This window comes from Poecile atricapillus, chromosome 2, assembly GCF_030490865.1.
Source record: "Poecile atricapillus isolate bPoeAtr1 chromosome 2, bPoeAtr1.hap1, whole genome shotgun sequence".
In the NCBI taxonomy this organism is placed as follows: domain Eukaryota; kingdom Metazoa; phylum Chordata; class Aves; order Passeriformes; family Paridae; genus Poecile; species Poecile atricapillus.
In genome coordinates, this window is record NC_081250.1 from 124,806,007 (window position 1) to 124,876,189 (window position 70,183).

Sequence of the window (70,183 nt, forward strand, 5' to 3'; positions counted from 1 at the left end):
CCCACTTTTTTTTTTCCTTAGAGCTGAGACTTAAAACACCATAAAAATAATACATAATTTTTAATTACAGAGAAGACTTATTTTTTCATAGGGTTCTGTAGAACTTCAGGAGACACCGAAGGGAGATATCCAAACATTTCTCTATACAGCACTCTGTATTTCTCTACACAAAACTTCAGTTGAAAACATACCTTATATCTATCATATCTATCTAATGACCAAACTGATGATTGTTCGGCTATCTGAAACACAATTTTGGAAGGAATTCCTAACACAATGTCCTTTTGCTTTCTAATGTCACTCATGAAGGGTGCTAGTTCAGGCTGCAGCTGGCAACATAATTAGTTGATTAGGCAGGATAATTCTGGAGCATTCACTGATCTGTTGCCTGTGATCTAAATAATGAAACATTTTGTCTCTCCAAATGAGAATGCTTTTCAAGTACATGCCAAAATCAAAAAACGTGGTTCTGCTGTGGCCATGTTCCAGAGATGTACCAATGCTTACAAGATGCACCTTGTACCTTGCACTGGCATGAAATTGGAGTTCAAATAATGATTCAGTACAAATTCTTCTGAATCAGAAGACAATCTGCAGAAAAGGTATAAATATGTCTTACAGGACAAAAAATATAGTAGCCTATCACACTATATTATATCAAAGGATCACCTTCCTCAGTGGAAACAAATAAACCATAAAAATGTCATAACCGGCAAAAAAAGAAATAACTCTGTTTTAATTGATATAACAATTTTATGTATTTTTGGTAGTAAAATTAAAGCAGCTGTGTATTTCTCCTCTCTCCCCTGAATAGGGAATTGGTCCCCTGGAAATACTAGGACAGAATTTTCTACAAAATCCAATCCTATTTGGCAGATTCATTAGAAAAATTCATATTGGTTATGATAAAGAAGACTATTTTTGTATCTGTTTTCTCTTTCTCCATCAGTGATAGTGAATAAATAAACTGAATAACATATCTCAGCCCACCAACAGTAACAAGTTATTGATTCTAAAATAGAAAATCAAACTTTGTAAAATTAAATATTTTCACTCCAGATAAAGCCTTTGCTTTGTTATTAACAGTTCTGGAGAAATGCATTCAAGATTTTCTGGTAGTCCATTGCTCCTATTTACCGATACACGAAAATTACCACAGATTTCTCCTCTGGGTTGCTTGTTTACATCTAAAATTAATGTGAAAAAAGTGCCCACCTATGTACCAGTCCACATGGTAAACAGTCAGTGTTCAATCAACAGTCCCTAATTAATATTCACAACATTTCTCTGAGGTTTAGTTTATTTCATCTTATCACCAAAAATTAATCCAATATAGAAAAAAGAGAATGAATGGGACAAAATTTCAACACATTCATTAGTAAAGCTTCAGTTGTAAGCTGCACCTTCCTGACACTCACCATATACACTTCTTCCAATTCCCAAGAGAGGGCCAAGAGCTATTACCTCCTTTCTTGTCAAATATCCCATGAAAAATCAAGGGTGGCCTTTAAAATCTGAAATTTTCTGTTGTTTTGGAAGAAGTTAGCATTTTTCCTTGTTTTCCTCCCTAGCTATGAAAGATTTACTGCTCTTGCTGCTGTACACAAGTACACATGAAGACTATGCCCAAAGTCCTTCTACAGAGACATTTTTGACTAAAATACATGGATATGAACCAGGGAGGGAAATTAATTTTATGTCAGCAAGAAGCTTCCTGACCTCCTACTATCTGGCAGCACCACATGTTCCCATTCTGCAAAAAGATTCAACAACCCCCTGGCAGCACAAGAAGAGCCTTCCCCTGCAAAGGGAAGTGAAGAAAGCAGAAGAACCTGGGTTGTTCTACAGAACTACGAAAATCAAGATCCAATAGCAACATTAAGAGAAAGCCTGAACACAGATGGAAGCTGAACCTGTAAAGAGATAAGCCATATGAAATTATGATGTTATTGACATCAAATGAGGAGAAAAAAGGAAACAAAATCAGAAGTATTGATAAGCCCTGGAAAATGTTTCATAAGAATCTTGAAAGCAATCCTGAAAGACATTTGCATAGATTACCAAGGGAAAATGTTCCCAAAATACATGTAAAATAATGAAAAACACTAAAAGCACAAGCAGAAGAAAATATTAAATAAACAGGAAAGTGCAGCATAAACCAAGCTAAAAAAAAACCATCTCACATGAAGAGAACTCAGCTTTTACTCAATCCCTACCTTACCAATAGTGTTCGACTTGGTATTTATGGGCTTATTGCTATAAAAACACACATAATAGCATATATATACATTGCAGTTCATGGCTTAAAGCTAAAGATCCTCGCCACAATGATCTCAAACCTGAGAGGAGACATCCTCAGACTGTGTGAGGGTCTGGAAAGCATTTACACTGAAAATATTAATATGTTTACAGTGGAGAGGAGTGCTTGGTATGCCTGAAGGCGTTTGGTCAGGGGGTCTGGGGAAGAAAGGAGAGAGAGAAGCCACTCCTGAAAGACCTTGGATGGGAGGCAATATCCTGAAAATGCCACAATGACTTTAGGAGGAACAGGGCTAATTTACTGATGGTTTAGTAATTGTCAGGCTCCAGTGAAAGCCACAGAAAATCTTTAAAATCCCCATAAAAGGGGCCTGTTTTAAAGAGGTTGTCATTGCTGAAAAGAAAAATAATAGACTAATGGGACTAATTCTAAACCCAGCAGGTCAGGAGCTGAGGCCTTGCAGAACAGAAAGGGAAAGCAATCATGTCAGATGAAAGAGAACTTGTAAGGGGAGAATATTCTACTGTGTATCGTCAAGCCAATTGTGGACTAATGCACATCTCTCCTTGCTGTCACTAATTTAAACAGGCTGAACATTCAATCACTATTATTGTGTTATCTTTTTAGCTGAAGGTCGAACAAATGGACATTGAAACCTTATGACTTCTCCTGTACATGGAAAGCATCTCAGTGCCCACATTTGGTATGTAACATCACATTTTCTAGCTAGAATGTTTACTTGTAAGTAGAATTGAAGGACATATCTGAGAAGCAGCAAGCAGAAAAGGCTTTGGTGGCAATCCCTATCCAATGAGTAGGGACACAGATCAGCCAGGTAAGGAAAAGCATGCTCCCTTCTCACAGACCTTTCCAGAATGAACACACAGATTTGGGATGCTAGGCCAGGGCTGTGGTGGCCAGGGAGCAGTTCTTGTTATTGTGGGTCCTATGATTATTTCTCATAAAACTGTATGTAAAAAACAACACATCTTTACAGGGCTTCCCCTTTATTTATGCAATCCGTGACACAGATATTGAAGAAAAAAATTAATTACAAAGCAGAGTTATTAGCAGAAAACTTTGTGATAATTCTGTATCTCCAAAACAAGAGTTGTCTCTGTCCTCAAAGCTGCTTAAAGAATCATACAATAATTTAGGTTGGAAGGAATTTAGGCCATCTAGGTGGACCTCCAAGAGCAGGGCCAGCTTCCAGTTTAATGAAGTTGCTCAAGGCTGTGTCCAAGAAGGTTTTAAGTATGTACAAGGATAGCAACTCACTAAACTTGCTAGATAAATATTCCAGTGTTTCACATCCTAATTGTGCAGAAATATTTTCCTTCTATCAGGTAGGTTTAACGTTTCTGTATTGAAAGTAAAAATTGCTAACTCTGGTCTTTTCAGCATGCCAAATAAAGATATTTAAGCAAATAAATAAATAAATAAATAAATAAAGATATTTAAGCAAATACAATACAAATACAAATACAAATACAAAACAAATGCCCAGCTCATTACTAGAACTTGTACTGTAACCTGAAATACAATAATAAATTTTTAATACCATATGCCTTGCAAAAAAAAAAAAAAAAAAGGCAAAAAATTCAATGGACTCAAGATTTCTGAGTTATTACTCTCTCAAACTGAAAAATAGGAAGAGACAAGATATCATAGCTTTGTATTCTCCTTTTTAAACTAAACAATTTTTTTTAAAAAAAAAAAAAAGCATTTCTATTTTAGATCCTTCTAAGATAAAGACTGATGCAGTTCTATCCTCACATAGCACACACAGGACACACACCACACTTCATCAGGACTCCCCAGCGTGAAGTAGATTCAGGTAATTAGAAATTACTAAAGTTATAGTTACTTTTATATGTATCCCAGTATCTTAAAAGACACAGTTCTGCTATGGGCTGTGCAGCACAAAACAGAAAAAGGGTTTCTGTTAAATTTAAACAATAATACAGAACCCTCATAGGCATGGACTGGCCAAGATGGAAGAGAGTTTTGTGCCTCTTGTTCTCCAAAAACTGTGCGTAATTCAGCAACTGCCAAGCAAGCCAAGAGTGCTTAAATAACATAAGATTTTTCTATTACTATAATTATTTCTGTAACTCTACAGCTATGGATGCTCCCTAAATTAATTTACACTGACTTGTAAAAATGCTGCTGACAGTAAAACCATTAAAGCCTTTAAGAAAATATTGAGATGATTAGTAAACTTCATGGTTAAAATAGTAAACCCTTTTACAGGCTGAAATACAGGAATCTGTCAGCTTCCAGTCCCAATATGTTTTTACACCTGGATCTGCAAAAATTATGGTCCCTTTATCAAACTTTTGTTCTTCACATAAAACTACCCTGAAGCCATCTTTTTCCCTCCTCAGGGAGCTCAGTGGATTAGTTTGCCTTATTTTTGTTAATGAATGGATCCTGTCCTTACAGCTGTTGATGTTTTCACCACTCCATGTTTTCCTCAAGGACATTTAGATAACAGTTCTCTTGAACTGTGCTTGTTACTCCAGCAGCTGAAGCAGGGCACGCCATGGTAACCAGTCCACAATTACCTCTGTGGTCTCCAACAGTGCTGCAACAGCCCCTGACATGTGAATGGGATGAACACATTTACTGACAATCCCAGGGAGAAACCTGCAAACGACTATACAAGCAGACATCACAGCCTTCCATCCTAAATTCAAAACCACTCAAAACACTAACTGAACAAAGTAGTTGTTGTTTTCTTCTCTGTTACGGTTATACACATACATTATGCAGAAATCTGGTTTTATCCTGTAAAAAGGGTGATGCAATACAAGCCTAGGGATACAATAGTGTAAAAGCAGACATCTTCACCCTTAAATGGTACTCATTTTTCTTTGTCTCACTCAGTCATGCACAAATGCTACTCGAACACATGCTGCAGAGTGAATCAATGCACCACTGTGGTGGTAGGAGTGGGACTGGCACCTGAAAGACTCATTTTGAAATATATGTATTGCTCCCAGTAATTCTGAAAGGTGTAATAACTCCCCCCCCCCCCCCCCCCAAAGGCTGCAAGGATCCTGGATGGTTCCTATTGCTATTACTTGAATGTGTGTCATTCCCAATGCTTCCAAATCATAGAATTTACTGAGTATTTGCAGAGGGTTTCAAATTAACTCCAAATTTCAAAGTGATATCCAGGGGGAATTGCACTGAATTCATTAGGGTTTGCTTTGAAGCAAAGACCTTCAGGCATGAACCCCAGAGTTTTCTAAGCCTGAGTGAAGCTTTCAGAAACCACTGCAAGCAGTTTAAAACAGTGATATGACAATGCTCTAACATAAAAGTAAAACAGCAGTGTTAAGAGTAATCTTTCATACAAACCCAGACTAAACCCATGGAAATATGTCTGCTAACTGCAGCTGGTCAGCACTGTCAAAAATGTGTTTGTGATATATAGTGAGGCAACAAACTGCCTTTAAAAAACTACTGAGAAAGCAGTGGAGCTGCTAAGCATGACAATTAATTGTTTCCACTTCAGTGAGGCGAGGGAAACAAACACAGGAGACCCGTGGAAGACAAGCCTAGCATCCATCTTGGGAAGTTCAGCAGATAGCTTTTTGGAATGCTGCTGCCAAAACCCTTCTGACACAAAACTCTTCAGAGACCAGCTCTGCAAGGCTTGGCCAAGGAAGCTGCTACCTCTGCCTCCTGCTGGGGATCAGACCAGGTCCTAAGGGCTGGCAATTGTGCTCATCAACTGCAGCCAAAGAACTGTGGTGTAGTCAGGCCTCCCCTCCTTGCTCACAAACTCCTGTTGGGGCCGGATCTGTTTCCAGCTCCTCAGGTGAGCCCAGAAAGCCGCTTTCCTCCAGCTAAACAAATAATCCACATTGCCTGCCCAGGCCTTGGCTCTTCATGCCAACGTCTACAGCCGGCAGGACTGAGCCCAAGCTTGCTCATGGTGTGCAACACTTTGGCCTGAAAGTTGGCACCCTAAAGTGCAGAGGATTTCTGGCACATGTGAGTGTACATAGCAGAATCAGATTCCTATTCCGAGAAATTGGACCAATCTCAGCCCAGCAAAGCTAGTGGTAATTTTCGTAATTAATGCATTAGGAGCAGTCCTCAGGAACCATGCTGAAGTATAATTTTCCGTTAGCCTCCACAGGGCGGCAGTTTTACAATGTGACAATTATTCAAATATCACTCCATTTTAAAAATTACAGATTTAAGCTGTGTCATGGGTTTTGACATCTGATAAAGTCATGATACTTTTTATTACATGTTCCTACTCAGGTGTTAATGTGCAAAATCTCATAAATGCAAAAAAATACAATAAAACTTCTGACTTAAGATATTAATTAGGTGATTAAACTGTCACACAAGATTTGTTTGGCCATTATAAATTAGTAACTCAACCCTCACAATTTATAAGCAAAACAAATAATAAAACAAAAGGCTTGGTTCACTAAAAAAACCACTAATGTTTTGCACAAGGCCAAAGCAGCCATGGAAAATTGATTTTCCACAGCTTACTCAGTCTTGAATAGACACTGCTTTGTAAAAAAAATTTTATTGAGTGGAGCCAAAACTCATTATAGCTCAGACCATTAGGAACAGTGTGTGTTTTCACCATTATTTCTAATGTCATCAATATCACATTTTAATCTCACGTATTAAAGTGGAAAGAGCGCAACGATGTATTTGCATTTTATTACCAGGGTAAAAGAAGGGGACTGTGCTAGATCTTTAGTAAAATGTGGGCTGTTAGAAAAGGAAAATGATTATGCATTATTTCTCACAGGATGAACTTTGATTAAAAAGCAGGTTCAAGGTAAAGTGAAGCAGCACTTTTTGTACAATGTACCACTATGGAACCATTATCATTGAACCCAAGGACAGCCAGCACAAAAATGGCACTGGACAAATTTGGAGAACGGGACATTATGCACAGCATTCCAGGTGCTGCCTAAGAAATCTCTTGACCAGTGATCACTGGAAGCTGGGAAGGCCTGAGCAGCATGGACCATCCTTTCTTCTGAATTTGGCCTCACTAAGGGAAGCAGGTTGGACCACAGACCATCTGGGGAAGTCTTCCGACTTGAATTATTGTACATCGCTCCCTTGGCTTACACTGTTAACATCCTGACTGGTATCAGAAAATATGAGGGCTACATGGACATATGATTTGAACTGGTGTGGAAGACTTTATGCTGTGTTAATAAACAAAATTGTATCACCTGATCCAAGAGACATTAAAATCAGCAGTCTACAGTAGCTTCTCTAGTCATAGAACCAGTCTTGTTGATTTTGCCAGGATTTTCATAAAGAAATTGATCTTCAGCATACTCTATGCAGCTGAATAATAATTGCATAAGGGCTGGGCAACCTGCATTTTACAGCTGATACAATTTCTGATCCATGCAAGAACCACCAGCTGCTCACCCAGCTTTTGGCAAAGACCTGCTCTTGTGGAGTCACAGAGCTAAAATCCAGAGTTGCCACTCTTTGTAATCATCTAATCTGATCTACTTTTCACAGGCCATTACCTTTGTACTGAGCTCAGTAACTTTGTGTCTGACTTAAATACATCTTCCAGCATGACATCCTGTCTTAATTTGAAAATGAGAGATGGGGAACCCATCTCTTCCCTTCATCATGTACTTCAATGATTAATCACTCTTTCTGTTAAAAACGAGCACAGAATTTCTAATTTTAATTTGGCTGGTGGTAGCTTCCAGCCATTGCTTCTGTAGTACTTGGAATTTTCTTATTGTGAATATGCTCACATATTTTAATGAGGTCACCTCTGAGTCTTGTTTTTAATTCACTGACATGCCAATTCCTTTCTTTCTCATGGGATGAGGTGTTTCTTACAGCTCATGAATCATTTCAGTAGTTCTTTCCCTTGCTCTTTTAAACCTTTGAACCATTTTAAAAATATGAACTGGATGCAATATTCCATTTCTCTGCAGAGAAGACATTTCCACACTTCTATCGGGAATCTGTTTTTAATGGGAATCCTACCATTGATTGGAGCATACAAACTGAATTTGTTGAGATTAAATAAAGTCTTATTAGAAGACTCACTATATGAGTGAACTTTCTTATATATTCAAAGGTTTAGTTGAGCATCCAAATTCCTGAATAGAGACAGCAAATTTCTCAGTGAAACTTGTTAGCTATCAAACGGTGGCCTTTTAAAAGTCAGATTACCACCTGATCCCAGCTTCCAAAACTATAAAACTGGAAGACAATCTCATTAACCCTGGCACATCAGGAAAAAAATATGTTTGCTGTAATATTGTCATAGCAATTCTGTTCTTCACCACTACCGAAATTTTCAAATAATTATGCCACATTAATAGGATTGTTCCAACTGGAGAAAATAAGGCTCCAGGGAAACATTACAGCAGCCTTCCAGTACCTACAAGAGAACAAGAAAGGGACTTTTTAAAAGGGCATGACATGATAGGACAAGGTGAAATGGCTTTAAACTGAAGGAAGGTAGACTTAGATTAGGAATTTGGAAGAAATTCTTCACTGTGAGGGTGCTGAGAGTGCTCAGAGAAGTCATGGATGTCCCACCCCTGGAAGTATCAAAAGCCAGGCTGGATGGAGCTCTGAGCTACCTGGTCTAGTGGAAGGTGTCTTGTTCAGAAGAGGGGGGTTGGAACTAGATCATTTTTCAGGTTCATTGCAGCCCAAAGCATTCTGTGATTCTATGAAAAAATAATTGTATGAAACAGTTCTTTATTCTCCATGGGCTATTCAAAGCAACTTCTTAGCCTGTAAAACCCCTCTATCTGTAAGAAAAGCTTTTATCCTGGTGCTGCAATTATGAGACAGATGATTACTGAGGTACAAAAAAAAAGGGCATGGGCTGTACTGTGTTAGTTCAAATCTACTGAATTTTGCAAACTTTTAGCTGACAATTCTCATTTTAGAATCGCTGCTGCCATAATAGATGTTTAATAATGCCAATTTAAATGCATTACTGAATTGAAAAAAAGAGGTCTCTAAATGTGCATTATTTACTTTAGAAATTATTCCTTTTTCCTGATAGGGATACATGGTTTCTCAGAAATGATGGATGCTGCATTCCTTTTGCTGTTTGGGATTCTTATCATCCTTTCAGACAATTGAATTTCTTCCATTTGTAAAATCTATTACCAGCAGAAGGACTGCAAGTGAAAACCAATGACTGGAATCAGAACTGTTTTGGCAATACAGTGAATGAGTACTTCACTGATCCATATCAATACCCAGGAATCCCATTTAAAAAAAAATAAAATTAAAATGGTATTTACTTACACTTAGAAATTAGGATTCAAGCAATACCAAGAAAAATCTCACAAGGGATAAGAATTCATTATATTCATACAACATATTTCTGTAAAATAGACTTTAACTTGGACCAATTTGATACTTTGATTTTTGGAATTGCACTAAATAAATACAACCACATTAAATGTCTAAAGGCTGATTAACCAGAGAGTTGAAGAAAGCAATAGTAGACTTAGCAACTTTATCCAAAGAGTTACTTTCTAGGCAGATCTTCTTTAAATCACATTGAAGCAGCATGTTTTAGTAATCTAAGTGGGACTATTAAACTGATGCTAGTAGATACGAAATTACTAATAAAATTTGTGATTTCATAAATAATTATTTGCAGAATGACTCAGAAAAAGTAATAGTCCTTTCCAGACTTAAACATTTATGAAGTGATGACACTCTATTGATTGGAGCATTTACTGCACTTTCAATAGGTCTAATTAACAAAACTGCTCACAAAATTAAACATAGTACTTAGCAGGGTGATATCATGGCCCAGTTCTTTGCAAACATCTCCATAGTCAAACACTTTCATCCTCATGGAGTGGCCTAAGGAGGAGCTCACTGCTTTTCCTAGTGAAGCCAGTGTCTCTCATTAACTTAAATTATCTTATGCTTACCTATACATGAATATAAAGCTACCTAGAAGCCATGTAAATTGCAGAATCTGACCCTTGATGAAACAACACTGCTAAAAATCAGATGTAAAAGAATATTTTGTTTCTTTCCTCTATCATTTAACTTTAAATCATTACTATAGCATTACTATGTGGAATATGTGGAAAATATTTTTTGTTGTTTTTTTAAATAATATCAATTTGAATTTTAATGTGTGCCAATGCAAAGGTATAGGTCCAGCAACAGGCATTCTAACATAGCACAGAACAACAACCTAGAAAGCAGAGACTGAAAGGGATCTGCAGATCCCAGTGGAGAAATGGCATGAATTCTTAAAAGCAGATATAATTTAATAAGATAAGCTAATAGAATTTTTGAACATGTTAAAAGAAATGATCAAAAACACAGATGCAGTTTTTGTCTGTTGATGACGTCATTTTAGAATAATAAGTTTCTAAAGATGTTAGAAAACAATGACAGAAATAGAAGAAGAGTCACAAAACTAAGACTTAAGATAATGCCTTAAAGCAAGAAACTTCAGGGACCAAATCATCTTGGCTTTTCAGGAAAACAACTGAAAAGAAACTGAAAACTAAAACAGAAAAATAAAATCAGAAGGTAGAGAAATTCAGCTGCTGAACTGGAAGTTTTCATCTAATGTGTTTTTCCATGTTTGGTTATTACAACGGCTATGTACCATTGAGCCATTGACAAAGATGGACAGCTTTTTCCTATTCTTTTTCTTTTTCTGTCTAAAGTTCTTACATTGCTTGAATCTAATAACATTTAACTGAATAGGAAATCAGAGGTAAGTCAGGAATTTTTCAGCCCTAGAAAAGATAAAAGTGAGTTACAGCTTTAATTGGCCATTGAATTAGCTCATATGAATAATAGCTCACAGTCTTTTCAAGTTCTGTGGTTTAATGAGATTTCCTTTTATTTCTTTATCTGAAGATTTACTGGAAAATATTCATTTCTTCTGAACTTAGTGATTACATTCAAACTTCAGGCATAAAAAATGAATAGCTATGCAAAGCAAAAAATGTAAGTGGCATAAGCTGCTGGGAACACAGGTGTTTTACCACCTTCTACATGTCTGCTACAGAACAAAAACTGACAGGGTGCATTGTGACATGGGATTGCAGCAGACAGGCTTTGCAGGGCTGCATATAAAAATAAGAAAAGACAAACGGGGACAGACAGATATGCACCAAACAGCAGAATGGTCACCCATGTCACAGAGGTGGAACTCATGTGGTACGTTGCTTTTTGTAAGTTCAGAGCTGAACCAACAAACATAGGAGAAATTTTATGCCATTCAAAAACTAAATTCCTGTTTAGCCCCATACCTACAGTGTCCACAAGCAGACACTAACAAAAAGCTACCTTATGTACAACAACAATCAAAACAAAAGGTCAGTAAAGGAAACCATTCTTTATTCTCTATCATGAGTTACTAAGCCTGTAACTCCCTAGCTGCATAAACTCTTCCTAAAGAGTAAAACCATTTTCCTTGCTAACAGTAGCATTAGAGATGTTCAGTTAATCTCTGACCAGTCATAAGCTGTTAATGCATTGCCACTATTTTCCATGGCACAAATTAAATCTCTGCCTAAGCACTATCCATTCTTAGTGTACCTAGCCACACTAGTCAGAGACAGTGACTCTAAGGGACATCATTTGGAATAAGTTTCCATGAGAGACAGGAACTCAAAAAAGAAAAAAAAAAGAAAAAGAGAAAAAAAAATTTAAAACTCCACTACCTTCTACCCTCAGCACAAAATGCACTCATGAACCCTACACATCTGTAGAAGGAGTATAGCCATGAAAGTGCTCATCACAAACCTGAAGCTCCACACTATCCAAACAAGCGACCTTGCCTAGAGAAAGAAAGAAGCACATGGGTCATCAGTACACCTTTTAAATCCCATCTTGGAAATCTACTCAGTACAAGGGTGATAATAACTTCCTGTATCTATGTCACAGTCTTTAACTGCTATTTTTGCATATGACCACTATGCTATTCTCACCAAACAGTTAATCAATACTTTGCTTTCACCTCATAACTCACAGTGTGGCCTGTGCTTTCTTCACTGCCCATTATTCAATTGCCTTATGATGCCAGAAATATTAATTTCCTCCAGAGCTTCTCAGTGCTGCTCATCAGTTCAATATCTGAGTGCTGCACAAATTAAAATTAATTCACAAAAATTCACAGCAGCAAAGAAAAGGTATTACTGCTGTTTAAAATACAGGACAAGAGACACAAAATAATTAAAGGCAGAGGTATTCACTGATTTTAGATCTTATTTCTGAGGCACTACAGATATAATTTAGAAGTATTTAAAAATATTTCAAACAGACACTGCAACATCACTTGCAGGTGTGATTGCTGAGAAAACTGGATTTAGGGCTCTAAAAGAAGTCATTAAAAATTAGATAATTAGAAACTATTACACTATTAGAAGTTCCACACAGAAGTGGTTTAAGTGTCTATATTAGCACTACATAGGAAAAGTATCTTTTGTGCAACAGTGCATTATTACAGATGCATGACCTTTCTTTCCCCTCCCATTGTTCGTTATTGACTTCCTAGCTCAAGCAATAAATGAAGCAGGAGCCATATGGGTGTCACTCATCTCTCCTGCACAGCCCCAGTACATCCCCAGAGCGGGTCCATCCTGCACAGAGACAGAAATCCTGCATAAAAACTGTATGTGATCACCCATGTATAATAAGGGGACCAAATTAAGGTTGCTAAGCAACCACCTCCCCACATTATGCCACAAATCCCTGTTCTTCATCTCTTCAGCAAACACATGCCAGGCCCTGTCTCACAACCAACTCTCCCTTGTCTGCTTCGGTGACCCTAATTACCCGTTCTCCCAAAGGCTTCTTTGTTGCAGTTTCTTTGTCCAGTCAGTACCCATTCTCTCTCATTATTCCAGTTGTTACCCTGTCTTTCTGTTCATAATTAGCATTTTGTTCATCCCATTTTCCTATTTCCCTGATCAGCTCTCAGTCCACTGACATTGTTAAAAATATAAGGGGCAAGCAACACTAAAAATATCAGATGAAGATAATGAAGTCTGGCAAAGCCATAAGAAAAAACGGTTGTTAAATTAAATTTCCTGTAAACATTTTAATGTACTAAGAGCAAGACTAGAACTAAAAAAGTTCTCTTACACTTCATTCTCAAAGTGATTTTCTGCTACTGTTTCCTTATAAGTGTGAATTTCACACTAAGATTTCAGCTAATATCTTCAAAGTCTGTTTTATCTAACCTCAGCATATTTTTACTTCACCATCATCTGTTGTTTTGCATGCTAAATCACTAAGTCAAAATAAATTTTAGTTGCAGAAGGAATAGATGATGTGCCTGGTATCAAGAACCATATCTTTATTTGACAGCCAACAATAATATAACACTTATTGTTCTAAAACAAGTATATCTATGAATATGCCTGACTACATAGAGAAAAATGGTCTTGAATACACTTGGAGAAGCAAAAGGTCTGCTGGTCTTCTCCAAGGCATGTGAGAAAAAGCCATGATGAAACAGCTGACAACCAGCCAAAGATAACAAGAAATGTAGTCAATTCAAAGAAGAGCAAAAGAAAGGTAAAGTAGCTCAGTACTTTCTCACAGCAAGCAGTAAGGTAGACAGAGCAAAGTGAATTAGGCACTTTACAGCATAATTTTGTTGCTGACTTCACATAACATGAGGCATTTTGCTGTTCAGAAAATTACAGTCAGGAAAGCAAATCAGAACCATGTCAGGATATACCCCATTTGAATCAGGCACTTGGAGGACACTCTCCAATTAGGCCTCTTGGTCTTGGAATGACTTTTGATTTAGGTCTGATGAATATTGACACCAGTACTTCTGTTTTTCTAGGAGAATTTCACTGTGAACCTCTGAGGTGCAGCAGATGGTGTTGTTCCCCATCAGCATAACCTAACTCCTCCTGTATCATCTATTTCTCCCATTGTAAAAGTACAGCTGGATCTAGTATCCTTCCCTCTGATAACTTTTAAAGAGGGAATGACCCTATGATTCTAGGGCTGAAAGAATACTTAATATTCCACATCAAGATCAACATATTTGGTCTTGGTAGGACACATGCTCAATATAAAAAGAAGACGCTTCTTCACGTAGCAAGGAGCTGCTCTGTGGAACAGATTTCCACGAGACACCATAGAAGGAAAACACTGCTCAGGGGTTACTGAATTATCAAAACTGTATTAAGCTCAGGCATTCCTGAGAGCAGTCAGTGGCTGGAATGATCCCTAGGGAAGTTCTTCATGTTCTTTTCCTACTGTCAGCCTTCCCCCAGAGTTCACCTGCAGCCACTGATGACAAAGAGAAGCTGCACTACTCTCTAGTAGGTAACTAAATGTGTAGAGATTACAGGAAGGCCTCAAAGTACATATACTGGGAGAATAACAGGAGCTTGCCCTTTGCTGCTGCTCCTTGGCCTGTGCTTGTAGCTGCTCTTCCTATACGGTTTCCCATTTCAAAGACAAATGACAGCTTATCCCTTTACAAAAATAAAAAATAATACTTTACCTGTGAAGAGTGAACTGAAGAAGAAAGAAATTAGGGGAAAAAAATTTTACAAGCAAGGGAGTATGGAAGAGGAAGCAAGAAGGCACGGGAGAGTCAAAGAATTACAAATGTCAGGATTCACATGGAGACATCAGGCTGAGCATCTCTAACAGCACTTCTATGAGGACACTGAAGACATGCAAGGATGTGGGGAGGCTGCCCAGTGGTGGCTAATACAAAGATGGGTCAGGATGTGAAAACCAAAACTGTTCCACAGGCACTGGGATTCCCCTCAAAGGTGCCCTGTACAAGAGCATAATGAGGGGTTCATCCGAGGTGAGAATGTCACTGATTAGAAAATTCTGCTATCTAGTGGAGCCTTGGAAGGGAAGGATTTACAATTTACAGGCTACTGGATAGATGACCACTTGGTTTAATTCCACACAAGAGTTCTCAGCATTTTGTGCACATGCTATCCTCATTCAGAATGATGTAACTGGCTTCCACCTCAATTTCCCCAGCCTTCGCCCACCAGGCCTACGTTTTATGTATTTTTGGCACAGCACAGATCTAGCTGCAACCAAGTCACTCCCATCAGGTGGCCTTGCACAGCTCTAGCTCACAACTCTTGGACAAGGTTGTTGAGGGAGATCTTATTATGTACAATACCCATGCTGGCATTAAGCCATTGCTTACAGATTTCTATGAAAATAAAGAGAAAATAAATCCACAAATGCCATAATACCCTTACTCAGCTTCCCCACAGTGATCCTGAATGCTGCTGAAAGGAGCATCATGTGCAGCCGTGCAAGTAGAAAAGCCTGCATGAAACCAGGCAAGCTCTAAAGCTGCCTCATTCCAACGTGTGTGGAACAAACAGCAACCGAAATCACTAGTGGTGACATTGTCTGCAGCTGGCTTATCAAGCTGCTACCAAGTTTCTTTAGAAGATGATTTTTAGATAGGCTATGCTCAGCAAAAAAAGCACAATTTCAGAAGCGGAGAAATGCTAATGGGAATGAGACAGTACTGCTTCATAGCATGAATGTTACATAGGGAAATGAAAGGATAAGAAAGATAAAATTCAAGAAGAGAAAATGGTTACCATGCTTCAGATCCAAGACACAGTCATACATACATATATATCTCTGCTCTTTCTTCCTCCCTCCTTGTGTTTTCACTAATCTTTTCATCTGCTTGGTATATTTATACAGTTCTACAGAAAATTTCAGAAAAAGTTACCAAAAATTCCCAAATGTTACAAAGCTTATGAAAATCACACATGCATATATTTGGAGTCTTCTCTCTCTAAATTTCACATTAAAATATGCACGGCTTATCTGCTTACTGAAATACAAACGATGCTAACATCTTCCAATCTGTGGTTAACCTGCTGTGAAAAGTAAGGCAACACAAAAGATTTTTTCAGCCATATTAGGAAAATATTCTGGCAAACACTCCTGCAAGAAAATCTTTATTGTACCTATGATTTCAAGGACACAGAGGACTGTGTCAAGGTTCTTTTTTATGAGAGCAAAATGAAAATAAAATATCTAATAGTGCTCAAAAAGGGAGTACCATCCATCTTGTTATGTATGTAGAGAGAAAAAAATAGCATATGAGTGTATAATCTAAAATTCTATCATTATATAAATTCATTGGGAGAGTAATAAATGTTGTACAGGCACCATTCTTCTTTGAGTTTTGAAGACTTCATCATACAGTCTGAACAATAACTTTTAGCCTAAGTTTTGGTGAGGACGTGAAAGCAATAAAGATGTAAACAAACTAATAATGAACTAGTTACTGACTTATTTTCTAAAATTTCATAGACACAAAGAGAAAGGCCTATAGAAGGAGTAGAAGTCAACAAATATGAAAAAGATCAGCTCCTCTAAATAAGGTCCATTACATTTCCTAACGACAAAGGCTAAGTGTAAACAATTCTCCCAAAATTCAATAGGAAAAAAGATTACTTTTCAGGTTATTTAAGAAAACTAAACAAGGTGGCAAAGCCTCCCAGCCTGTGCAGTGGAAACACATAGCACAGGCAGAGAAAAAGAGATTCATGACCTGTTCCCATCTCTGTGATTCACATTTCAGGGCCAATGCAGCTCATTTGCTTAGCAGCAAGTGTCTTCAAAGTGCTGTACATTTTTTTTTCCAGCACGACCTCTCCTTCTCCCTTGTCTGCAACGGGGTAAAAAGTAAAATCTTTCCTAACACATGGAGAAAACAACAAACGGGGAAAATGAACAAAAAGTCTTCAATTATCTGGCCATGGCCAGATTAATATCCAACAAAAATGGGATGAAAGCCACAGTTACACCCCATTGTTATTTAGAAACAATTCAGGGGTGTTTTGCTCGGGAGCACATCCTTACAGCCCGTACAGCCACAGACCTGGAGGTAGCCTGGCCTGCAAATGCATTTTAATGTCAATCAATAAAAGGCCCAAACTGAGAAAGAAAAGAAGTCCTTGCTAGGACATGCTGGAGTTTAATTCATGCTCCCATACAATTTATGTGAAACACAACATCAAATAGTGGCAGTCAGTGGAACAGAAATGATGTATGAGGTGTCTGGTAGCTGCTCCTGTACATGCCAGGATTTGACATGACAGTGATTGCCAAGCAATTTCTTGCACCGCTTTCTCGGCACTCCCCGCCCCAGGAGCCCGGGAACTGCTTCCTGGGAGAGACCCGAACTGTCATCACCGGCGTCCCACGTTCCCCAGGCCTGGCAGTCCTCGCCGGCTGCCTCGGAAAGGGCTGCGGGCAGTCCCGGCCCCGGCCTGGGTTAGCCGGGGATGGGGCACAGGCGCCGTTCCCGGCAGCGAGGGGAGCGGGGAAGCGCTGCTGCCACTGCGGCGGCAGCAGGGAAGCGGGAAGCGAGGTCCCTCCCGCAAGGGCGGGGGAACCTTCCCACTCTGCCGCCCGCCCGTGCCGCTGCTTTAGCTCAGAGAACAGGAAAAATCAACTAAACAGAAGAGACAGACGCCGGGGCGGGTTCGCTGCCTACTGGGCGTGCCGGGCGGGGGATGGGGAGCCGAGCAGAGATGCTCTGTGTCAGCGCAGCCCCGGTGTCACATCCCTCCCCGGGCAGCTGAGCCCCGCCGAGCCGAGCGCCGGTGCCGCCCCGTGCCGGGCAGGCACCAAGGGGTGCGGCGGGGCCGGGCGGGGCCGGCACCGGGACCCTCACGGCTCCGCGGGGCCGGGGCCAGCCGCACCTACCCCTGATTGCCCCCTCCTCGTCCGTCCCTGCCGCCCTGCCTGTCTCCCGCCCCCCGTGCGAACCCCGTTCCGGCCCCACCCTGCCTGCCCGGCCCCCATCCCGCCCAGCCGCCCCGCTCGGCTGCAGCACCACGGAGAGCGCCCGGAGCCTCGGCCCGGCCCGCCCCGGGGAACCGCCCCTGGCCGGGCCGCGGAGGCTCGGCGGGACCCGGGGCAGGGGCCAGGACACCCTTGCGTGCGCAGCGCTGCGCCCTTGCTCACCATTTCCTTCGGGAATAAGCTCCTGTCACTACAGACATCCAGTCGCAATCCTGTCCCCTGCTCACCAACGCCCCTACGCAGCCACAGAACCGAAGGCCCAGAAGTGAAAGACCTTAGAACGGCACCGGGTCCCGGGACCGCCTTCCGGCTTTCCCAGAGGGCAGGGCCTCTCGGGAGGGTGGATGGGCCTCGCATCTCGATACACCTGTTCTCATCCCCTCTGCCTGCACCTCGGCAGGGAGCCATCACGGCGTCTGCCCCGCCTCAGCTCACATGCACGGGGATGTTTCTCTCCCCAGACTCACTTCTAGACTTTACCATTTTCACTTAAGGAACAAACCTAGTTTAGTTTTCAGTGTCGTCATTAGAGCCTCAAAAGAGAAAGCTAGGCTTATGCTCGTGCTGGGTGATGCTTCGCTCAAAGGTGCTCTTCATTGACTTCAATGAAGCTCGAGAAGCAAAAACTGGTGGGCTACCTGTTCCAGGGAAGCACACACAGAGTGAGAGCATCACAGTTAGCGATACTATGCTGCAAACAGCCCCACACAAGGAAGAACAATGGTGCCAATGCCCTGCTTTTCCCACCGACCCCCATACACACACCTCCAAGTAGTGTCCTCCAAATTGCAAGCTGAAAATCTGCCCTGTGCCCTGTCTGTCTGGAAGCAGTGTGGGAGTCTGGTATGCCTGAAAGCTCTTAACAATAAGGCTAGTGATCCCCTGGGAGAGGCAGATGAGCTCCAGCTGGACAGTGTGATGAGAAGGTAAAGGTGGAGCATCCTTCTCTTTGTGCCAAGGTCCTGGATACTGGCTCCTCTAGGCCAGCAACTGCTTCCAGGCCCATGAGGTGTACAAACAGGTCCCATCACTGCCATATTTCTAGAAATGTTTCAATTAACCTCCACCACATTTGTTTGGTGGCTGCCAGTTATGTCACTGGCTTTCCTCTTGCCAGGGATAGAGGATTCTTAAAATTAGTGTAGGGGATTCTTAGTACGTGTCCATCCCCTTTCATGTAGTGACCATATCAGACCTCATCCTGAGCACTTTAAGGGACTCAAGCTCACATCTTCCCAATGACTCTTAGCATAGTGCATCAGGGAAGTAGTTACTGACTTCTGCCCACATTTATTCTGTTCTGGGATTTCCAGAGCCCTTTGAGAGGGTACGCAGGTCCAGCTGCCATTTCCCAAGGTTAAGAAAAGTTTAAGAAAAGTTTGACGTGACCAAAGTTAGGTCTGGGGACAATAAAACAGGTACTAAAATGCAGAAACATTCAGTATAAAACAATTGTATAGGATATCTGTGTACCTTTGCATGAGGCAAAAATAACCTGAGCAGTTGTTTTACTGGAATGGTCTAGGAAATCCCTTGCAATGGTTCCTCTTCCTGTTGTATCTTTGGAATGAAATATGTTAAACTGAATTTGTGCATGTTTTACAGGTAGCAACAGCAGAGCCTTCAACACCAATAGGCTTTTTTCATGTAAGACATAAAACATTTGACATGGAATGTACTATTAACGCCAGACCGAGGGGGGAGAAGTATCCAAGGACTGATTTCCATTTCAAACTGCATTCTGGCACTTTGTACTCCGGCACTATTGGTGAATCAATATTTAATGCCCGGAGATTCTGGCTCTGCAGGAGTCATGTCAGGGGACCTCTCGAGCCAATCTGCTTGGGTAGAGGAGTGATAATTATTCATGGGCTCCTGCCTCTTGCTCCTTCTCTTGCACAGCCCCACTCTGCTGACTCAGTGCCTTATTCAGTCTTCTCTCCCTCTCTCCACTGCTGTAGCTGGACCCTTTTGCCTTCACCGCCTCTGAGAGCTGCACATCCCAGCATGGCTAAAACAGCAATGGGTAAGAAAACGCCTCTCTTTTCCTTCAGACAGTACTACAGCCACTATCTCGTAGGTCTGCTACCTGCACTGGGTGTTCTTCTCGCTGTCCCAAAAGTTTAGGGAAAAAAAAAAAAATCAAGAGAACACTGAACATATTTTTAATTTCATTGATCAGGGGAAAAAAGGGAGGCTGGGTGGGACCTGGGGCTGTTTTAGTATCCTAACCAGAGATCGGGATTAATTGTATACCGATGGGTGAGGTCGGCACATGAGCACAGCACAATTTTGAAACGGTTTTCATTATTTTAAAGATGAAAAGATATCTTTTTATATATATATGCACATATAGATATTTTATATATATATTATGTATATGTATGTATATATGTGTATATGTATATATATATGTGCATATATATATATATATATATATATATATATATATATAAAAGAAAGAAAATAAAACAAAAACGAACGGTAAAGTTATCCCTGTGCCTCCACCCGTCCCCGCCGGCCGGAGTCAGCCCTCCCCTCTGCCTCTGAAACCGCGTGGGTAAAAGAAAAGAGGAACTGGCAGAGGCACCGCCGCCCAGAGGGGCTGGGCGCGGGTCGGGGGCTGCGGGCCGGCGGGGTCCCGCGGTGCCGGGAGGGGGGGCTGCGGCGGGGCGGACCCCGCCGGGCGCGCACTGCGGCCGGCCGCGCCCAGCCCAGCCCAGCACGGCGCGGGGCTGCGGGAGGGGGCGAGAAGGAGCCGCCGCTCGGCGTTGCCCCGGCGCTGCCCGCACCTGCAGTCTGCCGGGGGGGCCGGGGGACCGGCCGAAGTAGGTCACTGCATCACGGAGAGCCGGTGTGCGCTAGCAGCGCCCGCCCCGCTCTCTCTCCCGGGGGGCAGCTGCCGGGGCTGTTGTTACTTCGCTTTTTCTAGCGGCAAGGAGAGCATCCCCCCCGCTCCCGCAGGAGCCGCGCCCTGCCGCCGCGGCGCGCCGCCCCCGCCGCCCCCAGCCCGCCCCGCCGGGCCCGGAGCGACCGGGCGGGGCGCGGCTCCTCCGCCCGACCCCGGCCCCGGGGGGCTCCCGGCTCTTGGGGAGCCCCTTCCTATCGGGTCGCGGTTGATCCTGCCGGTCCTGGCAGGAGCGAAGGGCGGTAGCCCGGCACCGGCCCCTTTGTTCGAGGGAGGCTGCTGGGTAGGGTGGGCGAAAAAAATCCCAGTGAGGGTGTGGAAGAAGGAGAGGGAGAACAGTCGTGGGGTCGGGCTGCTGAAAGCGTCCAGACCCAAATGCTCCTTAGGGTTGGTTTTTGTTCGTTTGGGGGTTTTGAGGGCTCTGTTGTGGTTTTTTTTGGCTTTTTGTTGGTTTTTTTTTTTTAAGAGGAATGAGGCTGGACCTGCGTTTGACGCATTCAAATTCAAGTTTTCACAATCATTAATGTCGTGCATACACAAATCCCACAAAATAAGGACGAAGGGCTCCCAAAACAATTAGTGTCCTCCCCAAGAAGCAAATCCTGTTCAAATTTTCATTTGTGCAGATTCTTGTTATCACTCTTCATCGCATTGCACGAAGTTATACCAAACCCTCCTGGCGCCGGCTGAAGCCGATGCATTACACCAAAGCATTTATCTGAATGCTGATGTTCCGCTCCCAAGGAACAATTGGTGTGGATTGAAAGCATTCTAACCCGGCTGTGGCACCCTTGGGAACAAGGCATGAGACAGCTGTAGATGCAAACAGAGGAGGGAAGTGAGGGCTGTGGGAGCCTGGCCAGCCCTGCAGTGCCGAGCACGCCGTCCCCTCCCCACTGCAGCAATCCCGTAATCAGTATTGATAATTTGTAGTCGGTCTGGGACTTAGCGCTGCAGAAGGCCTGTCAGGAATTCTGTCACAAGGGAAGGAAGGGCTCCTCAGCCTGGTGTTAATGATCTCGCAGCACACAAATATAAAGATTTCTGCGGCAGGAGTGATGCCAGGAATCATTAGGTTTACCCAGAGACTGAGGGACTGCGTGGCGCCAGTTTGTCTGTTAATCCCTGGTTAACGAGCCACCTATACCAGAAATAAAAAGCCTTGCAGCCACCTAGCTCCAGTTTCCAAAAGTACTAATTACAACAGCATTCAATTAGAAAATTAAAGTTACTTTATTAAAAACATATTCCATCTTTAAACTCACAAAGCTTAAAAGAGTCTCCTTACCATTTCTTTAAACTATATTCTTCCTTGTTATAGTTATAAATAGACAAAACTTGAATCTAGACTGCCTATTAGAATAAATCACTTTATTTCAAGAGTTACAACAAAGCAACAAATTTTATTTTCGTGTGGAAAAATTGATGCATTCTCGGTAAAGCACATTTCCAGTTAGGGGTAAATGAGCTACATTTGTTCTGTATTCAAACTTTACCCAGTAGAACACTGAAAGAACTACAGAGTGCCTGATTTTTTTCCCCTATTGAGCAGCAGCTTTTGCAAAGTGGCAATAAAGGCTAGGCCCTGCTGCCACTGGAGCCAGGAAAACATTTCTAATCATCTTAACCCAGCCCACTATTATATTTCTGGCCCTGATCCAGTAAGGCACTTAATCAGGTGTCTGAGCGTGTGAATAGTCATACTGGCTCTGGACAGAACGCTTCACATAACTCAGGTTAGGCAGATGCTAAATACCTTGAACAAGCCTGTGTTTATATTCTGCCACAGAAAGCAAAATTAAGCGTAATTTTCTATTAGGCTGTGTAAAATAGAAGATTTTCAGGGAAACCTCCTTCTACTTATGTAGGAATTTCAACAGCTGCAAGAACTTCTGGAGATCATTACACTCTGAATGCCCACAAGATTCTTCTTTCTGTTTAATTTACAGAGTATATAAATGATGCATGCCACACAAGCATCTTTGTTTGGGTATTTTTAAGTGTGTCCTTTTTCGAAATTCCATGTAACATGACTGTACAGAAATTCTGGGGGCTTTTAAGCTTCATCCTCCTCCTGACACCACCTTCCACATGAAATATGTATTGGATAGAGGGGCTCCTTCATACCTTAAGCTCCCAAGCAAACAGGACATGTATTATATAAATCAGGGCCTTTGCAGGCTGGGTCACTACAGACCAATCAGGCCACATATCTGGTTTGATAAACTTACTTAGTGTAAGGTACATAGATGGCAGTGTGAAGGTGAAGCAGTCTGTGATGTCACTGGAACTAAAAAAAGTGTTTGAAACCATTATTTCACTGTTTCATTGTGGCATTTTATTTAAGGAATATTTATGACTTGAACATTCTCAGACAACCATCATAGAGAAAATCTCAGTCCCGATTATGGTTCTGGTTTATTTTGTAGGAAATTAGCAGAAATACGTGGGATATGTGTTAATAGTGTGTTACGGAAGTGTTTTAATGTCAACTCCTTTTGAGATAGCCAGGAACAGTGTAAGGTGATAAATGGGTAGGATTATGAGGATGCAGGGATTTAGTCCCATGCTTCCTCTTTCACATATCTGAGTAAGACTGATTAAACCATTGTAGAAGTGCTTCAGACTTGCTCTTCTACTTTGTCATTCACAATTTGGTTATAAGCTCAGACCTCGACACTTAGCTTGGTGGATGCAAGGCCACTGCTAAGTTTTTCTATTAACTGAGTACTACATTATTATTTTATCTGGTACATAACATTCATATGAATTCATAAATAAGTGTATGGTTGTTGGGTTTAACTGGTTTCATTATTTTAATAAGTAGGCTTTTTTTACTGCAGAGGGGTAAGAATTCTGCTTCTGATCTGCCACTAAACAATTCCTTGATTGTCAGCAATTGCATATGAGTAGTCATCTGAATATCAGTGGCAATGGTAAGCTTCAAGTTAAACAACATATGGCTAAGTTCCAGGCTGAATTTGGGCTGAACATACTTCTTTCCATATTATTCAGTTTTTAGCAGAAGGTTTTAACCTTCCCCTTTTACAAATAGATGAACACACGTCAGCTCTGAATTATTTCCAACTGTCAGAAAATTACATGTCTAAAAAAAAATAGGAAAAAATAAATAAGAAATTACTTTATGAGAAGAATGGACATAGGCAAGAATCAGAGAGTTATTTATTGTATCATAATGTTGGCGGAAAAGTGATTTGACTGAGATACCACTATTGCAAATTCTTTTAAGAGCTAGGAGAAGAAATTACAGAATATGCTGAGTTGGAGGAGACCCATCAGAGTCACTGAGTTCAGCCCCTGGCCCTGCACAGGACCATCCTCAAGAATCACATCATGTGCCTGAGGGCATTGTCCGAACACTTCTTGAACTCTGTCAGGCTGGGGCTGTGACCACTTCCCTGGGGAGCCTGTTCCAGTGCCCAAACACCCTCTGGGTGAAAAAAAAACCTTTTCCAAATATAATTTTGATGTGATAAGGAAACTGAAGTGATAACATTTCAGTTACTTTATTTCTTTCTGAGAACTTTTATTACAGAGCTAATATAAAAATGTAGGTAGGTAAAATTCACTAAAGAGCTGAGGTTAACACTTATTCACATTTTTTTCTTGGTTTTTAAAGACTAAATTACTCTTCCTGCTATTGAGAAAGCAGGAATCATTTTAAAAACAGTCCATATGGCTAAGGATTTCTATTGCCTCATAGCAGTTCTTTACTTACCCTGTGAGGTGTACAGACAGGAGGGATGGAACGTCATCTATTCCATTTTCTTATGGAAGATATCCCATAACACACTGAGGAAATAAAAATAAAATTCAACAGCTTGAACACTTCCAAAATGTTCTCTCACCTCCACCTCCATTACCATCATCTCTTTGTCCCAATATAAGCTCTAGTTAGACTAAAAACTTCCCTGTTTAATAATGTATTCCTGTAATTCATTCACACAGACTTTGTGAATTTGAATTTTCTTTAATTTATTATTTAAGACTGGAATATTTTTTAATATTTTTATTGTTATTTATCCTACAATAGGACATTTCTCTAGATCACATTTTGCACACCTATTTTTTATTATATATATTGTGCAATCTAACATCATGGTTAGATTTATCTCAGGTGATATTTATACTAATTTTTTAGAAAAGAATTCTCCATTTTCAAATTAATAGCATTAGTTTGAAAAAAGAACCTCATTACAAAAAAGAGATGTGGCACTCAAATCCAGCAGTATATTTAGATAGTGTTTTAGCCTTCAAAGACGATACAATATTACTTAATTAATTCTCCTAATTGCTTGCAGTGAGAAGTCAACATTATTTTGTAGCCCGAAACACAGAGAGCAGAAGGTTCCCATGACAGATCAGTCTGAGCAATACTTCACCTGTGCAGTATTTTCATGTAGGTCTAATTTAACCACCTTCTAACAAACAAAAGAAACAAAGAGATGCTCAGCACTCCTGAAAAGTAACAGGCCTTAGCAGTCCTGAAGTAGGAATCCAAAAATGGTGTCACACTACATAATTGATATAGTTGGAAAATTGACTCAGTAAAAGCTTTGTTAAAGCTGGTACAGCAAAAAAGCTGAACATAAGGGACTGAGGGTGGCATCTGGACCCCGCTGGTCACTGGGCAGCACCACCATTGGAAGTGAATCCTCCAGCAAGACCTCTCACAGGCAAGAGAGAGGGAATGTAAATTCACCTTTCAGCTTAGGCTATCAGGCTTCAAACCCCTTTATCCTGGAATTCTCACTAGTTCTGCCCAAGAGGACGAGAAAATGGCACATCATGAAGCAACAGTGCTTGCTTACCTCTGCAGTAACTACCTTAAAAAAATCGTCAGTTCTCCATGCAAGTCACCTTTATGAACAAAAACTATTGCCAGACTAATGATGGCTTGTAGAGAACATGTCTTCTTCAGCATTTATCTATAGAATGGGTGATAGATGAACCAGCTTTGGAAATGAGTCTTGTGTCACTGGAGCCAATGGAGTACAGCCATTGGCTTTGGCACAATCAGTTGGTCTTTAGCCTATGGGGACACAGAAGCTGGCAGCTGATTTGGAGGAATGGCTGCTATTCAAAATTCTTTCTAGGCTACACACAACCTTCACACTATTCTGTGGATGCAGCCTGAGGTGTTGATTTTTATTCAGTTTAAAAGTACTGGTGATCCCACTTGGAGGGGTTGGGTCCCCACAGGGAATGTCAGCCAGCAAATCTACCTGGGACAGGTATCTCAATCCTGCAAGGTCTTGGGTACCCATGACTGCAGTGCAGACAGAACGTATTCCTATAGTTGCTCAGCACTTTTAAAAAATGGACAAAAATTTCTTTGGAGACCTCAATCCATGTGGACCTGCATCTTGGGTAAAAAAAGCATAAAATGGACTGATGCAGAAATGCTGGCTTCTGGGAACTAAATACTTATGACATTATGTGTCTGAGAAATACCAGCATACAAAGCTGATCTGAAATGATTTCATTTTCTCTTCCTCTTCTGTTTTTCTTTTCCCTGTCTGCTAATGCATAATTTAACCAATGAAGTGAATTTAAGCTATTTCTGCCAGGATGTGCAGTTAAACTGGTGCACAGCATCTACACAAAACATTAGGCTTTGCTGAATATATTCAGACACATTATTTTTCTAAGTTATAGCTTCAAATCCAAGCAATTCATAAATAAATTATGATTTATGCATTCATTCTAATACAAAGAACCTATCACTGTTGTAGCAGTTATTGTGTGGAGAAGTGATGCTTCACAGACACAATCACAAAGCAGGATTGTTAGGAGTTTTTCACCAATTTTGCCCCAAGCAGATTGTTTAGTTTAGAGAGGTGACTGAGGATAGGGTTAGTAAAGCGCCTGTGGTGACATACAGGCATGGCTGTACCTCCACAGCACACAGGGAGAGGTCAGCACCTCTGGCTATAGTCAAGGTCTGCCCAGAGTGAGTATATCATAATTCAGTGACCCAGAGGAAAATGCAGAGAGGAATGGTGAGACTTCACCTTGGACACTTCACACGCAGTCTTAGAGAAGCACTAGTTTGATCTCTTCCATTGTGGTGGGTGGAGAAAAAGATGTGGCAGTGGATGCACTCCTGTCCCTGAGGCAAACAGCTGGTGGTTGGCCTCCAAGTGTGGTGCTGAGATGTGGGGACCCTTGTCCCTGTGTGTCCTCCCTCCTCACAGAATACCAGAGCCACTGAGCTGTGTCTTCTTTCCAGTCTCCCATGGGAAGAACATCATGCTAGAGAGAGGACAAGAGGGCACACAGGAGGGAAGATGACCCTATGCCAAAATAGAAACAGTTGTGGAAGCAGAAAATAGAACCTGAGTTCCTTTGGATGACAGGATGCTTTAGATTAAATATGAGAGTTTGAGAGTTTTTGTGAGTTTGACCCCAGCTCTGGCATTTCCCAGTCAAATGAGTCACTGTAGGCAGTTGTTCCAATGGGCAGGAGTAAGATAGCCAGCAGTGTTCCTCCTCAGCTGCTTTTTAAAAGAAAACTGTGGCTTGCTCCTCTGTTTATGAAGAACCCTGTGCTACCTATGTGTGTCACATGCTTCCAGGAAACAGGCTACACAGATTTCCTCAGAGGACTGGCTGTGAGTGGAAGAACACACAATTCCCAATGTTAGTGGCTTAAACATTTCAAGTGTGAGCTATCCTTGCTTGTCCAGAGTTTAGTACCCTACAATGCACACCAATTTAAAGAGTGCAAATTGTGGTTTTTTGTATTCTCATGACCTCTCCTCATCTGTGCAGGAATTTCTAGGATCCTGATTTTCGATGTAGAAACCTGAGTTTTCTTAAGCATCATTTTAGGCACCTAGTTTCTTATTGGATTTATAGGTTAATCATTTTATGACCTGACTTTCTGCTCTTTAAGATGGGGATAATCTTGGGTACTTACTTCAGAGCTGGGATATGAGGTTATGTTCCATACTGCATGGAAATGTGTAACATGCTCTGATGTTATAGAAACTGCCAAAATCCACACTGATCAGATTAAGAAGCAGAGAAACTTACCTGCTAAAGCTGTATTAGCATTCTTTGCTATTGAGGTACTTTTTTACAATCCTTAGGGGATTTCTTAAGTGAAGAAAAAATAATGATGTATTTTGTGCTACTGAAGGCATAGAGTTCTACAAATTGAGAATTTACCCTAAGCTAAGGTACACTCAACCTGAAGGTAGATGAGGTATCTTTCAGTGCTTAAGATTTTTACATTTAAATATATTCACTAGTCACTAACTAGCTATATCTTTTTGATCTTGATGCTCTTTTTGATGCTTTCAAAATTTCTGAAAACACAGCTTGTCCTTTTGGACTAAGATTTCTGATATATACATATTCAGATTCATCCTCTGGTTTCCAGTAGGATGACTCTGGATGTCATTTCATTGGCAGAACTCCCTGAAGTGACTAATAATCATCATGGTTAGTATTTTTTTTTCTTTTTCAAAAGACTATGGAGACCATAGCCATGTCAAAGATGCACAAAAAATTAGCAACATTGCTATATGGAAGTGTAGCAAAAATTATCTTTTTTGGTTTACTAGTATTTTTGTACTTCAGATCCTCCAGTTACGTGAATGAAGCTGTAAGAAATGTGGCATGTGCCTAGGAAATCTTAAAACAAACAGATGAATCAATATCTGTAATTTTTCAGAGACATTTTTGGAAGTGAAATTCAATTCTGTAACCCATTTTATTAGTCTATTAACTATTTTGATATATTTGTTGCTTACTTTATTAATGTGGAAAAAAAGGGTAGCTGATGTTACTCAAGTCACATTTATATCACTTGAATATACCTTCTTTGTCTCCAGGTGCTGGTGTTTATTACATAGATGTAATACAAAAAGCTATTTCTAAGCTGATACCTTTTTTATGTGCTCAGATATTTTTTGATGCTGTCAAGACTTCAGTTAGGAGGCTTTCAATATTATATGCTGTAGGTAGGAATGAAGCCCTGATTCCTGATTTTAAAACCTAAATCCTTAATATTTGTCAACAAACCACTTGTTCTCAAGGCAAATAACTTTTTCCTGGGAAATTATGTTTTCAGTCAAAATATCATCATTTTCCAATTAAAATATCAATATCTTCTTAAGAAAAGTAATAGTAAGGTATTTATTTTAAGCTTCATTGACAAGTTACTCGATTTTGAAGTGCATTCACTTTTTTTTGCAATGAAACATTAAGAAGGAAAATATCTTACTAAGAGAATCATATTGCATTTGATTAACAGTGTAAAGTATTTAATCTTTTCGTGAGAGGCCTGAAAAACAGGAACAAACATGACAGAGGTACTTTCAAGTCCTCTGCAAAATTGTAATTACCAGTTTGTATGGTTTGCCAGTGCTGTTCTAGAGGTCTCATCTCTGCTGACATCCTGGTTTCTGCACAAAGAGGTGGACAGGTCTGTCAAGGGTAAAAATTGCAATAAGAACAAATGCTGATCCCAAAAGGAAGCAAATCTTTTTACTGCAATAAAAGGAAGACATTTAGATAAGCAAACAGGTAATCTACCATACAAAGGTTGCAAAATTATATTTAGCATACTTCTATGTAGTTATACAAATGGAATTTCCAGGATTAAAAAAGAATTAAGAAAAAGTATAGTAGAAGAAGACTATTATATCAGATGGACGCCAGTCTGTCCCTGAACTGTGACCACTATTTTTATAGTCTTTTAGTATCATTTGCATTTAGGGGAAAGTCTGAGATAGCAGTTAGGAAAATTTCTTTTGAGATGACTCTCAACGTTCTTGTGAACAATCTACCATCCTAACCAGTTTCTCATCAACTCCATCCCCATGACCTGCTGATTTCCAGTCTCACCCACTTCCTTACTTTTTCCCTGATTGTCTCAACCTAGTTTCATTATCCAGTCAGTCAAGTGTTACCCTCATTCTTGATCCAGTTTCAGTCATCCTATTCTCTGACTGACTTTACCTGCTTGGTTTTCCTTCTTTTTTTATTTCTCTGCTCTTGGCAATTACTTTCATAATGCAGATGCAGCTCTCATCTCTTCATACAGCTGCTTCATTCTTGTAGTCCTTCACACTTCTGTGAGGCCAGAAGGGGAGGAATTGAGACCACAGGATAGTTGTTTCCTCTTTTTTTTCCAGTTTCCAGTGCTCCTCTGGTCCATAATATCACTCTTAGCCCATGTGGAATCAAAATCCAGCACAAAGTTGCTTGAGAGAAACTGGCTGTAAAGCTGAATCCTATATTTCATTGACTTATTCCAGGCCTGGACAGATTTTTCAAATGAAGAATGGTTCCCTGGCACAAAGCACTTTCAGACAAGTGCAATAACCACTTGCTTAGTTTACCCACATGCTTGTATTTTTTCGCTAGTCATCTTCATGGAAGTAGTAAAATGTTTTTAGATGAAAGCTTCTCCAAAATTCAGCAAGAACCAGCCTTCCTTCCAACAAAACTGTAGACCAAACTGCGTTTTAGCCATGTGATGTTCAGTGGAAGGACATATTTTCTAATGCAGTGGAAGAAACAAAGCAGCACAAGGTGGGAAATAGCAATGCTTGACAGTGTTGAACATTTAAGTGGCTAAGATGTGCAAAAGCCAGGAACACCAGTCTTGGAAGAGCTAGATACTAAACCAGTGGAAGACATGAAGTAGACTCATGTTGATTTGCATCTGATTAACCTATTTTTCCCCCTTTACATCTTCCAAAGCATCAACTTAGGAGGAAACATCCCTTTTATTATTTTTAAAAATCATGTAAGAGCCAGCTACACTAAAAAAAAAAAAAAAAAAAAAAAAAAAAGAGAGAGAATTTTATTATTCAGAATTTTTTTATTTTTTTTTATACTGGAAAAATAACTTGATCATATAACGAAAAAGACAGAATAGGCTGTTAGAAATTGACAATTGAGGACATCTAACTCCTGCTACTTTTAGAACATATTAAAAATTTGATGGACAATCCAGTTCTGGAAGTTTGATAAGTCTATTATAAAAGACAGGCTGAGTAACAAAGAAGTTCTGATTTGCCATTAATGACAGGCTGTTGATGCTGGTGCACAGTGCCCTGAAAATCTCACTATTGCAGGATCTTTTTTTTTTATTCTGAATGAGACAAACACCCTTACACAACAATCAGTGGAGCATCTCTGCAGGGATCAGCTCCTCATGTGGTTAATTTAGTAGCAGAGCACTGTCTCTGAATTCATCAAGATTTTCTTCTAAGTGGAGGCTGGTATTGAACAAAAAATACAGAGACACAGACAGAGACAGATAGCTGCAGGGAGAGAGATAGACTGACAGAGCAAATGTACTCCAGAAATTTTCAGTAATGTTTCAGGATGGGAAAAATGCCACTAAATTGAAAAACAGTAAAAAACAGGGAAGGAGAAGGGAAAAATTAAAAAAAAGAGGTGGGTCATGAAAAACTTAATTGGAAGCAGTCACATTCCCAAAAGTCCATAAAAATTTTTATAGCATAGACATATGCATTAATTTTACATCTTCAAAAATCCAAGTGCTTCTACTTGCAAATCTGAGCAAAGCTACTTTAAACACAGGTGCAAACTTCACTGCAAGCAGTAGCTCTTGTTCTAGTTTTATTGTAGCATCAATTGTAATAAAAGTATCACACCAGCAAATGTTCCCTCTCAGCCAATTTAATCAATTCTGAATTATATGCTAATTTGTTTGCACCATCAGTATGGTTTCCAAGAAGAGCTATCATTCTTTATCTATCTTTTTTTTTCTTGTTAATTTTATACATCTTCTGGTTAGCATACTCATTTATAATATATGCCCAACCATGATAGAGGTTATATGCTGTTGAGAGGAATAATTTTTTTCATTATGAAAGCAGTCAAATGTTTTTATGTATGTATAAAGTCATGGCAGGATAGTAGAAGTATAAATCTGGTAATTCATAGTAATGACTGCTAGAATTTTTAGGTAAACATCACATAGAAAACTCTGAAAGCCACAGAGTGACAGATGTATGTCAAATGGAAGGATTTGGTTCTGTCATTTCATAAACTTGAGCACCTAATACAGTGTCCCTTAAGCCTCCTATTTTCCCAATTATCCCTCACTTTCCCCTGGTTCTCCATGTCACTCTTAAACTGGGGGATCCAAGACTATGGTGGTACCTCAGGTGCAGCTCCACCAAACAACTTCAATCAATGTTGAACCCAACCCTTCCTGCTGATTCATGCACACCTCTGCTTCTTTTCTCTGTCTTCCAAACTTGGACATTTAAAAGAAAGATTGAAGAAATAGAAAAAAAAAAGAAAAAAAATTAAAAAAAAAACAACAAACAAACCCAAACTCTCCCTTGTGAGACTTTTGGAGCCAACCTACACATGCTGAATTTATCTCTGTAGTTATTTTTTTAAAAAGTCACTTCCCCAGTATCCATTCCTATTTTGGTTCTTACACTTCATCCTTCAGCATTGACAGTTATGGGTTTAGGAACCCATCATCCAAAACCTCACTTGGGCATTTGTACTTTTTTTGGACTGTGGAGAAGACGAACAGAAAATTATCCTGTCCCTTTCAGTGTTGCAAAAATGGATTTCCACACTAGCCCCAGTTTCTAGATTTGGTGACCTGCCAAAAGATACTTCTCCTAGTCATCCTGCTGCCCACTTGTTAGCAGAAAACACCAAGTGAAAAGATGAGTTTTACAGAATCTGCTTTGTATCAATATGGTTGGTGAGGGAGTTGCTGTTATTTTTGCTTACTCTGTGAAGTGCTTTCAAAGTCCTTCAAAACCTGAATCAAAGGATTTCTCCAAAGATAAACATGCCTTTAATAGGCTTCCTACATAGGGAGACTATTTTAAATTAGGGATTACATTTCTCTAAACCCAGAAATTTAGTCCTTTGTAATATCTGATATTTAAATACAGCCCCTTACACCCACATATAGCCCACTGAGTAGACTTTAAATTGTATCAAAACATTTACCTTTCAATAGTCTCTGTTATGAAAAGGGGGAATTAAGCCATACAACACAAAGCATCAGAATACCACAGTTTCCATTATTACACCTCCTTGGGTCTAAAGCAAAATTTTCCACAATTATGAATTATGTCAACAGGCAAAATCTAATATCAAAGAGTTTTATATCGAAACTCATAAGTTATTTACTAGGAACTTGTTTTGTTCTGGCATTCAGATTTAAAATACTACAGTTAATTAACACAATTATAACGTGTGTTCCATCGTATGATTGGATTGGAATTCTTCCTTTGTAAATAATCTACTTACATATGTCATCTGCAATTGTGTGCAGAAAGCAAACTTTATAAAGAAAATGCCTTTATTCAAACTGATGAGATATTCTTATTTTAAAATGTCCCACAAAATTAAAATTCCATTCAAAACCCAGAAGTAAATTGGATTTTCCAGACTGTCTCCTTTCATTGTCTTTTGCATTTTGACATTTAGTCGGTAGTCATGGCAGCCAGTAAGAATGATTGTGTAGCATAAAGATGCAGTTAACACATATTTGGCTTTGGGTTAAGTACATTTAATACATGGGAATTGCTCAAAATCAACCAATAAACTCACACAAATAAATCTTTATATACCTATACATGCACACACACACATATATACATTTTTATTTATAGGTATGTATATAAACTAATTAATGATTCTATGTGTTTGGTTTTCAGACCATATAAAATGTGTTTTCTAGTCTATATGGAATGATTTATTTTGAAAGATACTATCTACAGCCCTCACAGCAGCATATTTTCTCTTAAAAGGATTTTCCTGATATTTGTGGTGTGAAAATAACTGCAATAGATTTTGCACTCAGTGCAATGACTCAACAAGCAAGGAATGCTTTTAATTACTGGAAAGCAAAGACTGAGAGTGCAACCCTACAAGAAATTGTAATTGCATTTATATCATATCGTACAAACACAAATGTCTACTTAGCTGATTGCCCTGCTTCTTTTTTTTTTCTTTTTGTCTAGAGATAAAAAAGAAAAAAGAAAGGCACCTTGCAATTTACTTGGCTTATTGTTCTGAGCCTCAAGACAGAACTAAATAGTATTTTGGCATTCACCAGTTCAAAGCAAAATTTTGAAAATACTGGAAGACATTAAAGGTATCTGCATTTTGGAATGGCACAGATAAATGAAGGTTGTGTTTAAAAAATCCATATGAGTTATAAAAATGTCATATTTTATATCAGAGCTACAGTTCTGTTAAAACCATGTCCATGTCTGAGCCAGAAAAATGGCAAGAACCATCCTGTCTGTTAATGGAAACTGTACATGTAGCAATCTATCTCCATTCCCTTGATTGAGGTACTCCACAACAGCTGAACGATGAAAACAGAAAAAGTTGCATTCCTTACCCAATCTTTTTTAATTGCTTGCTTTTCCTGAACCATTTTGGGCCATTCCTTTCCTTGATGATGCTAATGACTTGCTTTCAAAACATGTGGGTAGTTCTGCTAAAATCTGCTTTCTGGAGAAGCTCAGTATGAACAGTTTGACTGTAATCTCAGCACAGAGGTGAGGGGAGGGATTTCATCATGTAATGCCAGTCCAGAAAGGATCTGCTGTGTCCAGATGAAAAGGAACAGTAGCAGAACTCCTGTTTCCATCATGAAGACTGGCAATATGCAAGGTTATGTCATTAGTCTCCAAGCGTGATAAAAACCAGATGGCTTGGAATGACATGCAGTGTCGAGTGTCAGTGGGTGATGCATGGCCAGGTGATGCATGACCAGGAAGTGTTTGTTGAGCCAACATAGAGGGGTAAGGGTGATGCAAATTGAAGTCAGTGGAAGCCTCTGAAGACATCACCAGGAAAAGCTAAATTAGTGCCCCTGTTCCAAACACACATGGATGACAGAGAGATTCAGATAAATAAAAGTAATACTGGCAGCCAGCTCTCTCACACCCTGTTCTAGTAACCCAGTCTTACTGTGCTGGAACAGAACCCATAGTGTGATTCATACCTTGGGAAGATGCTCTTTGATCATAGTAGGCTGCATGATTAAACCGTTGCCATTCTATTTCATCATATTTGATTTGTATCCTCCCTCAAGGGGCTGTCTCACCAGCCAGCACCTGTATTGCCTGCAGCACTTGCAAAGAGGTGTCACTTATACAGAATTCAGGAGAGCTCTGTTCCCCAAGAAGCTTTCCTACAGAATAGGTCTGTCACCCAAGGCTGGTTTTTTTTTTTTTCATGTCTGGGTGGTGTTTTTCCCCCAGCATCCCTTGCCTCTCTTTCTCACAGCATAAGCTCTTTGGCATAGGGTGTTTGCATCTGACACATTTTTACAGAAAGTAGCGCAGATCTCAGCTGGGCCCCCGCATACTCCCACAAAGTGATAATGAGATGACCTTTAGAGCATACTGGGAGGGAGCAGCCATCCCTGCTGGTCCTGGGTATGCTGCTGGGTTCTCTGCTTGAAGCACCAGAGGAGATTGGAGTGCTCAACACAAGGACTTGAAATTTCACTTCCCACCACTGCTCGGTTCAGCACCAAGCTGCAGACATGCTGCTGCTGTGGTGGCTGAAGCCTGCATGCTGCTGAAGGAAGGTGGGCTGCTTGCAGGCTTGGCAGCTTCCAATCTGTAACTCGGTTCTCCCCAGCCCACACTTAGAAAGACACTGAAGAAGTTCCAGCTCCTTTGCTCATCCTTCCCTGGTGCTTCAGCCACCAGCCTGGCCCCAGAACCAAGCCAAGCACCACAGGAAACAGCTCAGCTCAGGGAGCTCCTGAGCATACACGTCCACTTCTGAGGGAAGGATCAGCAGTCTGGGGTTGTCCTATTGCAGGGAAGTCCTGAAGCAAACTCCACTATGCTGATGTTATGGAAGGCAAGTTATGGAAGTTATGATGTTATGGAAGCCCCCCATCTCAGCAATGCTGAGACAAAATAACCTGCATACAGCAAGGCTGGGGTGGTTGTGTTGAGAAGAGACTTTGAAAATCCTTCTGCTTCCCTGGCCTTCAGACATGTACGTCAGGACTCCTGAAAACACTGCTTCTTGCCTGCATGGAGATATGGACATCATGGTTCAGTGGTGCCTACCAGGAGGGATCTTCAAAGCTATGTTAATGGAAACTTTGTAGTGAAATAGCTGGCTTTTTAAACCATTTTATATGTAACCTGTCTCAGAAGTGTAAAAGAGATTAATGTCTTTGTGTCCTGGTGAAAGAGTATGTCACAACCCTTCAGGCATACAATGCAAAGGAAATACATTACACACTATGAGTACTAAATCATGGTAGGCAGATCCACCCATTCAAAAATTCCAGTGCTCAAGGTTTAGTTTCTTAAATCATTCATACAAGACTCTTAGTGATAAATCAGGAGACAGGGATTTTTCTTGAGAACAGTAAAGTTAGTGATAGAATCAAACCCAGAGCAATACATGGAGAATCCTTACTACTACTCTAGCAAGAGTCCTCAGCTAAAAGTAAAACAGAGTTTTCTGTAAGTCATGACAGAGCCAAGCTTTGCTACAATGCCAGTCAAAAGAAACTGCCCCAGGTGCAGGAATGGAACAAAACCAACAACAGTTCTTGAGCAGGTACGGTGAGCCAAATAAGGAAGGTTAGTTTGTCCTGGTCTTGCTGCTTTCCTCCTGGTCCTTGCTGAAAGCCTATTCACTTTTTCCATCCAGTCCACATTCAGGAAAATCACTTTGGTTCAAATCATCCCATACCTGAATTTCCACAGTCTTTTTTGCTTCCAGTTAATACAGGAGACAGCAGATAGCAGAATGGTTCCTGGCTGGGGCTGCCTTAAAAATTTTCAGATTTTGATGTTTGCATGACTTTCACACTTACATGATAATCAGAAACTATCTGTGTCTCTGGTGGCCTCTTATGAAGGTAGGTGTAAGGTCAGCATCTTAAACATCAATATCCTGCCAAATCATCTGAATAACAGGGTTTGAACTTCTGACTGCACAAAAATTAAGCAGTTATGTTCAGTTAACCAGCAGGAAATAAAGCTGTCTTAGGACTTCAGTAGCCATTAAGTTCATTCTTCACTCTTCATCCTCCCCATTGTTTTTAAACTCTGTTTTAGTAACTTACATTCTTTCCTACACAGAAAGCTCTATGGGAAGAAAACTGGGGGCAGGCAGATGGGATGTAGAGGCACAGAGGGAAATATGGTGGAGGGATGCCTTATAAAGGCAGAGCAGACTTTAAAGAAAGCTGTGTTTTTCCCTTGTGGAAAAAAAATCTGGATTTTTTGTTTTCACCGTGGTTGAAGTTCTCTTAAGTTCAAACAAATTTCAAAAGGGCCACAGTCTTCTATGTTAGTACTGGCTCCACTGCCTTCCCCTCAGTCCCAGAGGGCTTTTGGAACCAAACTGCCAAGGGCTTCTTCATGCCAGCATGATGCGTGGGCTCTGCAAAAGGGTGACTCAGAAGGGAGTGCAGCATCTGGCTCTGCCACTGCTATGGACCACATTCTGCAGAACTGAAGAAGGAGGAACTAGCCCATGGCTTTCTTGTCTTGTATATTTTCATATTTCCACCAGCATGAAGTGTGGTGAGGCTGTGGGACCGTGAGTGCACCAACAGGATCTGAACAGGCAAATGTCTGCTGTATTCCTTCCACGCTAGAAGGAAATGTGTGTGTTTTCATTTCAGTGACTAGAAAGCACAATGTGACTACAACAAGGCATCTGCAACAGTGTCTGTTTTGAGTAATCATGACAAAGTTGTTGTTTTTTTAAATTCAAAAAACCCCTTACATCAAAATCTCATTTTGAAAATGGGTTTGCATTAGCTTGACAAAGAAGTCCCATTTACTCTTCTCACAGATGACTGTAATAGTCAGGGTTCAGTAACTGGGTTTTCTCATTGTTTCAGCAATGAAAAATACATACATTGAAATAATACAAAATAGTAACTTTACATTTTAACATTCTGACATTATAAAGTGAAGACATTTGACTCTAACCATGCACAGTAAGTGAAAACTACAGACATGGTACCTGAAGTAGTCCAAAAAGCCATAGTCATGACCAGTGATAGATTAGGTTGTAAAATTAGGAGCAATTTTTAGTGAGACTTGTGCCACTCTCCAATCTGCATGTTTGCATGCATTTGTGTCCGTGCACTAGAGGTTCAAGAAAACCATTACTGGATACTCTTTCCATAAGCACACAGCTTCTTTTGCATTCCATGGGATGGGTTTTCCAGCCAGATCCTCTGCTGTCACCTAAATTATGCTGTGGAAATGCTATGGCAGGCCTTGCCCTAGAGGACAAGGTTCATTGGTACAGTCTGACACAGTCCTAATAAGAAGCTGAAAGTCAGATCTCTTGCTTGCATTAGGTTGGGGTTTCTGTGTATTTTGAAGAACTGATGCTATGATGATCCCTGATTTCACAGCCACTCTGTGCTTTTATGCATGACACTAATGCTTGATTCCCTCCCAAACCTTTTTAAAGACTTTTATTAAAAGGGTCTCATGTTAGAGAGAATAAAATTGATATTTCTGACAAAACCCAGGAACATTCATGAGGGTTACAGAAATTAATGCCTAAAACTATTTTTTCAGACTCCCAGTTGCCACAAAGGCAGATTAGAGCTGTCCCAAGTTCTTCCTTTCTCATTTTCCGGGCATATTGTAGGAAATCCTAGAGTCATGGTTGACAGAGGAAACTCACTGGTTAACTAATTTTTTTCCTTGTTTTCTGTTTCTTGTTACTTTTTCATACAACCTGCTTATTCTATTGCCTAGATATAGAAATACCAAAAAAATCAGGGACAGGGGACATAACCAAAACTCTATTCTCATCTCTATCTTAAATTGCATTGCATTATATTAAGAGTACAATTTTAAAGACTTGGTCCCCAAAGAATGGCCCCAGATGAGTGGGAGCCTTGTGCCACGTTTCCCTACAGTGAAGCAGGTGAGCACTGTAGGGCATTAAAGAGTCCCTAAACTGTAAAGTAACTTTATTTTTGTTGGGGAAACTGGAGAAGCACACGTATACCTAAGGTTGTGATATGGACTCAATTTAATACTCTGGTGAGCATTATTTTGCATTCAGAGAGTAACAAAATAAGCCCCTACTATCTGAGCCACCAAAATGAGATGTCACTCATTGACATGAGCATAAGGGTTGGATTAGATATATTTACTGCAGGGGCTTTTGCTTTCTTTCTCTCCATCACTGATGACTCCATAAGCCTATAAACGTCCCTAGGCTTCCTGACAGTGGAGACAGATTTAATGGTCCTAAAACAACTTAATTTGTTTAACTTAAGACATCTGAATGAGACCACCGTTCCCTGGTAGTGCTAATCTCTCCCTTGACTAAAAAGTAAACGTTCCTGATTCCTCCAAAGTATCTCTTGTAAATAGTATAAATAATGTAAATGGCCAACATTAAATAAAGTGAGTCCCAGGCTGATAGACGTCAGATATGCCAAAAACTAAATGATACCTGGAATCCATACTACTCATGCCCCATCTTGAATTTTAATTCTCCAGTCCCAAGTGCTTGTCCCAGTAGTAGCCCACCACTTTAGCCACACTCATCCTTTAACTTTCCCCAAATACCTCACCAGCTATGGGGAAACAACACAGTTGGGATTATATAACATCATCTTGCTTGACAGAAAAGGATGCAGCACATTATTAAAATGGATTAATAAAATAAAATTGTATATTATTGGTCAACAGAGTGTGGCTGTTGGTGTTTCCAAAACTGTATGACTTAAAGCATTGCTTTGACAAACCAAAAGCTCTAGCACCCCAGAGGGAGCATTACCAAAATAATATTCGTAAAAAAACACATTGTCAATAACATCCATCAGAAATCCATATGAAGGATAGATCTTCTCTACCTGTGTTTCATATTTAATCTTACATCTTAATGCTTCAACGTCTTCCAGAGGAGAAAACTAAGCAGAATTTCAGCTCAGTCTCAGAAAAGCAGCTGTCATACAGGTTTCTGGCAAGGGAGCACAGGTCTGAGCTATGTTATGGGTTGCACATTCTGACCATGGGTAATGTGCCAGTTTCCTTTTCCTTCCAGGTGCAGAACTTCAAGAACTAGTTGGCAAGCGGTATTTTACATATTACTCAAGTAATTACCCAAGTAATTACACAAGTAACATTACAAATTAATATATGTAATGTATACGTATTAATGTATGTGATTAATATATATACATATTAATGTGTGTATAAATTACATTTCTTATATGTGGACTTGATTCGTAAGGCAAAAATAATCAACACATTTGCCTTCATCAGGTGCTAATTATAAGTAACATTCACACTTTTCTCTCTCCCTTCATGTGTTAAAAATAGTCTTGCTTATTAATAATGGTGTCTGCTGTGACACAGCAATCTGTCTGAGCTGTGCTTTGCCAAGGAACAAAATGTGACCCAAATTGCCTTGTCAGTCAGGACAGATTTTTCATTTTGCAGTGTAAACCGTAAAAAATTCCTAATAGCTATTGGATAACAGAGGAGAGCAGACAGGAATGGTTTAGAAGTGCTTTCCTTAACCTTCCTATTTCTCCCAGCAGTAAATAAGTGGTTGCTGACTTCTAATGGCAGCCATAGCACTCTGCCTTAGCAGCCTCATTTGGTGGGCAAGTGAGCTGCAGGACTGGCAATGAGCTACTTTTCTGTCATTAGCAGAGGAATATAGGATATATCTGAATAAACATATTATTTGAGATCAGTAGAGCATTTTCAAAGAGGATCATCAAGGCACCCCAGCTGACCACGCTTTCATTCACACAGCAGAGCAATCTGGGAGCACAAACAAGTTTAGCTGATAGGTGTTGAAACTGGAAGTTGTGTATTAGCAGTATATCTAGTATGTCCCAGGCTCTAATGGTCATTCAAGCCATGGGACCAGACTAGCCTAAAGAAAAGATCCCCAAAATTATACAACATGGGAAAGAAATCCTTTGAATTGTTTTCCTCCAGAGGTCCAGTCCCACTGTCCTTCCCTTCTTGCTCATGCAGTTGTAGAACTGGAGCCCCTAAATGGCCCCTGAAGATCTTACCTGGACCAGCAAGTAGAGCCCACAGAGGAGGAGCATGGATGTTCACTCCATAGAAGGAGTAGTTTCACAGTTTCTAAATACAGCTGTTGAAAATAAAATGAGAAGGTTGAGGGAAAGGTGAGGTTGGCTGAAAACAATAATATTAAGGTACATTTGGGACTTCTTCAGAAAAAACAAATAATGAATTCTTGAGTTTCAAAGCCATCCGAGTTCATTCTTTTCTGAAGGTATTAAAGATTTAGGGGTATTTGATAGTATTTCTAAGGCTTTCTCTGCAAATCTGAATATAAGGGGTTTATTCTCAAAAGGTAGATGAGGTTCTGGAATAATCACACAGTTCCAGAATTTGAGACCTATGAATATTAGTATGTTCACAGCAAAACTACAAGAAATACTAATACTGAATTCTCTTCTGGTTTTAGCAAAAATCAGTGTTCTTAATGTATATAAACATTTAGATCTTGCTGCATATAACTAAAAAGATTCTGTTGCCATCTTTTGTCAACATTGTTCTTGCCTAGCAATTTCCCTATCAAAGCTTTTGTAGTATTACGATTACCATCATTTACTCTCCTTCATTTAACTTGCACAGTTAATGGAATGATATGTAGCCTACATGACTGCACAAGGAGGGATATCATTAGCAAGCCAGTGGAAACACATTTGGAAAATAAACTTCATTGCAATCACTGCTTGTCCTCAAGGGTTTTGAAAAGCTCCACTTCGAGGCAGGTAATTTTTGTGCCTCTTTCAGGCTGCACAAGAGGTCCTGTACAGATTGCACAAATGCTCTGCTCTTGGTTGTCTGGTCGGTGTGTGCTGCTCTCTTAACAGAAAAACTTCTCGAGATAACAGGCTCCCATTGCTAAAACACTAACCCTTGGGGTTTGGGAAAGTACAGTTATCTCCCTGTCTAACCTGTGTGACATGGGCCATCCACTTTAATCAGACCACCAACTGGACTAACATTACTGCCTTCAGCTTAATGTTTTTAAGCTGAAAAACATTAAGCGTTTAAAGGAAATGTTTAAGAAAAGGAGAGCTGAACAAAGCAGGGCTCCTGCTACTCTTGAGCCCTGATCAAGGAGGACATGTCATCATGATGCTGATGGTGGACACCAGAGGAGGTGTGTGACACCCTCAGCCCTTAAGTCTACTACAGGAAAACCAGTGTTTGCCACCATGGAAAGTTGTGTGGTTCCCAGGGCAGCAGAGGCCTCCAGAACTTCTGTCAGTATCAAGCCAAGTTCCAGCTATGGTTGAAGGAGTCTCTAGGGCAAGTGCAGACTAAAATCAATATCACCAAAAAAAAAAAAAAAAAAAAAAAAAAAGGATGGAAAGTCATCCTAATTCTACCAGTGGCCAGAATGAACTAAGACAATGATTTTGCCAGCATGCTTTCAGTAAAGCTATTGCACGGAAGGAAAGAGAGCTGAGCATGTTCTTACCTTTCTCCTGCTGTGCTTTGCAGATGGCAAGCTGGGAGATAAACACACCCTTCTCTAATCATTTTAAGTGCTGTCAGAAAGAAGAACATATGTCAAGCAAAGATAAAAAATATTAACAAAGGCTCCAAAAGGCAAAATTCCTAGGATGCTGTTTTGTATGCCTTTTTCTACAAAGATATTTCAAAGTATATATTTTAGCTGTGATTCAGCAGATCTTCTACAAGATTCTGCTTGTATCATCAATGGCCATGTCTTTAACACACAGCCCAGTGTCCATTTTCTCTATGTTTAGCAATGTGCCAGAGTTTGATGTGCACCCACTCCCCAACCTTGCTGCTGGGAATGACATAATTCCCACAGTATGAGCTGCTGGCTGGGCAAGCCCTCCTCAGAGAAAAGCCTGGAAAACCACACCTGTGTGCTTGTTGGATGGAGGTCTAAGTGAACAATTTATTATGTTTATCATTATTCATAATTCAAAATACATCAGATGGACATGATTTTTCTCTTCGGAAGATTTTTGGGTTATTCTTTGCAAGTTGGTACTTAGGTTTCAAACCAAAATTGTGTCAAGACCAAGCTTCTGTGACAGCCTAAGTTCACAGAAAGCAAAGTCTTCAGTACACTCTTCACCTCAAATCCTGTCCTTTACCAATGGTTTCTGAAAAGCTATATCTCCTTTAAGTGAGTTATTAAAGGTACATGATTAGAGGCCCTTGTGCAGGGCTTAATTAAATTAACTAACTCTTTACTGGCAGCTGGAAATTTTTTCTTGAACCATGGATTATTCAAATACCACCATTCCGAGCAGCACCCAAAGGCTCTCAAGCCCTCATCAATGACAGGTTTCTTTCTCAGTAGGAAAAGCAAAATCAAAACCACAAGAGCATCCATGAGAGAGGCCGACTGAGAATTTCATATGTATCCACAGTTTGAAGATCAAAGGATCATCTGATTTTCCTTTTGCAACAAGGGTTAATTTGATCTAGTCTATTAAGTACAATACTTTGAGTCACACATATTTTAAGCCACATTTTCACATGCTGGCAGCAAATTGGTGTCTGCCTCTGTAGATACTGATAATAGCAGGGGTTTGTGTGTGCCAAGATGAATTTTGAAGCACCCTGCCTTCAACATCCTTGGGTGGTGGAGTGTGGGCAGTGGACAGGGTATTGCCCCAGGGCCCAGGAGATCCACCTCTAAGGTGGGCTCTGTCATTGGCTTGCCAAGGCACCAAGTACAAGACTTTTTCTTACTTACAAGCAGTTAGGAAGGGTGAGCACAGCACAATGAATAATGATGATGTATTGGTATCAGCATTTTTAGACCAGTGCCTCCTCAGTTCATGACTGGGGCCTACAGGCATTATAAAGTCAGCAAAGATAGCACCATAAAGGTAAATTACAAGGGTATTAATTACATCAGCTAATATAGGCTAGACCTGAGTGTGAAAGCCACATATTTTGGCCATTAAGTGAAGAAGGAAAAGCTTTATTTCAGGTAGTTAAGCATATTAAGGACATTATGCAAATGATTTGATAAATATATCTTCATTTCTGGTTTTATTTTTTAATTTCCTGGCTGACATTTTCATTTGTAAAATAATGTCTTTAGCATCTGCCTATGGCAATATATGGCCAGCTTTTCATAGCTGTTCTCAACTGCATTTGGACATGTCAGAGAAACTGTAAGAGCTTTGTGTCCCTCCACCTGCCAGGGGAGAGTGGAGTCATGGCACTCTTCCAATGCTAAATGCATTTCCTGGTAGTCAGATTCACTTTCTGTAAACCAGAGAGGAGTGCCTGCATTATGCCCAAGGCTGAGGTCATGTAGAGGACCAGAAGCCACCTCTGCAGTTCTGAGGATCTCATTTATGATTTGATAAAGGTTCAATGTTGAGAAGAAATAAAATAAGTAAATAAATAAGTAAAGTAAATATTCTAGAGAAGTCTGCCAGGTGGGTGATAGAGTAGTCTTTCTGGTCCCAAGCCACTCATCTCAGCTAGAGATTCACTAAGGAGGAGCTGGGGAAGTGAAGTATGCTAACAAGATCTCTCCTTTCAGCTTACAAGGAAAAGATGAAGGAGCTGTCCATGCTCTCGCTGATCTGCTCCTGTTTTTACCCGGAACCTCGCAACATGAACATCTATAAATATGATGGTGAGTGATGCTTGCTGGAAATCATCCTGCAGGTCAGAAAATGTGCTAGTGCTGGGAAACCACTCACATCACCCCCTAGTCCATAGTGTTAGTTGGTGGATCTTTTACTGACTTAACAATTGCTGGTTTGGGGTATAATTTTTTATGGAGTGTGCAGTACCCTGATGCTGGATATTGTTCCTAATAGGATCTAACTAAACTTTTAACGTTAGCCCTCTCATACTGAGCTGTTCTTTTCCTGCTCACTATTTGAGAATTACAGCTTTCATAGCTGGCATAATTCCCTAGAAGATGAAGAAAAGATGAAAGCATGCTTAAAAAATTAATCAGCTTGGGCACTGCTTGCAGGGGGTGTTAAATGGCACAGAACCCCAATAAGCTTCCAGAATTGCTGTAAATTTTTATCTTTATGAGATTATGGTATAATTAAGCTGTTACAGATAAAATGGAATGTACTCCCGAGAACAGTTTTCAGCCTATAATCTGCCATTGCATTTAAAACGCCCAAGGCAAAAATGCTAAATCATTTGTCCGTGCTTCTGATCCTACTCTGATATCAGTGCTGCTTCTCTCCTCCATACTGCTGGTGTATTGAAGGACTTACAATTTCCCACCTTATTTTGCAGACATGGAAGTGAAACAAATCAACAAACGTGCCTCAGGCCAGGCCTTTGAACTGATCCTAAAGCCGCCATCTCCAGTCTCAGAAGCACCAAGAACTTTAGCTTCTCCAAAGAAGAAAGAACTCTCTCTTGAGGAGATCCAGAAAAAGCTGGAGGCTGCAGAGGAGAGGAGAAAGGTATTTTTCCTTAAAATAAAATGCTAGTAATTAGACATGATTTAGTGTATAGAATAGCAGTCGAGTTTCCTGTCCATTTGTATGTTTTCCACTGCCATCACTGTCTCATGGTAGCCTGCACAGACAAAAATCATCAATATGTTTATAGAAATGAATGAGTTCATTTCCTTTCAGCAGCTTGTAAACAAGCCTCACTGGTTTCAATGCTGGGGAAGCATGCATCACAAAATAGACATAGCTTCAGACAGGGGCCAAGTGGGTTCAAATGCGCTTGCTTACTGTGTGAACATAACTAAGTGGTTCTTTCAAGGTATCTGTAAAGTTGCTCAAAACCAGTGCAATTGTTGTGTCTAAGAGACAGATCTGCAATACAAGCAGATGCTCTGTGAGATACCAGATTTTGACTCCTTGTAGTGTCTGTGGAAATTATTCACAGGGTCTGTATAAGGCAGCTAAAATGTCTTATTTGTGCAATATAGAGAAACAAAGTGAGTTTGGGATCATTCACACAGAATTGAATGAGGACACTAGCATAGCCAGATGCTAAGAGGCATTTCTAGCAGTTTCAGTAGTGATGGAAATTGGCCTTCTAGGGTTTTCCACAGACTGTCTTCCCCTCTTTATGATCCTGCCCATAATGGTAGAGCTCTGTTTCATAATCACTAAATTTGTCACATACCATTTGGAAGAGTTGTTACACCTTTTTCACAAAGGTTGGCACAAAGGCAGCTGGAAATACCCATCAACTGCTTATTTGGCTTTCATCATGACTGATGTGTTGAAGAGGCCTTCATTTTTTCTAAGTCAGTGCTAAATTGGGTTGCTTTTCCTTTTTACTTTTTACAAAGAGTAGAAGACAAACTCCAGATCAGATAAGGCAGAAGATGACACTCACCATAGCCAGCCTGAATTGCCAGTCTGGAAATCATCAGTGTTCTATATACACACAGCATTTATGCGGTGTTGCACCATTTCAGAGAAGTCATGACTGGCTGCAATGACCACAGAAAAATCAAAATTGATAATATATTGTCCTGGTTAATTCATGTTTCTTTCTGACACACAAAAGGAGATCCGCAGAAGCTTTAGGATTTTAGGATTTTATGTGTCCTTCACCCAGGAGATCAATGTTATTTTGTGGCAAAGCAGCTTGCACAGTTAAACAGGCATTAGAAATCCCTTATACCTGCCCATGGAGTCCCTGGTAGAGGGTTTCTGAAAATGAAACAAGCTTATATGTCTCTTAAGCTTTTTATCTATTTTTAAAATCTATTTATTTATTTATCTATTTATTTTAAACAATGTGATTTCTTGATAAAACTGCTGTTAACAGAGCTTTTCCTGATGTCGTCAAAAACATATACAGAAATTCAGGGACAGCATCTATGTCACAGATAGCACATGGATCAGATCCAGGGAAAGCAATTCCATTCTCTTTCATTCCTGTCAGACCAGATCAGGGTCACTCCCGAGAACCTCAAAGGAATGATTACTCTGTGTGTGGTTTGTTATGAGTCTGCTGAAGTCAGTAGGTCTGGATTACTGACAGGTCTTTAAAACCTGGCACTCAGTCTGGATTTGCAGTGAAACCTGACTATTCCAGGCCTCACTAATTTGAGCAATTCATCTAGATGAGAACTGCAGTGTTGCTACTTTTGTCCTTTTTGCTGGCTTGCAAACTAGCTAACAATGACTCTGTGGTTCTAGCACACACCCATTAGCACTATCATTCCTTTCAAACAAATATTTCTGCCAGAACATTCATTTCAGTAAGAGGACATGACTGTATATCAAAGGAATTTCCGTTTGCACTAGCACCTGCTGAGAAGGGTGAGCTCTCACTCACCCAAGTTATGATATTCCCCAAAAACTCAGTCCATTAAGTTCCTCTGTGCCAAGTACAAATGCCCAAGATACAGACACAGAATGAAATGACAGCAATTTAAAAACTCGATATTATTAGTATACTTGATGGAAAATACAAATTGAACATTTCAGAGATCTTATTCCATTGATTTCATTACTGTTCTTCCTAAAGAACAACTCATAATGCAATAGATTGGTAATCAGCGATAGCAATATAGGCACCTGCCATTTCTTCCCCTTGACACTATATTCATTTTGAATGAACATATAACTGAGTTATTTTAATAGACAAGATCCTCCACATAAGCATTGCAGCAGAAATTTCTGGGAAAAGAACAAATAACAGAGCAAAATGTTTCTTTACATCACTGTTAAAATCCCCGGTGTTCTCACATCTCAATTATTGATTTCATTTTGGCCCCAAAAAAGAGCGTAGTGCAGAAAAGGATAAAAAAGCAATTACAGGAACAGAAAATCTTCCATAAGAAGATAAATTAAATAGTCCACTTTTCAGCTTGGAAAGAGACAACAGATGAAAGATAAAATAGAAGTCTACAAAGTCATGAATGGTAATGAGAAGATGAATAGGAACAATTATATTCCATTTCACACAATCCAAAGGGGACAAAACATTCAAAGAAATCATCATACAGCAATTTCAAAAAGGAATCATGTTTCCATGTATTGTTTATTCAAGGTATATTTGTTATCACAGACTATTTAGAGGTTATTAAAATATTATTTATGTCAAAAATGTAATAGCAAAATTAATAGAGCACTTCCTTATAGAAAATTATGTGAATGGAACTTGTGACTCAAAAAATATGGAACTTGCTAACTGATGAAATTTAGAGAGACTTGCTCAACCTCATCTAGTTTCCCTCAGAATCTTCTTCCACTTTCTGCTGCTAGACAAACCAGATGGACTTTTGATGAAAGCCAGCATGGCTGTTATTATCATACTTTTCAGTCTATGTCAGGCATGGCCATTCTAGATCATGTCCTTCCAGTGCAGTTCTAATTAAAATCCTGTATAACTAATGGACGAGAATTGACTTCTTTAAATAAAAAATGCTAATGAATTTTATATCGCTTAGGAATTAGGTTCTGCTCTGTTAATTAGGCGGTGTTCATTAATAAATTTTCAAACTCATGAGAACATCTAGAGCAATACATGCACTTACAGTCTCCTGCTTATGTTTTTTCCAGTTTTTAATTCTTGTTTATTTCCTTGTAAGCTTTTAGAGGACTCCTCTTTCTTTTTCTCCCCCTTTTTCTCTACCTGACGCATTTTTTTGCGTTTTGCATTACATAGCAAAGCCCATTTGGGCTAGTCACAGATTTGTCCTTTCCATTTATAGAATCATCTTGGCAGCATGTCATTGTTATCCTTTTTTTTTTTTTTTTTTTTGGAACATATGTGCTATATTTTCATACCTTGGTGGATAATCAGAAAGATCTTTTCATCATTCTCAGCTGAGAAATTAGAGCACTGTGACATTGTATGCAGCAGAAGTTTTTCTTACAGAATATTTAACATTTATCAATTTTTGCCCATTGGCCTTGAATGTTCAGCTGTTATTACTAGTGGTGTACAGACTTCAAGGGGCATATGTCAAATTATATATTTTTATTGCCTATGTTAAATTTACTTACTAGCATAAAAAAAGAAACACTAAAGGGATGTGCATTTCTACTAGACTTTGGATTATAGGAGAGAAACTGTATGTAATCAAATCCTTTTAATGGCTTTGTGTTGGGATGAAATTGAATCAAGCTTATCCCTAGAGCTTAGTGTGACAAAGAATGCAGGAAAACAGTCATTTATTTTTTTTAACTTTCCTGCTGTTGGATATAGACTTACAGCTTCATGGGTTTTTAATGCCATTGCAAGGGAATGCCACAAGACAAGCTTGTGGTGCAGCCTGGGCTGGGCTGGGCTCGCTGTGCTCCCCACAGCAGCAGCCAGCCCAGGGCACCTCTGCCAGCATCAGGACCTCACTCAGTGTTGGCTTCAGCATCCAACTCTGCCCCTTTGAGCCAGCCCCACAGCCCAGAGGCGGCTCTGGGTACTCTTAATCCATCTCTGCTTTGGCTGCCCGTGTTTTACTGCTCTCTACAGGAGGCTGATGGGGCTTTGCCAAGGCAGGGAAGGCAGCAGAGCTGGGTGATGAATGTTCCTCCCTGGACATTGCATGGCACCTGCAAAACTGCTGCTCCAGGTGACAGGCGGAGAAGGGATGCACACCTTCCCTGTCAAAGGTGGAGCTTTCTTCTTCCATCTCATTTCTGTTACACTTTCCCACCAAATATTAAGGAGAGAAGGATGAGAATGAGAATAGGCAGTGTACAAGACATATGTCTTATGTCATATGTCTTATTAATATGACATATTGATCTCCCTTTCTATTGCTGCTGGCCCTCAGCTGTGCTTGTGTGGAGAAGGAATACAGCATGAAGCATTTTTCTATGTAAAGTTCCCAGCAATAGGTGTAATCAGCACTGAAAACAGATGTTCCTGTCACATTTTGATTTACACGATGGTGAGTCTACATGCAGTGCTTCACTCCTAAGTTTTACAAAAGATGGACAAAACTGCAAGAAACTGCAGTTCCACATCCAAAAAAAAACCCATTAGCCTATGGAATGTGTGGCTGTAGGAAGATGTTTGCTACCAGCAAGGAGAGGATTTGGTGTTGGGCACCAGGGTCTGTCTCGGAGCACATGGAGCCATGACCGTACATCCCAGTGCTGGCAAACATTCTCTCCCCAGTCTGCCACGGGCTCTGCCACTAATGAACAACCATAAGACAATTTGACATTGGTCTTCATTAACATTATAATGCCAGGCCTCAGACTACAGCAGACCATGAAGGCAGAGGGCTCAGGTGGCACCTCTTGCATGCCCCCAACATGCCTTGTTCACTCCCACAGGTCACAACCACAAGAGCAGCAATTTTGTGCCAGTTGAAGAAGAGAAACTGAGTTTTCTTGAATCACAACATGGATGGACTCTTTTTTTTTTTTTTACTCCACACCCCAAAGGTCATTTGGCAGACTGTACAAAAATAAATTTAAAAAAGAGATCCTCACCTAAATTTAAGCAAAATTGTTCATCATCTAGCTTCACTAGAAGCAGAGTTTCATCCAGTTACAGATCATATGTGTCTGACTCTCCTGCCAAGTGGGGATTTCTGAGATAAGTTGAATTTGCATCCATTCTCATGTTTTTTATGTGGAAAAATCCCAGCCTCAGTTCCTTCCCCTGAAAACGTCAGTACTTCAAGTCACCATACCTAGGCTTCACCTTGGCATTTACATTTCAGTAGGAGCCTTTCCTCCTGTCTTCACAATCTCCCTTAACAGTATCTCTTAGATACACATATATTGTATATTGAATATTGAAGTATATTGAAGAATATTGAAGAATATATATATATATATTGAAGTATATTGAATATTGAAGTATATTGAAGAATACCAATGTTATTGCACTTCTTCTGAACAACTGTATTGTTAAAAAAACCCCAATCAGTGAACAAATGTATTGTAAAAGAGGAGCACTCATGACTGGTTGTGTGTCTTAGACACCCTAGTAACAAGGGGTACTGGTATCCGAGGTTGAATGCATTCAAGCTGAAATTCCCAGCTTAAAAGCAGTTTTCTGAACCCATTTCTTGTTTAAGAGCAATAAAGGATTACTTTTCTCTCCATATCAATTACTTCAGTATTTGGCTATATCTGTCAAACAAAGATGGATAGATAGATAGATAGATAGATAGATAGATAGATAGATAGATAGATAGATAGATAGATGGATAGACAGACAAATAGATAGATAGATAGATGGATAGACAGACAAATAGATAGATAGATAGATAGATAGATAGATAGATAGATAGATAGATAGATAGATAGATAGATAGATAGATAGATAGATAGATAGATAGATAGATAGATAGATAGATAGATAGATGATAGATAGATGTGAGAAAATAAAGCACCTCTTACTCAGATAAGGAGAATCTTCTTCCTGTGAGTAATAATTAAACACTGTATCTCTAAAGCCAGTTTCCATAACTAATTTTGCTCATGACATGAGTGTTTAGTTGTCTGCATCTAGCTCTGGTCAGCTAGGTAATAGATGTGGATTTCCTTTCAAACCACTCATCTCTGAAAAATGAAGACGCACATGGTCCCTTAAAAATATGACATGAACATCACAGGAGTTTGCCTGCATTTTTAGCATATCAGTATGTTTCTTGGAGCAAAGCCATCTGTACCAGGAATATTCTCCAATATTTTTATTCCTCCATATTTACATATTTAAATATTAACAGATAAACATTTTGGTGTCCCCACATTATTTTGCGGCCTTTCAGTACCTTCAGGGGGCTTTTCAAATGGAGGGAAAGTGATTTTTTCCAAGTGCAGACAGTGATAGAACAAGGAAGAATGGTTTTAAACTAAAAGAGGGGAGACAGATTAGATGGTAGGAGAAAGTTCTTTAATGTGTGGGTGGTGAGAAAGTGAGACAAGTTGCTCAGAGAAGCTGTGGGTGCCCCATCCCTCGAAGTGTCCCACATCAGGTTGGATGGGGCTTTGCACAACCTGGTCTAGTGGAAGATGTACCTGCCTATGGCAGGGACTTGGAACTGGATGATCTTTAAGGTCCATTCCAATCCAAGACAGTCTATGGTTCTTTGATTCTATGAAGTAACATTAGATGCTGCAGCTGGAGGTGCATTGTTTATGCCCTGTTATATTTAAGAAGTCTTCTGAATATTCTCCCTTGAATACTGCTTTTTGTTTTTCCATCATTTCATATTTTTCTCTCCTTATTAGTCTCTTTATCTTTCATCTCATTTACAGCTTTTTTTTATTTTCATTTTCTCACTACATCTGTATAAGGAACACTTATCATAAGAGGCTTACAGCTATGTTAGAACTATCAAAGATTTGAAAGTATCCTTTCCAGCACTTCAAACAGCATTGAAAATAAACTCGAAATAAAAACTTCCTATGTATGTTGGAATCCTGCATCACTGGAACTGTGTGTGTCCAAACAGAGCCATTTAAAAGCCAAGACAAACAACAAAGGGAGTCTATTAATCCCAGCTCCCCTGGGTATCCATGGTCATTCATTTACCCATTTCTGGATGTGCAGTAGACTTTGAACAGACAGGGTGGCCAAGTTCTGCTGCCAAATGGGTTGGAAACAGAAAATCATTTGACAATCCAGTACAAACACATAGCAGCCACTTTCCAGAATTGTCATAAGGGGATTTCAGAATGGTCTGAACACCAGGGAAACAGGCAGACTGACAGCTGGGCTACACCACTATTAGAGAAGGGACATCAGTCTAAATGAGACTCTGTCCTGTGGATGTTTTGTGGCAGGGAGGGAGGTTCCTTTATTTTGAAGCAGTCCTGGGTACCAGTGATTTTGCTCTCTCAAAATTCATTACAATATGGGATTAAAGACATATTGAAAAGGAAAATCGCATTAGGGGTTTACAGTCAGCTCCTGAGGACTGGTTCAGTTTTCAAGCAGTGTCTTTCTTGTGCCAACACAGTTTGCATCCAGTAAATACTGAATTAGAGTATAAGGATTTTCTTCATTATCATGAATTAGAAGACAAATTACTTTTGAATGTACTGTCTGCCAGCACAACATCCAGAAATGTGTGTACTTTGATATGAAGCTCTAATTTTCCACTGTTCTCCAGGATTTATGATAAAGTCTTTCCAGAAGGCAAAGGGTTTGAATGAAAGAAAACAAATCTTGAAAAATGGACAGGTGCCTCAAAGTCTCAAAGGCATTTCACAACCTCCATTGAAAGCAAATGCTTCTTATATGCATAGTCCAAATCTTATTTTTTATTAGTGCATGGCTATGTCCTTGAAAATTGTTTTCCAAATCCAAAAGATCTGCTTTTATAACACATTGTATATGTGTATTTAAACAACATGAAATGTTAGCCTTTCAAATTAACAAGTCTCTTCTGAAATGTTTCATGGGAAAGGACATTACAATTAGTCTAATAGTGTATTTTCTATTGAAACTCTCAACAGGAAGAGAGATGGGTTCTCCAATTATCCATTACTTTTACATCATTTAAGCAAAGGGTTCACAAAATTCATATCAGCAAACAAAATGTAATGATCATAACTTTTCCAAAGGTAGACGAGAGATTGTCGTTGAACAGTAAATTAAAAACAAAATTCAGAATAATTTCACAAGCACTGGTCAAACTGGGCCACTCAGGTTTGTCCACAAGTGGGAAAAAGAGATGAAAATGTTTCATTATTTCAGTTTTACATTGCATCATATTTTTTTAAATAACTTTTTTACATCGTAAAATAATCTACTGTTAAGAACTGTTAAATACTAAGTATCTGAAATCAAATATTTTGTTTCAAAATAAGATACTTTTATTTTATTATTAAAAATGTTGACATTTTTACTAAATTTATGGGGCTTTTATGATTTTTTTAATTGCTATACAAAATTCCTTCTTTACCCAGCTCCACTTGTCTTTGGCTCATCCCTCTATATTCCACCAGTGAAACTCACCCTGCTTTTGGCTTCATCTGTCTGAGGGGTTTTGTTCCCATTTGCAACATCCTTCATCTGGCACAACAGGGGCAAAGACATGAAAAATGTTTGCTCTATTACTCTGTTCAGATATGCTGTAAGGGAGGGAAGAGCCAGGAAGAGTCGCTGGGAAGTGCCAGCCTTTCCAGGAGATTATTCCTACCAGCAAGTGCTCCAGGGATCAGTTTGACAAACGAGGCTGTACCTGCCTCCAGGCCAGAGGTGAAAGGCATTAAGTGATAAAGATAGATGGAAGTGGCTCTCTCCTATGATCTCAAGCAAGCCATTACAGCCTTGCCAAGCCAGATGTGTTTTACTCCAACATCTTGCTGCAAGATGTTCTGCCCGGCCTTTGCAGCCTTTTCTAGCATCTGCTTAATTTGCCTTGTCAGTGCATTTGGCTTTATGCATATCTTGCTTTCATTAAAATATTTGTTTTCTCCTAGTGGGGTCTTGCTCATACAAAAGAATTGCAGCCTTTTTCAGTCCATTTAAAGCCACGTGATAGAATTTAAAATGTTTCATTACCACTAATTGTAATTAATGGTTAAAACCTTTAATTTAGGCCTTAAACTAACTCATTTTTAAGGGTCACAATGGCAACAGTGCCTTGGGATCAGCACTCAAATATGCATTTAGCCTCCCGACACATTATTTCATTCTCTGTTTTTCTGTTTCTTCTCATGCTGCCTCTTATTTATTTTATCCAAAAGTGTATGATGTTGTTTATCCTTTCCAAATAACTGTCGTTTCAACTAGATTTGACTGGAGAATGGGCCCAATGCTGCAAGTCTTTTGGCTTCTTTCCTAGGATTAGTGGTTTCCTGTTAGAAATTTGATTTAATATAAATAACATACCTTACGCTTCTGAGAAGTGACACAATTCAACAAGGAAGAACACAATATTAAGCATAGACTGCATAGACTGGATCTGTTTAATTCCTACTCATAGTTTTTATCTTCCTTGAAAAATAAAAATTTAAACTAAAATTTTTGTTATTTCCTATGCAATAAAACACTTTTTCGCCCTTCCTAATCAGTGAGATTAAACCAAATATAGGTGCAATGGGTAAAAAACATTGTCTGAATTGATGCTACCTGTCTTTCATGTCAATAAAATAACAAAAAAATAACAACTTCCAAGCCAGTTGTTAACTATTCAAGCACATGAAAGAAGAGTACAACCTGGGTGAAAATTGCACCTGTCCTGCATCAGTAATCTCCCTTTTAACTCTGTACATTTCTTCAACACCAGGTCCCTATCTCTAAAGATAAAAGGCCTATAGCTGAGAGGCTGCAGCTGTCAGGGGTTGAGCAACCACTGCAGTAATCCAGGCCAGCCAGGGCAGCAGCACAAGAGCATTTCTTGTTAACAGAAGTGCCTTGGACATCTCTCTGCTGCTGCCTCAGGCGTGTACCCCCACATTTATCCACAATTGCTTCCAAACACTGTTTTATTGAGTCTAACCCGGTTCAGTCACAAAGTGACCATTCTAAAAAAGAGAAGCAAACTTTACAGTTTCCACACTCAGGGAACTCTTGCCCTATGGCAACATACTGTGCTCCCTGGCAACATGGCAACATGCTTTGCTCCACATGAGTATTTCCTCTCAGCTGCATCTCTTTTTCCAGTCCCAGGAGGCCCAGGTGCTGAAACATCTGGCAGAGAAGAGAGAACATGAGCGAGAAGTGCTTCAAAAAGCTTTGGAGGAGAACAACAACTTCAGCAAAATGGCAGAAGAAAAGCTGATACTGAAAATGGAACAGATCAAAGAAAACCGTGAAGCTAATTTAGCTGCTCTTATTGAACGCCTCCAAGAGAAGGTAACCACACCATCACTCCTTACCTTAGACTAGAGAGGAGAATCTAATCAATGTTTTGCAGAGATGTTGTGCATAGTCCTTTTTTCAGTTGCTACACTTGAGCTATTTTTAAGTCAGGGCTACCTGTCTAAACCCCCACTCCCTCTGAAATAGGACTGAAGTGCTACAGTCACACAATCACGGGATAGTTGAGGTTGGAAGGGCCCTCTGGAGATCATTTGGTCCAGGCCCAGGCTCAAGCAGGGCCACCTAGAACCAGTTGCCCAGGACCATGTCCAGGTGGCTTTTTAATGTCTCCAAGGATGAAGACTCCAATTCCACTCTGGGCAACCTGTGCCAGAGCTCAGTCACCTCACAATGAAAAAGCGTTCCCTGACGTTCAGAGGAAACCTCATGGGTTTTAGTTTTTGCCCATTGCCCCTGATCATGTCACTGGAAAGATCCTGGCTCTGTGTTCCCTTCATTCAGGTATTTATAGATACTTGTAAGATCTCCCTGAGCTACTGCCAAACTGAAAAGTCCCAGCTCTCTCAGCTTTTCCTCATGGCAAAGACTGAGAGATGCTCCTTAATCCTCATGGCCCTTTGCTGGACTGTCTCTAGAGAATGGTTGGCTTTCTAGCTTTTAAGAAGTTCTGTGAACAAATGAAAAGTCATTTGTGTTTAGATTTCAGCTTCTGAGAAAAGGCTCTGATCAAATCAAACAACTGTCCTATGTCTGTAATTCTTGGTTTCTCAGAGGAGAAAGATGAAAAATTATGGGAAAAAAATTCTTTCATATACAGCAAAAGAGGTCTGTCTTTCCACGAGTCTTGCAAGGAAGACAGTAAATTTTCCTATGGAGATCTTTGGTGCAGCCAGAGGAAACAGGGAATCACAAACCCTAGATGCAGAATGAGTTATGCCCTCTTCCAAAAACACCTTCCACACAAGAGAGAGAAACATGCAAATAAAGATTTAGAAATGTTATAAAAAAAAATAATTAGTTCTGCATGAGTGATCACTTGTTTCTCTCAATATTGAACTTTTTAATATACTAGTAAATTGGCTAAAGTAAACAGCCCTCAGAGGTTTTACAGGAGATCTTCAAAAGCACCTCTACATCTTTGATGGAAACAAAAATCTTTGAGAGTAGGAAAGAAACAGAGTCAAAGGATGATGTTACAAGTAAAAATGTAAACAAGATAATTCTTGAGCTTAAGAACTATACCCATATTGCTTGACATTTTTGCATTTAGCTTCCTTTGCAGGCACATACCCAGACCTTATGAAAACAAAGGGAAAAGCAAATTGGTTATCCTTGAGGTCCAAAAGGAAGTGGGAAGGACAGCTGACGCATGTCTCTGTCCGAGGATAATGTTAACAGACTGTTAAACTCTGTTTCCACAGAAATGTGTTGGCCTATATGCATGAAACCCAAGAAAGACTTCTGAAGAAAGATGACAATAACTCACTTGGAAACATTTGCACTGACCAGTAATTAAAAAATATAATTTTGCCAACACCAAAACATCAAAAACAAACATAACTTGCCAACATCAAAAGTGAATCCTTAATATACAGAAAAATAAGTGAGATAACTGGTTCCAAGTCTTCCAAAGTTCCACAGGGCTGTGGGTGCCCCAAGGTACTGGTGTCTAGCAGCTACTGCAGAGGTAACTTCTGTATACTGCAGTTAATAGGAACACCAAGCAACAAATAGAAGGCATTCAGTGTTACAGATCTTTCAAGGACTGATTCACAGGTTCAGTCAGTGCAATAGATGGTATTCTTTGGCAGAGACAGAGGAAGAATCAAGAGGACAGGTAGCTCCAGTTCTCAGACTAAGGAGATGCTTGAGACATTCAGATTGGCTTATCTCATTGAAACTAAGTTCTTGGATCTTTATTACAGTTCCTAAGTGCTACAGAAGAGTAAGTAACATACAATGTGCAGGCAATTAATTCCTCACTCATCCTTCCCTATATTTAGTTTAATATCCAAGAATTCAAAGGGTAAATGTGAGCATGTGGCACATTATATGCTGCAAGCAACACTTCTCTATGTGGCCCTTTTAAATGAAACTCCATGAACTGCTGAGGATTATAAGGCCATATCAGATAAAAGACTGAGCTCCAGAGCAGGAGTAGAAAGCAAGCACAAAACATGCTGCCAGCTGACACCTCTCCTCTGTTGCTTCTTCTAAAGATGGTTGTGCTGTGAAACAAGTTTTGCACAAGCATCAATGCATGACCTAAACAGGTTGTCAGCATGAGTCTCCCTAGGCAGATGGAATGAGAAAAAGGCTTGATTTTTCCCTTCTTGATGTTTTCCAGGAGAGGCATGCTGCAGAGGTCCGTAGAAACAAGGAGCTCCAGGTGGAACTGTCTGGCTGAAAACAGCAATGGTGGATGTGACCCATCCCCACCATTAGTAAACTCCCCCTGCCTATATTATTATGGATCATGAGATATAAGTATGGGAAATGTATGACGTGGTTTAAAAAAAGGTAAAAATCAAGAACTCAATAAAAAACTTTAAAAAAGAAACAAAAAAATAAAAACAATGCGGTCTCTTTGCAGAATGATTTGCTTGATGTTTAAAAAACTTGGATCTTATTTTGTAAATACTTACATTTTTGTTAAAAAATACAATTATTGCATTATGCAAGTTATTTCATAATCTTACATGTCCTGTAACAGGCTTCTGATGTTGTCTATTTCCACTCGGTTGAATTTGCTGGGTCTGTTCATTTGAAGCACCTCATGTCTAATTCCATTCCCTGCGACTTCTCATTCCAACCCACCATGAGGTCAGTAGTAGTTCTATGGTGCTAGAGACCAGTCATTGCCTAATAACCTAGGCTGCTTTGCCATCAATAAGCTTTCTTGAAACAGTGACTAGATCACGGGTATTGTGACTTTACGTTCAGCTGTCCAAGACAAAAGGCTCTTAAAAGGGTTTTTCAAATGCAACTTATGCTGCAGGACTCTGCACTGTGCTGTACAATTGAGGTTGAATCGCCTTGTAGAGTGTTTGTTGCTCCTGCTTTTTGAAGTGAGAGGCAACAACAGCTGTTCAACAGAATGAAATCAAGCAAGACCAGTTTGAGACAAATTTAAGAGGCACATTGTAACCATCAAGCTGTGACAAATTCTGGATGATGCCAAACAGCCATACAAATGCTAATTGTAAAGTGAGCTTAATTCACCACTTGAAAATTTATTGATGGAGCAACTAATAGATAGCATCAAGTGGCTTTATCTGTAGGTGCCATGATCTATGATACTTATCTGATGCTACCACATTACATGTGTAATAGTACAAGAGGCTACCGAATATTTCACCTGGAACCCATGAGCCAGTTGTTACCTTTTTTTTTATGACACTGCTGACTTCCATTCATCATGACCTTTACTCTTCAGTGTTAGCCAACCCTACCTAGTGACAGACATCTAGGACTAAGAGGGCTGAAGCAGGAGGAATGACTAGACAGGGTGCTTGTGCCAAGTACAGTATCACCAAACCTAACACATCATCCCCAAAATAGCTGCAGTTTTGAAGTTGTCCCTACCCCCCTAGAGGTTGCTGCCTGCATATTCTACTCTTCATTAGTGCTATTTTCCTGTATGTCATTGTGAGCAAGCTGTGATTAATAAAGAATTGGGGTTCTGTGAACTGAAAAAGGGCTTGTTTCTTCTCTCGCTCCATTACTCCTCTGGCATGTACCTATGTAAGGGGAAAACCTAAGAGCATGGAAATGAGACTTAAAAAAGACCTATTAATAAACCAAACTTATTTCTCTGCTAATATGGGACTAACCCCTGATACTCATTTTCCAGTGCTTAGGCTGGTTGTTTTTAAAGATTACCATATAAACTGAGCCTGTAAATGTGACCTCTAGCACCGAGTTTATTAAAAAGAACTAGCTATATAAGCATGCACATGCACTCCTTAATCCTGACTCAACACTGGGGCAAAAATGGAATTTGGGGAAGGAAAAGTAAATAATCTAGCTCTGGATACACACATCAATAACTACAAGATTCTGTGTATCAACACACTGGTTTTCAGGATAGAAAATATTGATTTATAGGATTCATTGAAGAACAAAATCACTTGGGTTTCTGCTGAGCTGCAGAGCTGAGATGTAAAATTGAATCAGACCTCATTTTGAACTATACAAGTGATAAAGAATTATCTCTAGGATCAGTAGAAAACCAAACTAATTATTTGAAGTCATCAAAGTGGCATCATTTACTTGCTCTTTCAAAGAGATGGACTTTACGCTCCAGGTCTGCAACAGTCGGTTTTTTATTTTAGCAAACTTTTTTTCAGAGCCAAGAGATGGCCTGCAGTCAAAAAGCAGCACCAGCTGAACCTGAAGAAAGGCTGTGAGATCAACTCTGTGTGCAGTGAACTCAAAATACCACAGAATGAAATGAGTACTCCAACTTGTTAGGGCAGCTGGGTCTTCTTGCCTAAATTACTTATCTTATGAAATTACCAGAAGTAAATCTGGCACAGAAGCCAGATAGCAGACTTTGAATCTGGAAGACACAAACTTCAATGTTGCCAAACCTATAATGTTTGTATATTGCTTTAAGCCCCAGTAAAAAAAAAATAACATTATTGTAATTAAATTTAAGGTTCAGGATCTTACCATCAGAGCTTGTGGATTCTGTTTTCATTTCCCAATGGCAAACCACTTACAGTTTTCCCTGTCCATTGATTTAACAAATTCTGGTAGTACTTCAAGCCCTTTTCCTGTTTGTCTTCCTGGCTACAGTTGCTCAGAGAACAAGCCAAGAACAAATCTCTGGTGCTGAGCCAAGCAGGGCAACCTGCATCATTTCCATGGCTTTCAATTCTCTTCCCCCCCAGAAAAGGGTGTCCACACCCAAAGTGCCAACTGGGATGGTCTCCACCACACTCTCACCCTGCCACAGAACTGGGCTTTGCCTGGGAAGTGCTTCTCAACAGGCACCAAGGCCGCACTGGGGAAAAGAGTGAAGAACCAGTGGGAGCACTGCTGCCCCAGGTCACAAACCATGCTCTGCTCCTGCTCACTTGGCTGTTTGAGCAGTGGAAGGTCTACAGTTCATTTTATTAACGTAAAACTATGCTTTGAAAGCCTGTTTGAAAATACACTGCCCATTTAATCTCTAAGAGCAAAAAGAAATATCTGGAGACCTGCAGCATCACCATTTCCTTCTTTTACTCCTGTTTACTTACATTTCCTTGTATTTCGCTTTAGTACTGCCTTTCTAGCTCTTCCCTGCTTGTGCTAGCAAAAGTGTACTGTTGCCATGGGTCTCTCTTCACATGTAGCTACAGATAAAGAATCTCCTTGAAAAGTAATAAAATATAAAACACCTGCTTTTTAAAGTATTACCATTTTGGTAAGACAGGACTTTTTTTAACTCAACGGCAACCAGAGGGTTCAGGGCTTTTAGATAATAAAAATTAGGTTTCTTCTTTGATTAACTGTAGATGCCCAAGTCCATGCTGAACTGCAGACCATTTTCCATAGGCTGCCTGAAACCTCACACAGGACAGGAGGGAGGCTGGAGCGCTGGCATTGCACCACACAGATGTTTCCTCCTTTCACTGAGCTGTATGATGGCTCAGAAGCAGGGCAGAGCTGTGCAGCACATCTAGAGAGGCACTTCTGGCCTCTACCTCTGCAGGTCCAAGGACTCCAGGAGTGGGTAGGGTTTGATTTCCTCTTGGTTAACTCATCAGTTCTGTCAAAGCTGCCATGAGGTGACGGCCTGAGTAATCAAACAGGAATGGCTCAAACCTGTTACACTTCTCATGGTCCTACTGAAGCCACAACATTTATGCTCAAACCAATTCATAGAATCCTGGAATCATTTAGGTTGGAAGAGACATTTAAGATCATTTGGTCCTGGCATCATTGACCTGGCACTGCCAACTCCACCACTAAACCACGTCCCTAAGTGTCACATCTGCACATCTTTTAAATACCTTCTGGGATGGCAACCCAGCCACTTCTGTTCCAATGCTTGATAACCCTGTTGGTGAAGAAATCTTTCCTGATATCAGAGTCACAGGATCACAGAATCATTTATGTAGGAAAAGACCACTTAGTCCATGTTATGGTTTTGTCATGACCAAACACCACCGTGTCAACAAAGCCATGGCACTGAGTCCATGTCCAGTCCTTCCTTAAATACATCCAAGGATGGTGACTGCACCACATCCCTGGGCAGCCCATTCCAATATGGGATTCCATTCCAATTACCCTTTCTGTGAAGAATTCCTTCCTAATGTCCGATCTGAACCTCCCTTGGTACAACTTTAGGTCACTTCCTCTTGTACAGTCACTTGTTACCTGGGAGAAGAGACCAACCTTATTACAACCTCCAAATATTTCCAAAGTCAGGAGGTTTGGAGGTAGAGTTTAAATCCACCACCAGTTCAGAACCTGAAAAAAATGCCTTTTGCCCTTTGTTATCATGCTTCTTGTCACATGGAGGGTTTTTTGTTGCTTTGTTTTTGAATGACTGGAAGAAAATCCTAACCCTTCTATAGCCAAATAGCGATGTCTGCCCATTCCCTCACTCCAGAGTCCCCAAACATGTGACTGATGTACAGCAGCATTGTGCACACACTCAGAGTTGTCTGCCTGGCTGCCACCCTGTCAGAGAGATGGGCTCTGTGATCAGCACAGGAAAGGGTTTTACTCCCAGCACCTAAACTATGCAGAGAAGAGAGGTCCTTTCCTCTCCCAGAAGGAGAGAGACATTAGGGCACTATAAGCATCTTTCTCATCCCACTGTTGCCAGATGCCAATGTGTCAAATCAAATCCTCCCATCAGGTTTTGATGGAGAGAAGCAAGGATTGCACAGGAACAGGGGGGCCCCACATCCATCCATCTTGCAGCACATGCCCTGTTCTGAGCATATTCCAGCGCTGGGAAGAGGAGATGTCCACTCAGCAGAAGGGATATCACCAGGGTGATACTGAGATAATTTCTGGCAACATTCCCCCTGCCTCAGGGCTGGTGCCACAGTGCTGTTGGTGCAATACTGCCATGCAGTGGACAGAGTTTGCAAGGGGAATACAACAGGGATTGAATGCAAGGATTTCCTCTGAAGAATACCCATTCCATCTGCTGAGCAGTTCACACTTTATATAAGGTAGATGTCAGCTTTGAAATCTGAAGCCTGAGTCCAGATATTTTCAGGTTTAACTCCTCTGTAACAGGAGTGGCAAGACACAGATTGCTGGAAGTCCAAAGAAAGGACTGATATTTTTGTGTGGAACATGGAGCAAGCAGAATTACTATTGCAACACGACCATCAGAAGCACATCTGATTATGATAATTCCTACATTCCTACTGAAACTTCATATATGTCTAGAAAGCAACATAGTGCACAGCAGCCAGCTCAGAAGAAAGACAGAAAATGATAAAAGCAATGTCTGAAGTACAGAAGAGAAGGGCAAAAGAAGCTCTGCCAGAAACCATCAGCAGATTAGGGGCTAAAATGAACTGTAAAATAAATCTCACATTTGAAAAGTAGTTTTCTTCTCCCAGTGAAGGAGAGAGAATAATCATCTTTGAAGCTGTCTCCTTTGAACAGCATTTTCTTTCTCCATTCCCACACCAATGGAACAAGGGCACAAGACAGAGGTACCTAAAATCCAGCCTATTATGTGTGTGTGTGTGTGTGTGTGTGTGTGTGTGTGTGTGTGTGTGTGTGTTTGTTATCCATAGCTCTGTGAGCAGTAGGAACCAGAACATGCTTGGATTATGCCATGGATTAGGGGGTCTCCAATGTAAAAGGTAAAATGCCTGTGCTCTAGCCATTCATAATTCCAGTGCTATACTGAAGCTCTGATGCCATCTGATCTTTTAGTTTTCCCCCAGGGAAATTCCTTTTTCTATTCAAAGACCATAGGAATGCATATGATTGATAATTTACTTAGGGAAACATTTGCCTGCTTCAACTCTGCAATATAATGCCATGCTCCACTTCTTTTGAATGGCAGTAAGTAGCTGCTGGAAAATTGTCTTCCTGCTGTAACAGTTTGGCTTTGGTGAAATGGGTCACAGAAAAGGGAGAGATCCTGGGAAACTCTTGAAGATGGAGACATAAAATGCATTATCCCAGATACAGCCCAGACAAGTGTGACACAAGGAAACAGGCAAGCTACAACTTAATTTTTTTACCTATTATTGTTGCAATATGTTTTTAAACAAGCTTTGAAAAATAGGTTCACCCTATCAAAATACATTTAAAAAAACATTAACTCTTAAAATATACAGCTTTCCAAGAAGTCGTTTAGATAATTTCTACATATTCACAAAAGTTGACAAATATCCCCATGTACAACTGCTTCTGACCAGAAGATGGCAATCTCTTATTATTTAATAGGCAACTACAGATGGCAAAATTTATTTTGAAGAGCATTTCAAGCTCTGCAGAATCCTGAAATTCTGCTTTGTGGAGCCTGTTGTTCTATATTTACCCTAAAATATGTATTTGGGTTTATATAAAACATAAAAGAGAACACTTTTTCCTTGGGCAAAATTCATTGCTTTTGCTACATTTCCTTAAATATACAGCACTGGGCAGACATTTAAAAGAAACTAAAGGATAAGGCAGCCATATGAATAAACAGGTTAATATTACCTTTTCCTTATTCTGGAGCTTAGAGGCTGATTCCTGCTCCTAGCAAGTCTGAACCAGCTCTCCTGAGTGCTGGATGGAAGCAGGAAAACATCACTGCTCTTCAGATGGATTCCATGCAGGCTGAAAAGGGGTGATGCTCACAGCATAAGAAACTGGAACATCCCTTCCTGCACTCTGTTTTACACTTAGATGTTTGCAAATGATGAAAAAAAATGGTGGAGTGCAGTGGCATACGAAGAGCTGACCATAAGCTGGTTGCACAGATTGCATGTTTTCCTGACACAGGTATTAGCTTGGGAGCAGCACTGGATAAGTGCACATCTTCTGCCTCCAGGGATGAGTTTAGAGGCAGCACAGCAGCTTGCTTGCAAAACACAGTCTGAGCTCAGAATGAGTGTCTGTCAGATCCTGGATGTCCCCATGAAGGGCCAGCTCAGTCTGCCTTGTGCCATGCTCCTAGGACACCCTGCCAATGCTGGAGGGAGCCTGACTCACCCAGCCTCTCCTTGAGTGCCTGTCCATGCAGGCACAGCCTGCGGCAGAGCTGTAGGGAAAGATGTCATCTGGGAAATACAGGGAAGGAGGAGGATGATGGCTGCCTCTGAGAGACAGCAGAAAATTAGCAGCAGCAGCCAAGCTGGGGGAGAACAAGGGTCAAGCTGGGGGATGCTGCTTCTGCTCTGAGTTTTCCTGATCCCTGGCACCTCAGGAGGGGTCCTGTGGGAAGGCAATCCATACATGGATGTCATGGTTTAATCCAGCAGGCAGCTAAACACAACACAGCTGCTGGCTCACTCTCCCCCACAGTGGAATGGAGAAAACTGAGGGGAAAAAGTTAAATTCATGAGTTGATAGTTTTATAGTATAGAAATTGTGGTATTATTATTATTATTATTATTATTATTATTATTATTATTATTATTATTATTACTACTACTATACCAAAAAAGGGATGCCCAGTGCAATTTCTCACCACCTGCTGACTAATGCCCAGACAGTTCCCAAGCTTATATACTGAGTATGATGTCATAAGGTATGGAATATCCCTTTGGGCCATTGGGGTCTGCTGATCCAGCTGTGTCTCCTCCCATCTCCTTGTGACCCCCTGCCTTCTCGAAGTGGTGTGAGAAGCTGAAAAGTCCTTGACTTAGAGTAAGCACTGCTCAGCAAAACATCAGTGTATTATCAACTGTTCTCACCCCAAACCCAAAACACAGCATGGTACCAGCTACTAGGAAGAAAATTAGCTCTATCCCAGCTAAAACCAGGACCACAGGGTCCCAGGGCATCCTGGGAGCTGCACTCTGAACCCATCCAAGATGCTTTCCAGCACTGACACTGCTGCAGGGGTGTGTGCCCTGCACTCCCCAGCTCACAGCAGGTCAGCAGCACTGGGCATTATCTGCTTGTCCTCTGGCCAGCTGTTGGCTCCATATTAGATCTGACTTCAGAAATTATACTGCTTCTGTGTTTTGCTGTGCAATTTTACCCTTGTGTTTTACACAATAATCAAGTGCTTGAATTGGTTTTAAAAACATATTTTTTTCCCTATGAAAGGGTGCCTGATGAGTTTTTGAAGGCATGCAGGCATTTCTGTTCTGTAGGGACTGCACCTCCACAGCTTTGATACAGCTCATCAGCAAACAAAGCTGAAATTTAAACACTGAAATTAAGAAGATTCTTCATTATTTCCCATTAGTTTTATGGTTATCCAAGCTGTATAATTTCTCCACACCAAAGCTGAAGGCAAAACTGGACATCTTTTTCCAGGGCTCTGGACCACGCAGAGTTTACAGAATTGACAGGGTCTCTTTTGGCCAGTGCAAGATGCTGCTGTGCCTGGCAGATCCCAGGCAGGGCTGGGGAGCCCCACATTCCTACCAGGCAGCCTGCTGCCAGGTGCTGGGATGGTTTCCTGGGACGCAGGGTGTTCACACCCATTGGCCTCCATGCCAATTGTTTAATGCTCCCAGGTGCAACGAGAGGTCCTGGCTCCACAGAGTCCCTTGCGTTGCCCAAGGCACCTTGCAGCACATGTGGGAGGGTGTATTCAAACAGCCCCACGCTCCTGGCTGGTGCCCAGAGCAGGCTGAGCTCAGCCACCTCGAAAACAGGATCTTCCCCAGCCAAGCTGGGATTTCCAGGACACTGGGAGCAAGCACTTGGCTGCTGAAGCACAGCTACACAGGCTCCAGGTCACACAGAGGTGCTACTGATTACTGCTGCAAGCATGGAGCCCTGTCACAGATTTTATGGAAAACTTGAGTATTTTCCATGTTATAATACTGGGGAAAAAATCCCCTCTTTTTTATTCGGACAAATAAAATATAGGAACTGCTTTTTCACCACCCCATTTTTCTCCTTTCTGAGAGAAATTAGATCTTTGTTTAGAAGAGAAAAATTCCCTGCACTGAAAGGGAGCTGCTCCTTTCTCATGTACTGTAGCACAGGGGGACCACTATGCAGTCAGATTCTGTTTTACCTGCAGTCTTCTATGGATTCTCCAGGGAAAGAAAGAAAGAAAGAAAGAAAGAAAGAAAGAAAGAAAGAAAGAAAGAAAGAAAGAAAGAAAGAAAGAAAGAAAGAAAGAAAGAAAGAAAGAAAGAAAGAAAGAAAGAAAGAAAGAAAGAAAGAAAGAAAGAAAGAAAGAAAGAAAGAAAGAAAGAAAGAAAGAAAGAAAGAAAGAAAGAAAGAAAGAAAGAAAGAAAGAAAGAAAGAAAGAAAGAAAGAAAGAAAGAAAGAAAGAAAGAAAGAAAGAAAGAAAGAAAGAAAGAAAGAAAGAAAGAAAGAAAGAAAGAAAGAAAGAAAGAAAGAAAGAAAGAAAGAAAGAAAGAAAGAAAGAAAGAAAGAAAGAAAGAAAGAAAGAAAGAAAGAAAGAAAGAAAGAAAGAAAGAAAGAAAGAAAGAAAGTTTCTAAACTGAAGATCATTTCTTTACAGGCATGTGGAACACATAGGTATAACCTGTATATCTCCTTTTCTTTCTATCGCATTTTATACTGCTTTCCAATAGGCTTAAAGGCAGGACAAAAGCAAGAAGTCAGCCAAGTATTCCAGCTTCCTGAAGAACTCTGCATTTCGAAGCTCTAAAGTCCTGTGCCCAGCATAGGATGATGTGCAGGTCTGAGGTGTAAGCAAAAATGACTGATTAAAACAGAAACACACTGTTTCTAAGCAGCATCTGGATTTCTGGAGAAAGGGGTATTGCACTTTTTCTCCCAGCAGTGGAAATCAACTACAAATACTTTGATAATGAATCCTGGCATAGCTATACACATAAACTTAATCTTTCTTGGTTTGTCTAACATGGGGAAATGATGGGAAAATGATCTTCTTATTCTGCTCAGTGATTTATTCATTATTTTGGTGCTAACAATGATTTATTTTCTTCTTGCTAGCCTTGTAGTAGAATATACAGTTGCCTGAAACCACAGAAAAGCTTTTGCACAATGCATATTATCTCACTAAGAAAAAGGTTTAAAATATGACTTTGCATCATTATGAAGACAGTATTGTTCTCCAAATAACCACTATGTTCACAGTGGTCTTAAAAGAAAGCAAATAGAAATTAAATACAAAATTATCTCTGTTACACTTAGGCAGATAAGAACTGGCTGAAAAAAGAGGTCCAAGTAGATAGAGTTGCAGTTTTATTCAGCAACTAGTCTAAAAGACTATACATTTGAGAGACTAAAATGCCTAGAGAAGGCTCAGAACAACTTCAGTTTTCTCAGAATTAGATAAGACTCATGAATGTTACCATCCTGATCGGTAAAAAGCCTAGAGATGGTCATAAATAAAGCAAGAGGCTTTAAGAAGACAAAATCAAGTGGCTATGTGGATGAAAATACAAAAATTCATAGTAGTCATGGCATTGCATGGGGTAGTTGCTCAACAGAGGTTACCCTCTCAGTAACTGCAGATATTTTATTAAATTTAAATATGGGGAATCCACTGTGGCATTACAAATATGGCATTTTCCATAAGAAGGGTATCAGTCAGCCTGCTACTGGAGAAATCATTATCTACATCTCTTCATAGGTATTGGCTATATGTCCCTAAAGTAATACAATCTACAAAGCATCAACAACTGCATATGGAATCGTAAATTATTTTCATATACTTATCAAAAGCCAGACAGAGGGGTACATGGTTCTGGTGAAAATGTCCTGCATTCAGGCAGCTGCAAATACTTGACCACCACAGCAACAGATTTTAAATTGTCTCTGGAAAGTTGCTGGAAGCACAGATAATGTTCCTATAAATGTTATCAAATCCAAGGCAGCTCAAAGCAGAAGTTAAAGCTTCTCTAATTTTGCCTTCTCACTCACAGTTCTGATGACTCACATGCTACCTATCTTAGATCAGTGGGCTTCTCTCATGACTCAAGTCCCCAGACAACTGCCCTGGGTACCCTTACAAGCTACTCATCCTCTGAGTAAGCCTGTATATGGCACTGGGCTTAATTTGGTACAGCAGTCACATGACAAGAGGGAATGGGACTCCATCAAATTCTTGAGTGCTATTGAATATTTTGAGAAGGACACTCCCCCCTTACTACAAACTGCTTAATGTTTTCTGGCAAAAGAGGTCTCAGAGGCCACGGTAGAGAAGAATATGTAATGGAGAAGGCAGAGAGTTTCTAAAATATGTTTTAGGTTACCCCATGTTATATATCTTGTCCATCATGACATAAGATAACACAAATGCGGGTAGAAGTGTTTCATGGCAAATGCAGGTCATTCTTTGGGATTTGGAAGATGGAATAAAGTAATAAATAACAAGGTAACACATAATTTTTGGTGTTTGGACCTCGTCAATTTATGTGCACTTCTTGAAATAGTGCCCTGTGGAAACCTGTTTAAGTCACACACAAGGAATTGCACAGAATCCAGTACTTGTCAAAGTGAAGTATTCTACTTTGTGAAGGATTAACTTTGCCTCTCAAAACCAGCTGTGCATCTGCAAAATTACTTACAGATAAGTTTATTTCCCTCTCTTTCCCATTATTCACAATCTGATTTACTTAATTTACTTAAACCAGGACCTCTTTTATGGATTCTTAAAAGAGAATGGATAACAGGGGAGACTTAGACTGGGCATTGGGAGGCATTTCTTTACCAAGAGGGTGGTAAACCATAGTAACAGACTTCATAGGGAGGTGGTCAATGCTCCAAGCTTGTCAATGTATAAGAGGCATTTGGACAATGCCCTTAAAAAACCAGTGCCTTAATTCTGGGTCAGCCCTGAGTAATCAGGATGAGATGACCACTGTAGATCCCTTCCAACTGAAATTGTTTATTCTATTTTATTCTGTGCTATGACTGAATGGCATTCTGAACATATATGGAATTTTTTAACTGGACACCACTAGTAAGCACTGCAAATTATTTTGTTTCCATTAGCATTTAATTGTTTTGATCATTCATGTTTTCATCCCTGAGACAATACTGAATGAATTTTTGGAGGTCAAACAATACCTTGGTTTTTCTTACTCTAAAGAAAACTGGACGGTAATATAGCAGCCACAATAAATACATCCTCAAAGTAAAATCTTTTCAGCTATAAATTTAAGTGTCTGCATTTTGATCACACTTTTAAACCCACAAAGTTTAAAATTAACTGTAAACTTAATTAAAAAAAAAAAAAAAAAAGACAAAATAGCACTTAAGAGGTGTGGTTCATTTGATCTTTGCACAGGTAATAAAGTATCTGATGTGAATATTCCCTTAAACAAACAGAAATTTGTTCCAGAAATGTGTTAGTTAATTTTGAATCAGCCACTAAACAGGTCATTCAAA

The 70,183-nt window shown here is 40.1% G+C and overlaps 1 protein-coding gene across 1 annotated transcript; it reads left to right on the forward strand.

The window, feature by feature from the left end:
- The first annotated feature begins 19,853 nt into the window (after positions 1 to 19,853).
- STMN2 (stathmin 2) lies at positions 19,854 to 59,405 on the forward strand. Its single transcript, XM_058831759.1, has 5 exons — positions 19,854 to 20,105; positions 44,559 to 44,654; positions 45,281 to 45,453; positions 55,550 to 55,741; positions 58,056 to 59,405. Exons 1-5 carry the CDS (start codon positions 20,087 to 20,089, stop codon positions 58,113 to 58,115), a joined length of 540 nt encoding a protein of 179 aa, XP_058687742.1. The 5' UTR covers positions 19,854 to 20,086; the 3' UTR covers positions 58,116 to 59,405.
- The last annotated feature ends 10,778 nt before the right edge of the window (positions 59,406 to 70,183 follow it).

What these genes read in the sequence shown, in the direction of transcription:
- STMN2 (XM_058831759.1), top strand. An exon ending in CTGCAGAGGAGAGGAGAAAG is followed by an intron (nt 45,454 to 55,549) that starts GTATTTTTCCTT and finishes CTCTTTTTCCAG; the next exon opens with TCCCAGGAGGCCCAGGTGCT. An exon ending in TTGAACGCCTCCAAGAGAAG is followed by an intron (nt 55,742 to 58,055) that starts GTAACCACACCA and finishes GATGTTTTCCAG; the next exon opens with GAGAGGCATGCTGCAGAGGT.